Genomic DNA, 72,089 nt, shown 5'->3' with positions numbered 1-72,089 from the left:
GTACTGAGTAGACCCAGGAATTAACTGGTTGGATATATATAAGCACACAAGCATGCATATTTTTACAAACTCACATGCATAGCAATGGATAGTCACACACACATAGAGGCATGTGAAAATATTTATAGACACACATGCTAACACAAGCTTGTGTCCACATAGGCATTGACTCACATCACTAATAGCAGGTTATTGTTGTTATGTACTGTCGAGTCATTTGAGACTCATAGACCCTATGTACAACAGCTCTGAACCCTGCTCTATCCTGAGCCAACCTCATTGTCCCTGACACATCTACCCCCATTACCCCAGTCACTGAGTCAATCCATCTCATCCAGGGTCTTCCTCTGTTGCGCTGTCCCTCCACCCTTCCCTGACCAACAAGCACACCCATAGCCACAGTCCCAGCAAGGAGCTCTCATCTGCCTCTTCTCTCATTGTACATCTACCTTGTCCCTCCACCAATATCCCCCTTACCCCAACCTGAGTGCAGGGCCTTAACTAGAAAAGGGATGATTCTGTTGGGGATAGGGGACATCCATTACTCAACCCCTCCCCACAGAGTCCAGGGGGCCAAGAACTTGAACCTAATTAACTATACAGCCTGCTCTGCCTGTTCTGTCTGAGGCAAGTGGCAGGTGGAGGGGCTGGCACACACATGCCTGTGGACTCCATTCCCACAGCAGGCCAGGCCAGGTCTCCAGCTTGATCTCCAGGGTGCTGTGGCCAAAGTCCTCCTCTCCACTACCCATGACACCTGTCACTGGCCTAACCTACATGCAGTCCACTCCAACCAGCCCCCAATTTGGCCTTGAAGGTAACTTGTTTCTTAGAAGCGTCTAACCATACAGCACCCCTACTAATAAAAGGAGGACTTCCTAATTACTTAATGTAAAACTCTGCTTCCTGAGAACAGCTTCCAAGGCCCTCTAGGGCCACCCCTCCTTCCTTCTCTCACCTCACCGCATACTCCGCCATCTCTTCCTTGCTGTACATCTCTGATCTTTATCTTTAACCTCTAGAGTTTTCCTTCTCTCTTAGGCCTTTCCTTCCTTCTCTTGGCTTAACCAGTTTGCACCCTTCTGGTACAGCTGACTCTCTTCCTCCAGGAACGTTGGACTTGTCCACTTCTCCTCAGGATCCCACTGTCTTGACTATCAGCCCAACAGGGCATTACTCCTTTGAATTGTCATTACTGTCCAGGTTATTCTTCACCTTGTCTGTTCCCCAAGAGCAGAGACCAAGGCAGCCTGTTTATCATTGTTTTATAGGTTTTGTTTCAGTTGTTGTTGTTTTTAACTACTATTCATAATGATCCTACAAACAACAGATCTGAAACTTGCCCTATCCTGTACTGTCCTTACAGTCTCTGCCACGCCCAAGCTTATGGTAGTTACCATGTCAATCTACCTGAAGGGTCTTTATGTCTTTTGCTGACTCTCTACATTTCCTAAATGATGTCCTTATCCAAGCATGCTCCTCCTAAAAACTTGCCCAAAACATAAGAGATGAAATTTCATCATCCTTACCTCTAGTGTTGACAGATACCCTTGCTCTTTAGCACTTTATACAGGTCATTGACAGATTTTTTTTCAATGGAACATGTCTATGATCAGTGCTGATTTTAGATCCAAATAAAATTAAATCCATGACAATTTCTATCTTTTCTCCATCTATAATGAAATTGCCTATTAGTCAATGCTAAGGATTTTTGTCATCTTGATTTTGAGATATAATCCATAATGAAGACTGTAGTCTTTGATTTTCTACAGTAAATGCTTCAAGTATTTTTTCCTTTCTGCAAGAAAAATTGGATCTACATAATGTGGGTTACGTATGAGTCTGTCTGCAATCCTGAGATGCCACATTTTTTTTCGTAGAGTCTTGCTTCTCAAATTATTTGCTCAGCATAAAGCTTGTATAGGTATCGAGAAAGAAAATAATGTTGATGCACACTACCAGATTTTAAACCATGCAGTGTTCTCTGGTTCTGTGTGGACAACTGCTTCTTGGTCTATGCATAGGTTTTTACATGAGCACAACTAATGTTTTCATTTAGAGCCTGGTTTCATTAGAGCTGGTTGTCATTGAGTTAATGCTCACAGTCTTTCTAGCAAAAAAGCATGGCAAAGGAAATAGGATATAAAACTGGAAGCATTAGATTCAAGTCCAGACTTGGCCTCTTAAAATGTGTTCGGGTGCAAATGTCCCTGAATCTCCACACAAATGTGGCCCTGTGTCTCCATACGAGCATTACCCTGTGTCTCTATGCTTCACCTGCATCTCTGCACTTCACATATCCAGGCAATTAAGTAAGTACCTGACTTGAAAATTTCTTAGTGTGTACTGGACTGGTCTCTTGTCTGGAGCACTAGACTGAGGCACTGCTGCCTGGTGGGGCCCTGCCCCCTTCAACTGGAGACATCCAGCCCTGCTGCCTGAACCCCTGAACATGCCAGAAGAACCTTATCTGGCTGTAGGGACACTCTTGACCCCTGTTTGGAAGCTTGCTGGGTCTTTTCCTGGAAGTCCCGCACTGCCTCCCCTTCCCCCCTGTAAGTCCCACCTGTACCACTGGGAGGTCCTAGAACCACCATCTGGAGACCTTGGTGCCACAGCCTGGATGACACAACCTCAATGCCTGGAGGATGACTCACTGCCAACCCTCTGAACTTAACTAGAGACATCAATATCACAGGTGAACCCATTTCATTTCCTCTCCCCTCCCAAAGCATGAGCTGCCTTTAGCCTGGAGTGCCTTGGACTGGCCTAGCTGCAGCAGTTGTCTGACAGAGGAGGCTGCTAATTCACCGGCTTTTTCTTTCTTGAACTGCAGCAAATCTTTCTTTGAGTCAAAAGTTCCAAGAGAAACCCAGGTAGGGTAGCTGCCTCACCCTCCTCTGGAGCAGTGATGTCAGACCAAGAGTCTGCTATAGTCTTAGGAGTAAAAAAACTCTACCACAGCAGTGTCACATAAGAAACAGGCTACCTCACACCCTACACAAGCCCAAAGCAAGATGTCACCCCAAAAAGTGACACAGTATCAATGGATTTTCTGAAGCCAGAACGTCTGGTGGAACTTTCTGACACAGAATTCAAAAGAGCAATGATTGAATATTTTAAATGAGTGAAAGACAAACTTGAAGAATTACAGGACACTGCAAGCAAAAACCAAGAGAAGCTTTAAAAATAAAAACAAAACCCCAAAACAATGCAGATAAAACAAATGAGGCACTAGAGGCTCTGGAAAAACAAGAAACCACAATCCAAAATATGAGAAGCAATGTTTCAGATGCTGTCAACATGTGGGAGGGACACATGAACAGAGTTGAAGGGATGAAACACAAAACCAGTGAAATAGAAGATAGAATTGTCATCTCTTATCTGCTAGAACAAAAAGCAGAATAAAAAAAATAATAAAAGGAAGAAAACCTAAGAATAATGTGGGACACTATCAAGAGAAATAACACGTGCATAATCGGAATCCCAGAACAGGAAGAAACAAGTAAAGGCACTGAAAAGGTTGTGGAAGAATTACTAGAATGAAACTTTAGAGGCATAATGAAGAATGAGACAGTATATATTCAAGAAGCTGAGTGAACACCAAATAGAATAGACCCCAAAAGAAAAATAGCAAGGCATATCATAATCAAATTTGCCAGAAACAAAGATAAGGAGAGAATTCTGAAAGCAGCGAGGGAGAAACAAAGTGTAACCAAAAAGGTAGAACAAATAAGATTAACTGTCAACTTCTCAGCATAAACGATGTAAGCAAGAAGATAGTGGAATAGCATATATCAAACACTCAAAGAACACAACTGTCAACCAAGAATACTATACCCAGCAAAACTGCCCATCAAATATGAAGGAGAGATCAAGATATTCTCAGCAAAACAGAACATAAAGTAGTTTGTAAAAACAAGACCAGCATTGCAGGAAACACTGAGAGATGTCCTTCTTACAGAGGTGCCACATAAAGCAGGTTAGACCAAAGTAACCAACACCACCACCAAAAAGAACTCAAGAAATTGATAGCAATAAAACCTTGCCTCTCAATAATCACACTGAATATTAATGGTTTAAATGCACCACAGATGAGAAAAAGAATAGCAGATTGGATAAAGAAAACAAATAAACAAACCAAAAAAACCCACAATAAAAACACCTTCTCAATATGCTGTCTACAAGAGACACAGCTGAAAAGTGAAGATAAAGAAACACTAAAAATAAAAGGGTGGAAAAAATATACCAGGCAAATGACAACCATAAAAAAGCAGGAGAAGTGATACTAATCTCTGATAAAATAAATTTCAATGCAAAAACCATCACAAAGGACAAAAAAGTTAACTACATAATGCTTAAATGGTCAAAAGAACAAGAGGACATAACAATAATAAATATCTATGCACCAAATGATAGGGCTGCAAAATATATAAAACAAACATTAACAAAACTGAAAAAGGAAATAAACAACACCTCTATAGTAGATGGAGACTCAACACACCACTCTCAAGAAAAGATAGAACTACCAGGAAAAAAACTCAATAAAGATGCTCAAGAATTAAACCACACAATATACCAACTTGATCTCATAGATATAGAAAGGCTAATGCACCAAAAAAAGCACAATATACCTTCTTCTCCAATATGTATGGAATGTTCTCAAGAATAGATCACATTTTAAGTCACAAAGCATGAATCAATAAATTTAAAAACATAGAAATAATACAAAGCCTCTTTTCAGATCACAATGTTACAAAATAAAAAAGTAATAACAAGAGGATAAAAGAGGGGAAAACCCATGTATTTGGAAACTGGGCACTTTGCTTGAACATGAGTGGGTACTAGAAGAAAAGAAAAATTAAATTTAAAAGTTTCTAGAAACAAATGACAATGAAAACACAACTTACTGAAACAGCCAAAGCAGTGATCTGAGGTCAATTAATAGCAATAAGCAAACACATTAAAAGGCGGGGGGAAAATGATCATTGACTCTCTAACCCAGTATCTCAAACAAATTGAAAAAGAACAGCAAGAAAGCCCAACACCTTCTTTAAAAAAATTAAATTATAAAAATTACAGCAGAAATAAATGAAATAGAAAACAGAGAAACAATTAAAACCATCAACAAAACCAGGGTTGGTTCTTTGAAAAGGTCAGTAAAAGCAACAAACCACTAGCAAAACTAACAATGGAAAGAAAGAAAAGACCCAAATAATCTGAATAAGAGATGAAACAGGCAATGTCACAACAGAATCAAGTAAAAGAAAATATGTTACTCTGGGCAAGTTGCAAGCAGCAACCAGTCCTTGGAGAGGGACATCATGTTTGGGAGAATGCAGGGTTGGCACAGGAGAGGAAGACCCTCAATGAGATGGATTGATTCAATGATTGGAGTAGTGGGAGTAGGTGTGTCAGAGACAATGAGTAGGGTTTAGGGTTCTAGTATATAGTGTCCCAATGAGTCACAATCAACTTGATGGCACATAACAACAACAATGGAATATTATGAAAACATAACTCAAATAAATATGAAAACCTAGAGGAAATGGACAAATACTTAAGACAGTACCTAAATAGACACAGGACAAATTTTAATATCTCAACAGACCCATTACTAAAGAAGAAATTGCACAATGGAATATTATGCAGCACTGAAAAACAAAGAGCTCATGAAATATTATACAAAATGGGTGACCATGGAGAACATTATACTGAGTGAAATATCTCAGTCACAAAAAGACAAATACTGCATAATGCCATTGTTATAGAACAGGACTGATATGGGGGGTTGAGGGAAACTAAGAAAAGAGGGGATAAGTAATGTACATGGCATTGAAACAGATGAGAGAGAGAACCATATTAAAAGAATATATAATTAGTTATTATTGGCATGACAAGAGTCCAGAATAAGTGTTGCATAGAAAAGTGGTCCTGGAAGTTGGTGAGGGGGACAATGAAAGAACTTTTTTCCAAAGAAAGTGAACTGGGGGTGGGGACAGGGAGGAAAATGTGCAACAATGAATGAATGGAAATCCAAGTTCTTTATAAACTTTCATTAAAATCTAAAAAAAAAAAAATTAAAAAAAAGGAAAAACAGTAGAAAAAGAAGAAGAAAAACTGGAAAAGTAATAAAACAATTTCCAACCAAAAAAAGTCCTGGACCAGATGGTTTTGCAAGTGAATTTTATCAAACATTCATAGAAGAACTGTCACCAATTCTACAGAAAGTATTTAAAAAAATAGAAAAAGATGGAATTCTCGCAGACTCATTCTATGAAGTTAACATATGCTTGATACCAAAGTCAGGTAAAGACACCACAGAGATAGAAAACTATAGGCCAATACCTCTCATGAACATAAATACAAAAATCCTGAATAAAATCCTGGCCAATAAAATCCAACAATACATTAAAAAAAATTCACCATCACCAAGTGGGATTCAAAACAGGTAGGCAAGGATGAAATCCAAAGGCGAATTGCATTGGGAAAATCTGCTATCCTGGACCTCTCCAGAGTGCTGAGGAACAACAATGGCAGTCTAGATACAAAGGTGTGCCTAATCCAGGGGCAGTCCATAGAGTCTTCTTATTACTTGTTACGTCTCGGAGAGTTGGACAATGACTAGGGATGACAGAAGAAGAATAGATGCCTTTGAGTTGTGGTGCTGGAGAAGAGTCTTGAACATACCATGGATTGCCAAGAAAACAAATAGATCTGTCTTGGAGATGGTGAAAAGAAGTCTCTCCTTGGAGGCTAGGATTTTGAAGCTCCACTTCACGTAAGTTGGGTGCGTGGCCAGGAGAGATCAGTCTTTGAAGAAGGACATGATTCTCAGAAGGGTGGATGGACAGCACAGGAGAGGAAGACCCCAGATGAGATGGTTTGATACAGTAACTGGAGCAATGGTTGGTGTGTTGGAATTAGTGGGACAGGCTTAAGACAGGGAATAGTTCAGTAATGCTGTACATTGGGTCGCTATACATCACTGGTGACTCAACAGCACACAATAACAATAACATACTATGACAAGTGTGGAAGCAGGAGTAACATCCACTTTCTAAATAACATGCCCCCAGAAACTCTATGAACTTTGGTAAATGTTGATAGTTGTAGAGGGGCTTCAAGCCTTTTGTTTATAGGATTGCTATGAGAAGTATTTCACTCAAAGACAATCAACAATGCAAGGATGGTTCAACATAAGAAAAACAATCCATATCATTCATCACATTAGCAAAGCAAAGAACAAGAACCACATGATACTACCAATTGATGCAGAAAAGACCTTTGACAAAATCCAACACCCTTTCCCGACTAAAACACTCAACAAAATAGGAATAGAGGGGAATTTCCTGACATAGTAAAAAGCCAACATTGTTCTCAGTGGAGAAAGATTAAAGGCATTCTCTTTTGCTTCAACAATTTAGATTCTCCCAGAAGAGCTGTGGGTGAGCATTAACATTACTGGTAAGTATATTCATTTTCTCCTGGACACAAGAGCCTATTATTTTGGTCCTAAAAGCCTTCTGAGGTCCCAACTCTTCTCACTATTTCTTAGTTGTTGGAACTGAATTGACGGAAAACCTCATAAGCAGTTCCTTACTTCACCTCTGCCTTGCATGTGGACTTCCGGGCTATAAAACTGAGTGGTAGATAGAATTTGGTCCAGGATGTAAGAACAATAAATGACATAGTTGAGCCTCACATCATGTGGTTCCTAACCTTTATACTATAATAGACAAAGTGCTAGTCTATAAGCCTTTTATTATAAGAACTACCTTCCCTCTGTAACTTGATTTGTGCCACTGTTAGAACCTCTACTTGGAATATTATTGCTTTTAATTTTTGACTCCTGTACTTTTAACTTGTTAGTTAAATTTGTGTCTTCTAGGCTGTAACAATTCCATGATACATCTTCAAGGATATGAACATGTATGGCTAAGCACAGTTGATAACAGTGCATCTAAATTCCAAAATCAATCTCCACAATAGTCTACATGTTTCCTATTGCCAAAGGGGCCCTTTAGAGTAGTGAGAGAAGATATTCACCCTGAAACCTACAGCGTACCTTTTCAGCAGGAAGTAGCTAAAAGAATAGGCTGTCCCCTTTTCCTTATGAATCAGGGTGAAATCTTTCTCAGGGAGAAATGATAGGGAAAGGCAAAGGACACACTGACAAAGGAGATTAATCAGAGCTGGTTTTGACAAGCACTGTGGCAATGGGACAATTACAACAGACTTTCCAGGAAAAAAAAGAGAGAGAGAAACGAACTGGGGCGGGGGGTGTAGAGAAAAGAGTGCAACAATGAATGAATGGAAATCCAAAATCTCTGTAATTGTTCATTAAAATTAATAAAATAAAATAAAAAAGGCATTCCCTTTGAGAACAGGAACTAGGCAAGGAAGCCCACTATCACCTCTTATATTCAAGATTGTATTGGAAGTCTTAGTAATAGCAATAAGACAAGAGAAGGAAATAAGTGATACCCAAATTGGCAAAGAGGAGGTAAGTTATCTCTATATGCAGAAGATATGATAGTATACTTAGAAAACCCTAAAGACTCAGCAAGAAAACTACTGGACATAGTTGACCAATTCAGCAAAGTGGCAGGATAGAAGATCAACATACAAAAATCAACTGGATTTCTCTACAGTGACAAAGAATACAGAACTGGAGCAGAGAAAAACAATACCCATCACAATAGCTAATCACAAGATTAAATACTTGGGAGTAAATCTAACAAGAAACACCAAGGACCTATTCAAAGAAAATTATAAAACATTACTACAAGAAACAAAAAGAGACCTGGAGAAATAAAAGAATATACCTTGCTCTTGGATTGAAAAACTCAATATTGTGAAAGCAACAATTCTACCAAAAGCAATCTACATGTTCAAGGCAATCCCAATACAAATACCAATTCCATTCTTCAAGATGCGAAAGGCAATTTCCAATTTCATTTGGAATGGAAAGAGACCCTGAATAAGCAAAACACTCCTTAAAAAGAGAAACAAGGTAGGAGGCATCTCATTCCCTGATTTCAAATCCTACTACACTGCTGTGGTAGTCAAGACATTGTACTGGTACAATGACAGACACATAGATCAGTGGAATAGAATTGAGAACCCAGAAATCAGTCCATCTACCTATGGTCAACTGATTCTTGACAAGGACATGGAATCAGCCTTTTTAACAAATTGTGTTGGTAAAATTGGAAAACTATTTGCAGAAAATTCAAGCAAGACCCACACCTCACACCATACACAAAAACCAACTCAAAGTGGATCAAGGACCTAGGACTAAAATCAAGGACTATAAACTTCATTGGAGAAAAGCTTGGAAGAATGTTAGAAGTCCTAATCCACAACATGAACAGTCTTCCAAGCATCCTGGAAAACTTAAAACCTGAAAAGGATAAAATAGATGAATGAGACCTTCTAAGAATCAAATCCCTATGCACATAAAAAACTTCTCCAACAGGGTAAAAAGGAAAGTCACAGACTGAGAAAGAATATTTGGTAATGACATGTCTGATAGGGACTTATATCCAGAATTTGTAGAATACTCGAGCACCACAAGATAAAGGTAAACAACCCAATCGCAAAATGGGCACAGGATATGAACAGACACTTGACCAAAGTAGACATTCAGATGGCCAACAACCACATGAAGAAATGTTCAAAATACTTCTACTTCTAAGAGAGATGTAAATCAAAACAACTATGAGATATCATCTTACCCCAGTAAGAATAGCAAAATCCAACAAAACAGGAAATATCAAATGCTGGCGGAGGTTGTGGAGAAACTGGAATCCTTATTCATTTTTGGTGGGAGTGTAAAGTGGTGCAACCTCTAATGGAAGGCTGTATGGCGCTTCCTCAAAAAGTTGGAAATAGAAATACCATTTGACCCAGCAATTACACTAGGAATATACCCTAAGAAGCCAGAAGTGCCAACCAAGGAGATAAATGCACACCCATGTTTATTGCTTTGTTGTTCACAATAGCAGAGAGATGGAAACAACCCAAGTGCCCATCAACAAATGAATGAATGGAGAAGCTGTGCTATATTCACACAAAGGAATACTATGCAGCACTGAAAAGCAAAGGAACTAATGAAATATTGAACAAAATGGGTGACCCTAGCTAGGGGACACTATGCTAAAGGAAAGATCTCAGTCACAAAAGGACAAATACTGCATAATACCACTGTTATAAAACAGGACTGACATTGGGGTTGGGGGGATACTAAGAAAAGGGGGTTAAATAATGTACACTACATTGAAACAGATGAGGGTTAGAACTGCATGAGAAGAATCTAGAGTAAGAGCTGCATAGTAAAGTGGACTGGGGTGGGTGTGAGGAATCATACAACAATGAAAGAATTTTTTTTTCAAAGATAAAAGCAAACTGGGAGGAGATAGGCAGGGAGGAAAGTGTGCATCAATGAATGAATGGAAATCTAAGGTCTCTATAAACTTTCACTAAAATCTCCAAAACATTGGTGTGTTCAACCTGTATGAACCTTAGTTTTCTCACATGAAAAATGAAAAAGGCAATACCTTTCCAGTAGAGTGGCCTATGAGAAAACAGACACATGTGCACAAAGCATACTCAGTGTCCTATTGCCTGAAGAAAGACTTATTACAGATTAGCTTTGCATTTAGGTTCCTGACAAGGACCTGGAAGGGGCAGAAACAGTTTGAAGTACAGCTGAGACTCATGGAGAAGAGTGCTGGACATACTGTGGACTGCCAGGAGAACAAACAGGTCTGTTCTGGAGAGGGTGAAACCAGGCTGTTCCCTACAGGCAAAGATTCTGAGGCTCTGTCTCACATACTTTGGGCATGTGACCAGGAGGAACCAGTTCTTGGAAAGGGACATCATGCGTGGAAAAGTGGAGGGACAGACAGAAAAGGAAGACCCTGGTTGAGATGGATTGACTCAGTGACTGGAAGAATGGGTTTAGGTCTTTCAGAGACAACGAGATTGGCTCAGGAAAGGGCAGATTTCAGAGCCAATGTCCATAGCGTCGATATGAGTCATAGGTGACTTTATGGCATATAACAACAACAACAACAACAGGAGGGTGAAGGAATAAATAGAATGCAATGGGGACTTGAGGAGACTGGAAGACAAAAGGAATCAATAGTAATTAATTATATAAAACAATATGTTTTATATACTGGGAATATACCCTGAAGAGACCATAGCTGACATCCAAGCAGATATATGCACACCCATGTTCATTGCAGCTTTGTTCACAATAGCAAGGAGTTGGAAACAACCTAAGTGCCCATCAACAAACGAATGGCTAGAGAAGCTGTGGTATATTCGCACAATGGAATACTATGCTGCATTAAAAAACAAGGAACTCATGCAATATTATTCAAAATGGTTGACTCTGGAGAACATTATGCTGAGTGAAATATCCCAGTCACAAAAGGACAAATATTACATGATGCCACTGTTGTAGAATGGGACTGTCCTTGGGGTTAGGGAGACACTGAGTAAGATGGGTTCAATAATGTATACTGCACTGAAGCAGAGGAGGGAGAGAACCGTCTAAAAGAGAGATGTAACTGGGTATTTCTGTCATCACAGGAGACTAGAGCGAGGGCTGCATGGTGGAGGGGACCTGGGGGGAGGGTTTGTAAAACAATGAAAGAATCTTTTCTTTTACTTTTCCATATTTTTTGGACTCATGTACTTATAACTTGTTAGTCAAATTTGTGTCTTCTAGGTTGCAACACCCCCATGATACATCTTGAAGGATATGTACATGTACAGCCAAGCACAATCAATAAGAGTGCATCTGAATTCCAAAATCAGTCTCCATAATAGTCTATGTGTTTCCTACTGCCAAAGGGGCCCTTTAGAGTAGTGAGAGAAGATCTTCACCCTGAAACCCACAGCGTCCCTTTTCAGCAGGAAGTAGCTAAGAGAATACGCCGTCCCCTTTTCCTTATGACTCAGGGTGAAGTCTCTCTCAGGGAGGAGTGATAGGGAATGGCAAAGGATACACTGACAAAGAAGATTAATCAGAACTGGCTTTGACAAGCACTGTGGCATTTGGACAAGAACAAACTGGGAGGAGGGTAGAGAGAATAGTGCAACAATGAATGAGTGGAAGCCCAAAATCTCTGTAAATGTTTATGAAAATTAATAAAATATAATTATAGAAAAAAAACCAATATGTATAGAAATGATTGTATGAAACAAAATATAAATGAAGGAAACAATATATGTGAATGATAGTATAAACATTTAAAAAATACTCACACCAGCAAAGTAAAAAGTGGAGTCTATGGCATTGACAACTCGGGTTGAACAGGGTAGTCATTTATGTAGACATGGATTCAAACAGAATTAAACATGGAGTCTGCCAGTAGTGGTTGTAAACTGTGAACCAGCTTAGCTGTAAACTCTGAAACAGCCCAGCTGTCAACTCTGAAACAGCCCAGCTGTCTGTTCTCTTGTCTGTACAATGGGCTCATAATGCCCAGTTCACAACTTTGTCATAAGCACTGCAATCCTGAAAGCATGGAGTTCGAATCCACCAGAGGCTCCACAGGAAATGATGGGCAGTCTCCTCCCGTGTGATCTACTGCTTCTGAAAACCCGCCTGAGGATCAGCTATGAGTTGCTTCCAACTCAACGGCACACCACCACCCCCACAAAACCTGTTGTCACTGTGTTGTATTGTGATTTGAATATTGTTAGGATGCTGGAAGCTTTAGCACTAATGTTTCAAACAGCAGAGCTTCCAGGCTAAGACAGATGAAGAAGAAAGGCCTGGTGTCCACCTATGAATATTGTTAAGTAAGTATTGTTAGGTGTTGGCAAGTCGATTACTAATCAGAGTCACCCTATGAACAACAGATCAGAACTTTGCTCTGTCCTGTGCCGTCTTCACAATCTCCACCATGCTAATTGTTAACATTCACCATATTAAGGGTCCTCTCTTCCTCTGACCTACCTTTCTTAGCTGACTCTCCTACAGGTTTTCAGAGGACATAAATCACATATGTGGAGACTGCCCATCTCTCTCCAACATTCATAATAGACACGTATTAAGATGGATAGAGGGAAAGGCGACTCACAATATGAGATGATTTGCACAATAGCAATAAAGGGAAGACATGGCAAGATACACAAGAGATACGGTCAATAAAGGTAACATGATTACATACATGATCCTGTGCTATCCGTAGTAATAAATATTAATCTACAAGCAAATATATAGGCAGACTGGTAAGAGGCAAATGAAAGGGATTACACTTGTGACCAAACATAAGTTTGGCAGACAACATTTCTTCATTCATATTAGTTGATGTTGCAAATATAAACATGTATGTAGTAGAGCCAACAGGGATCAAAGTTATATAAACTTCAGAGCATAAGCAAATACCCCATGAAAATGAGTTGCCAGCCATAGAGCCTAAAGGACCATAATCTCCAGGGACGTCAAGGTCAATTGATAAAACCAGTCCGCAAAGACAAGGTTCTACATACTACTTTAGTGAGCAACCACTGGGGTCTTAAAAGCTTGAGAGTGAGCACCTAGCACGCAACTACTGGTCTCTCTGGCAGGAATAAAGAAAACGGGGTGCAGGGGGAGCAAAGATGCATGTTGTTGTTATGTGTGCTGTGGCACAGTTTGTGACCCATAGTGACCCTATGTATTACAGCCCTGAACCCTACGTTATCCTCAGACAACCTCATTATCTCTGCCACACCTACCCTTATTACACCAGTCACTGAGTCAGTCCATCTCATCCAGGGCCTTCCTCTCTAACGCTGTCCCTGTACCCTTCCAAGCATGATGTCCTTCTCCAAGGACTGGTCCCTTCTTGCAACATGCCCAAAGTATGTGAGATGGCACTTCAGAATCCTTGCCTCCAAGGAGCAGCCTGGTTTCACTTTCTTCAGGATGAACCTGTTTGTTCTCTTAGCAGTTCATGATATATTCAATACTCTTCTCTAACACCAAGCTCAAAGGTATCACCTCTTCTATCATCCTTAGTCATCGTCCAGCTCTCTGATAAATAGAAACAATTAATCCAAAAGTCTAAGGAACCATGTTTGTTGTTGTTGTTGTGTGTCATCAAATCAGAACAGACTCATAGCTGACCCTCCCGAAGGTTTCCAGAGGCTGTAAATTACCCATCTCTCCTTCACAGAGCAGTGGGTAGATTCAAACTATGTACCTTTGGGATTATAGTGCAGCTACTCACCATTAGTCCACCAGAGCTCCTGAAAGCCTCAAATTCCATGAATCTGAGACCAGAAGAACTACGTGATGCCCAATTACCACTGCTGATCACTCTACAAGGGACCACAGCAGAAGGTTCTGGATAGAGATGAAACGTGAAAGAAAACTAAGAACCATAAATATAGCCAGGCTTTTTGGTCTGATAGAAAGCAGCAGAACCCCCCAACACTATGGTGCTGAGTCATCCTTTGTACCTAGAACAAAACTTACACCTGTGGCTCAACTTTCAGCCAAACAGGAGACAGTCTATAGAGTGAACAGTGACAAGCAGGAGGTATTCATTCCTTGGAAAAATCAGTCACCCAAATCAGAAGAGGGCATTGGCCGGGGTATAACTCAGAAAGCAGTAAGGGGTAGGATAGGAGATTTAACCGACAATCCCAGTAAGGAAGTGGGAAAGTACAGTGACATTCGGATATTCTAAGTAATATCATAAAACAAAAGTAATAAAAAAATGTGTAAGAATAGTTGAATGGAAAACCAATTTGCTTTGTAAACTTTCACCCAATAAATTAATAATTTAAATGGTTTTTTGAAAACCATCAAAATAGTTCATCAAAGCTTTCTTAATTACATAGCCAAATACTTGCAAAACAGCCACCAGCTCCAAGCTGTGGTCTTTTCAATTACTTACGATGTGTCCAAAAGTTGGGCAGTGAATAAGGATGACAGAAGAATCAGTGCCTTTGAGTTGTGGAAGACTGAATATTCCATGGACTATATGGATCAGTTCTGACTCAACGGCAGTGAGTGTGAGTTTATATAAGATTTTATATGTAGTCCCAGAAGTACCTTGCACTAGAATATTTATTTCCAGGAGTGACACAGGCTTGCCAAAAAATACCCCCCTAAGTATCCTGAAGTCAGAAATCATGTCTTATTTGTTTTCCTGGCACATTCCTGCACTTTATTAATCTAATAAATAAACAAGCATGCAGACATGTTGTACAGTATTAACCCTTGTGTTTGTCAGTGCCAAGACAGCCTGTTTGTTCTTTGGAGACCAATGTATATTTTAACACGAGGCCCCTTGTCTCCTGCTAGGTCCTTCACCAGAGGACTACAAGCACCTTGGCACCCCCTCCAGTCATGCCTTGCTGCTGGGGATGGGGGCGGCTGCGGAGGAGTGGCCACACTGTAGGGGAGGCGTCTGCTGGCCTTATCCAGTGGCCGGTCATGGCAGAGCAGTGACGTATGCCTTGCTGCCGATCCTGCCTTGCTAGAAGTCCAGCAGAAATCCCCAGCTTCTCATTCCCTCTTTCTCCACCAAGTCTTCTCTGGGAGCAGATGTAGGGGATCAAGAGCGGAACCTGGAGCGAGGCCAGGAGGCGACTGGTTGTTGGGTCTAATCCTCCTCATGAACTGCAGGGACTCCACCTGCGTAAACAGCTTCACTTCCTTTTGAGTTCTCTGATGAAGCTGGCACCTTCTCTTTAATAGGTAGGTAGCCTGCTAAAGACTCCACCATTTGGTCAAATGTTTGCAAGCAGCAAACAAGCTTGCAACTTGGTGGTAACTGATTTTTCCCACAATGTGTGGGCCTCGCTCAGTGCCGCTGTCTCTGTTTCAGTGTTGGATTTAATCACACAGAGCGTCAATCAGACTATCACAGAAACAGACCAGGATGTCTTTCTTGACCTTCCCAACTCCAACATTGTGCAGGAGTCCTAACAAATCTTGAAGCGTTTTGGAGGCATCTTGTACTGAAGCTCCGGTCCCTACTCCTCTAGCAATCAAGCTAAGGAACCAAATATGGATGTCAAAAGGACACCTTTGGATATCTTACAGGGCCTTCAGTGGGTGGCTGGGTTGCTCTCTTAGTGGCCTCACCAGTTGTCGGGGCATGTTCCCCAGGGGGAAAGTCCTTCAAGGTTTGTGTTTGCAGACGATTGAAAAACCGACCTGGAAACAAAATAAAACACATTAGTTTATTGGGACAAGAAACTTTGTCAATAAATTTAGCTTATTGACCAGGGGTAAATAAAGCAGCACTGCACAGCTCTGGGGGGCAGTGGACCAGAAAATTACCACCGAAGATGGATGGAATCAGCCAACTATTTATACTCCCACTTCAACAACCTCTAATGCATAGCAAAGTAAAAAATTACACAGACTGAAAACAAAATTTAAAAAATTACACAGACTGATGTTAGCAATACACAAGCTTCATTGTAAGGGGGGAAAACCCTCCACCATGTGCTTGGTAAGGCAGAACAGTCAGCCTGTCTTCATTCTGGAAAGAAATCGTGAAAATAAGTCTAAGTCTCAGCCAACATAGAAGAAATGTAGCCTTTTGGGGCATCATATAGGCTGTACTATATGCATGTGTCATGTACATGAAAGGTTAACATGCATGATGTCAGTTCCTCACATCAACCCTGTTAAGATGAGAACCATAAGTAACACTATTTGTTGGTTGTTAGTAGCCAGTTGATTCTAACTTGGTATGAGCAGAAGGACTGTCCACAGGGTTCTCCGTAACTGTGATCTTTGGAAGCACACCCCCAGGCCTGTCTTCTTAGGAGCTTCTCAGTGGATTTGAATTGACAATCTTTGGGCTAGTAGTCAATCACTTTATCTTTACAGCCACCTACGTAGTTCCATTGCGATTTTAAACATGATGATACTGAGGTTTGGTGAGGTCAAAGACTTGCTGAAGTCACAAAATGAAAAGTCAGAAATGAAAGTTGAACCCCAGCTTGTCTCACTCCAAAATTCTGAAATGAACCACTTTGCTTTGCACCACAGACCAGCATGCTTAGCAATGCTTTCCTGATCAATACAAGAGATGGTGGGCAGATTCAAAGTGAGGGGAGTGAGTAAGGGAGGGCATCAGACCACTTCCAGGTTTCTGAGGCGAGAGAATGAAGACCTAAGTGATCAAAGCTGGGATGCTTGGAAGAGATCAACGTTGTGTCAGAGACAGGGAAGCTAGGGAGATGAGATACTTTCTAGAGGAAGACTAATATATAAATTGAACTTAAAGCTACAGCAGGTGGGTTACAAATATGGTAAATAGATTTCAGCAGCTTGAATTATTGGGTGTGAAGGTAAGAAAGCCAAGCTAATGATAACTTGACACAAAGAGTTAAGTACTCCGCTGAGAACCAAGAGGTTGGTAGTTTCAAACCATGCAGACGTACCATGGAAGGAGGGCTTGATAATCTCTTACAAAAAAAGTCATGGTCATTGAAATCCTACAGGACAGAGTTCTACACTGAAATACTTGGGGTCATCGTGAATCAAAATCAATTTGATGGCAACTGGTATGAAAGTGTGTGTGTGTATGTGTTGTTTCTATTTAGACGCTGTCAAGTCAGTTCATAGTGATCCTGTGAACAACAGAGCAAAACACTGTCTGCTTCTGCATTATCTTCACAGTCATTGCTATGTTTGAGTCCACTATTGCAGCTTCTATTCAGTCAGTCTTACTGAAGGCCTTTCTGTTCTCTGCTCACCTTCTGCTTAACCAAACAGTCTGCTTTATTTAATCCAGAGACTGTCCAAGGTACAGGAGATAAAGTCTCACTGCTAGCATCTCTTTAAAAATTATTTTTCTCTGAGTGAAGGTTTACAAATCATATTAGTTTTGTATACAGTCATTCAAAAACATTTTGTTTTGAAACATTAATTTTGTTGATTGTTGTTATTGTTATGTGCTGTCGGGTTGACTAGGACTCACAGTGACCCTATGAACTAGGGCTCTGAACTTTGCCTTATCCTGAGCCACCCTCGCCATCTCTGACACACCTGACCTGATCCCATTGCCACAGGCACTGTGTCAATCCTTCTCATCCAGGATCTTCGCCTCTTGCACTGATCCTCTCTACCCCTCCAAGCATGATGCCTTTCTCCAGTGACTGATCCTTCCTGGAAACATGCCCAAAATATGTGAGACAGAGTCTCAAAATCCTTGCCTCCAAGAAGCAACCCAGCTTCACCCCCTCCAGGACAGACCTGTTGGTTCTCCTGGTGGTCCATGGTATGCATGTTCAACATTCTTCTCCAGCACCAGAGCTCAAAGGCATCGATTTTTCTTCTATCAGCCCCAGTTATTGTCCTGTTCTCAGATGCATAGCAAGCAACTGTTGATTAGTATAATTAATTAATGAAAATGTATACTTTCTCCCTTATTGTTTTATATTGGTTTTTCCTTCACCCAACTTATCTATTTTGGGGGTTTTTTCCCCCACAGAAACATTTCTTTAAGAAACACTCTAAATGTACACATTCAAAGACATGTGTTCACTCTTCTGGTAGTGCATAGTTTATTAATTTTCTTCATTAACACCATAATCCAAAAGCATCAATTCTTCTTCAGATTTCCATTGTCCAGATTTTGCATACACATGAGAACATTTAAAACACCATGGCTTAGGTCATGTACGACTTACTTCTTAAAGGGACATCTTTGCTTTCTAGCAGTTTAAAGAAGTCTTTTTCACCAGAATTGCTCAGTGCAATTTATCGTGTACTTTCTTGGGTGCTGTTGCTGTGGGCATTGGCTGAAGATTCATCTACAATAAGTCTTTGACCATTTAAATTTTTTCTGCATTTATCATGATGCTACTGATTGGTCTAGCTCAGAAGATTTTTGCTTTCTTTATGTTAGAATAATCCTTACTGATAACTACACTTCTTGCTGTTGTTGTTAGGTGCCTTAGAGTCAACTTCTAGTCGTAGCAACTCCATGACCAACAGACCAGAACCTTCTCCTGTCTAGCAGCACCCTCACAATCTCTGCCATGTTTAAACCCACTCTGACAGCCACGGTGGTAATTTATCTCACTGAGGTGTTCGTCTCCTTCGCTAACCCTCTGCCTTTCCTAGCATGATAGTTTCATGGAGGATATTTCTCAAGCTGAAAAAAAAAATTCAAGCCTCCAAGATGTAATACTAAAGAATTCTATGGACAAAATATTGGAAAAGGTAGAAGCATGAAAATAATATGGAAGGAACACATACTCATTGTACCAAAAATAATTTATTGACAATGACTATTTCAAGAAGTGGCATATGATTGTGAACCAAAGGTAATGAAAAAAGAAGTCAAAATTTCATTGAAGGCATTGACAAAAATAAAGCTCCAAGAAGTGATGGAATGACAATTGAGGTGTTTCAGCAAACAAATGCAACCCTGAATGTATTCTCTTGTCTATGATGGATGGTGAAGAGATTGAGATTGTTAACAGGTTCAGTTTGCTTGGCTCCACAGTCAACACTCTTGGCACCAGCAGCCAGGAAATTAGAAGACATATTGCGATGGGAAAGTCTGCTGTTAAGAACCGCTCCAAAGTACTGAAGAGCAATGGTGTCACTCTGGAGACTAAGGTGCATCTGATACAGGCCATAGTCTTTGCAATCACTTGTTATGAATCAGAGAGTTGGACAATGACTAGGGAGGACAGAAGGAGAATTGATACCTTTGAGCTGTGGTGCTGGAAAAGAGTGTTGGGTGTACCATGGACGGCTAAGAAAACAGAGTCATCCTGGAGAGGGTTAAACCAGGCTGCTCCTTGGAGGCAAGGATTCTGAGGCTCCGTCTGACATACTTCAGACATGTTGCAAGGAGGGACCAGTCCTTGGAGAGGAACATCATGCTTGGGAGGGTGGAGGGACAGCACAGGAGGGGAAGATCCTCTATGAGGTGGATTGATTCAAGTCACTGGGATAATCAGGATGGGTGATCAGAGGCAGTGCAATTGGCACAGGACAAAGCAGGTTTTAGGGCTGTTGTACATAGGGTCCCTATGAGTTGCAAGCAACTCAATGGCATATAACAACAACAACAACATGTTAAGAAACATGGAGAGAGTTACCTGGCCAACCAATTGGAAAATGGCCATATTTGTGATTCAACAATATAATTTGGAATTTATCAAACAATGTAATTAATTTTGGAAATTATCAAACATTCTCGTTAATATCAAAAGCAAGTAAAATCTTGCTGAAGATAGTTTTAAAATTACTAGAGCAGTATATCGATAGGTAACTGCCAGAGATTTAAGCTGGGTTCATCAAAAAAGACTATGGAATGAGGACTACCATTGCTGATGACAAATGAATCTTGACTAAATGCAGAGAATATCAGAAAGATGCTCATCTATGTTTTATTGATTATGAAACACATTTAACTCTGTAGATAATGATAAATAATAGACAAAATTGAGAAGGCTAAGAATTACAGAACACTTATTTATGCTCATGTGAAACCTACATAAGCATGATGTAGCTGTTCAAAAAGGAGATATTGAAAAAATGTAAAATCAGGAAGGTGTTTATCAAGATTCTATTCTTGTCTGTATGCTGAGTAAATTATTTTAGAAGCTGAACTATATGAAGAAGTATGTGGCATCAAGATTGGAGGAAGACTCATCAACAACTATGTTATGCATATGACACTAGCATACTTACTGAAAGTGAAGAGGACTTAAAGCACTTCCTGAAGAAGATCAAAGACTACAGTCTTCAGCATAGATTACACTTCAACAAAAAAAGAAAATCCTCGCAACTGGGCCGGGGGCAACACCATGATAGATGGAGAAAAGATTGACATTGTCAAGGATTTCTTTTCACTTAGAACCACAAACAATACTTTTGGAAGTGGCAGCCACCAAATCAAAAGATACATTGCATTCAGGATTGTCTGCTGCCAAGGCACTCTCTAAAATGCTGAAGAACAAGGATGTTAGTGCAAAAACTAAAGTGTGCCTGACCCAAGACAGGGAATTTTCAGTTGCTTTATATGCATGTGGAAGAGAAGAGAAGTCTTTTGTAATACATGAACTACAAAGAGAACGAATGAATCTTAGATAAAGTACAGCAAGTGTTCTCCTTAGAAACAAAGGTTGTGAAAAAATAATCGAATATAATTTGGGTATATTATCAAGAGGGGCCAGTCCTTGGAGACAGACATCATACTCAGACCAGTGAAGGAGAGGAAGACCCTCAAAGACAGGAATTGATAAGAATGACTACAACGATAGGCTGAAGCACAGTAGAAATGGTGAAGATGTCACAGAACCAGACAGGGTTTCTGACTGTTGTACAAAACATCACTAAGGGTCAGAATCAACATGACAGCTCATAATAACAACAATGATGCAAATTTTTTAAAACCCACCACAACAGCAAACAGACACACACCCCTGAAAACTATGGACTATTAGTAGACTGAAAGGGTGATTGTAAAATGGAGAGGGAACTAAAGTTTTTGGTGTATAGTATGTGGTAGGAGCTTTACATAAAAGCAGACATACTTTGTGGTGTCTTCTCAATCACACTTCTTTCTTTGGAATTATTCCTCAATGCATAATTCCTCTTGAAGGCATTTACCTAGAAAACTAACATGCTCATGACCTCATCATTGCACCCATTAGGTGAATGCAGTAGGAATCTGCACCAGACTTCTCTTGGGTCAATTGGATTACATTTCTCTGGAATAGCCAGACTTCTCTTGGGTCAATTGGATTACATCTCCCTGCACAAGGTGTTCAGACTCTGGGAGATGGACATAGATGACTGTGCAGCCGTATGTAGGGTCAGAGAATTGAGGCCAAAGGCTTTTGGGGGTCATGAAATGTCATGTGTAAGAAAAGAAAGTGAGTCTTCACAGAGACAAGACAGGTGCACAGAGGGTAGGATAAGGGACCACATGGCCCCATAGAGGAGAGAGAAAATAATGACCTGGATCTTTCTCTTCCCAGGAAGTAGCTCATTCCTCTTGCATTTTGTTTCAACTCCTCAGATAATTACTAGGTGGTCTCTTATATCCGACTCACCCCCTCTCCTTTTCCTTGAATTGATTGAAAAGCAGCTTTTGCAATCAAATGGCCCTGAACTAAAATATGAGTATCCACTTCCTAAACAACATGCCTCTGGAAACTCTATGAACTTAGATAAATTATGATATTTATAGAAAGGCTTCAGGCCTTCTGTTCATAGGGTCACTGGGAGTGGTGCTCAACTCAACGGCAATCAAAAACAACAACAATCAAACCTTAAGTGTAAAGTTCCTAGTACTTAGCTCATTATTGTCCATTAAAAATGGTAGCTACTAGGGAGCTCTGGTAGCCGAGTGGCAAGAAGCTGTACTGTAATCCCAAAGGCATGCGGTTCGAATCCACCAGATGCTCTGCTGGAGAAGGAAGGGCAATCTCCTCCTGTGCCAGTTGGATCTAACTCGATGGTACACAACAACAAGGAAAAAAAAAAGATAATAGCTATTATTGTCTCAGTTATTTATCAATGTTATCTGATGAGACAGAGGTATCATAACTACGGAAAAATAAGGAAACTGAAGTTCATTGACTAATATGACAAATACTAGTGGAGTTCCAGGGCTAGGTATAAAGCAAAGGCGGATCTTAGCTTGTTGTTGTTCCATGCTGGCAAGATGACTATGACCATAGCAACCCTATGAATGACAGACTGAAAACTTGCTCAAGCTCATGACTGCAGTCACTGTGTCAGCCCCTTGAAGACCTTTCTTTTTCACTAACCCTCTCTCTGCTTTTCCCAGCATGGTATCTTTTTCTAATGACTGATAATATGCCCAAAGCATGTGAGAAGAACTTTCCCATCCTTACGTCTAAGGACACCCAGGTTGTATTTCCTCCAAGACAGAGTTATTTGTTATTTTGGCAGTCCATGGTATGTTCCAACACTCCAATTCAAATGGATCCATTCTTCCTTGGTGGTGTTGTTATGCGCCTTTGAGTCACTTGTAACTTATAGCAGCTCTATGCACAATAGCTCTGACCTCTGTCCTGTCCTGAGCCAGTTTCAACTGTCTCCAACACACCTAACCCCATTATCCTAGTTACCGTGTCAATGAATCTCATCCAGGTTCTTCATCTCTTCCACTGTCCCTCAACCGTTCCAAGCATAATGTCCTTTTCCAAGGACTAATCTCTCCTGGCTATAGGTCCAAAGTATGTCAGATGGAGCTTCAAAATCCTTGCCTCTAAGGGGCAGCTTGGTTTTACCTTCCCCAGATCAAACCTATTTGTTCTCTTAGCAACCCAAGGAATGCTCAACACTCTTCTCCAGCACCACAACTCAGCATCAATCCTTCTTCTGTCAAATTTGTCCTGCTCTCTGATGCACAGAAGTAGTCGCAAAGACCATGGCCTGGATAAGGCACATCTTAGTCTCCAGATTGACATCACTGCTTTTTAGCATTCTGGAGAGGTCCCTGACAGCCGATTTTCCCAACGCAATCCATCTTTTTATTTCCTGACTGCTGTTGCCAAGAGTGTTGATTGTGGTACCAAGTAAGCTGAAATGGTTAACAATCTCAATCTTCTCTCCTACTCTCATGATGCTGCCAATTTGGACCAGTGGTGAGAATCTTTGTTTTTTTGATGTTCAGCTTCAAGCCATATTGAAGACTTCATTCCTTAACCTTCTTCAGCAAACACTTCAGGTCCTCCTCATTTTTGACAGGCAAACTTATATCATCTGCATACTGCAAGTTGTTGACTAGTCTTCCTCCAATTCTGATGCCACATTCCTCTTTATATGGCCCATCTTCCCGAATGATCTGTTCCACATATAGATTGAAGAGGTATGGAGATAGGACACATCGATGTACTCCTTTTTTTATTTTGAACTACACAGCGATTTCTTGCTCTGTTCTGATGACTGCTTCCTAGTCCAAGTATAGGTTTCATATGAACACACACTTAGTCTTCCTTATTCATTGTTCAACTTCTCCATGCATATGAGACAATTAAAAATATCATGGCTTTAAATTTGAAATTGACATCCTTACTCTTTAACACTTTAAGGAGGTTTTTAACAGGAGATTTTCCCAATGTAACACATCTTTTGACTTCATGACTGCCATTGTTAAGGGTTTTAATTATGGAACCAAGTAAAATTAAATCTTAGATCTGGAGAAACCTGTATGTTTTTGCCAATAGGCAGCATCATGATAGATGGTCAAGAGACTGAGATTGTTACCAGCTTCAGCTTGCTTGCTTGACTCCACAATCAACACTCTTGGTATCAGCAGCCAGAAAATCAAAAGTCTTATTGCATTGGGAAAATCTGCTATCAGGAACCTCTCCAGAGTACTGAAGTGCAATGATGTCAGTCTAGAGACTAACGTGTGTCTGATCTAGGCCATGGTCTTCTCAATGACTTTCTATGTATCAGAGATCCGGACAATGACTAAGGATGATATAAGAAGAATGGATGCCTTTGAGCTTTGGTGCTGGAGAAGAGTATTGAATATACCATGGATTGTTAGGAAAACAAACAGCTTCATCCTGGAGATGGTGAAACCAGGCTGTTCCTTGGAGACAAAGATTCTGAGGCTTCATCTGACATACTTCGGACATGTTGCAAGAAGGGACCAGTCCTTGGAGAGGGACATCATGCTTGGAAAGGTGGAAGAACAACGCAGGAGAGGAAGATCTTGGATGATATGAATTGACTCAGTGACTGGAGTAATGCAGGTAGATGTGTCAAAGACAATGAGGTTGACTCAGCATAGAGCAGGGTCAGAGCTGTTGTACCTATGGTCGTTATGCGTCTCAGGTGACTTAATGGAACATAACAACAAACAGTAACAATTTATGGTGGAGACAGAAAACAAACATATAATAAAAAATATTAGGTAGCAATAAAGGGCTATGAAGAAAATAGTATAAAATGAACTACTATGAGGACTACTTTAGAAAAAAAAATAAAAAAGAAAGGGTCTTTCTGAGGTGGCCTTGGAGCTAGGACCTAAAAGACAAGAAGGAATTGGCAATAGGCAAAACCGGAAGGTGAATGTTCACAGCAGAAGGGAAAACAAATGAGCGTCTTTAAGGCAGGATCAGGCTTGGTGCACTCATGTAATAGTGAGGAAGTCACCATAGGTGGAGTCGGCAAGCAGAGGCGAGTCACAGAGGGTTTTGTGGGCAAAGTGAGATGTTTGGTTTCATTTTAAGTGTGGGGGAAACCATCTAAGAATGCTATAGCAGACAGAATGGTGTCCCTGTAAAGATGTCATCCCTTAATCCCTAGAACCTGTGAATATGTGACTACAGTGGGTTGAATAATGTCATCTTCCCCCTTCCCCCCAACTCTTGTCTACTTGGAGTCTCAAAAAGCGTGACCTCGCTTGGAAATAAGGTTTTGGGTGAGGTCACATTGGATTAGTTGTTCTTATATGTTTTCGAGTTGACTATGACTCATAGCGACATTATGAACAATGGATCTGAACCCCACCCAGTCTTGCTTCATCCTCCCCACCTCTGATAGACTTGAGTCTATTGTTATCATCACCATGTCAAGCCATCTTGTTGTCGACCCTCCTCTTTTCCAAGCATAATGTCCTTCTCCAAGGACTGACTCCTTTCAACAATATACTCGAAGTATGTCAGATGAAGCTTCACCATCCTTACTTCCAAGGAGCACCCTGGACACACACTTTCTCCAAGACAGACTTGTTTGTTCTTTTGGCAGAACAAAAAAAGAACAAACTCATTTGTTTTTGTTTGTTCCATGGGATATGTAGTACTTTTCTCCAACACCGCAACTCAAAGACATTGATTATTCTTATCATCCTTACTCATTTTCCAACATTCAGATGCATAGCAAATAATAAAAAAGACTATGGCTTGGAACTGGCACACCTTAGTCTTTAAACTGACATTATTGCTCTTCGGCACTCGGGAGAGGTTCCTGACAGTAGCTATTTCCAATGCTAAAGAGATTTCTTTTGAATTACTGATTTCTAGTACCAAGTTTATTGATTGTAGATCCAAGTTGAAATCATTGGTGATTTTTTTTTTTCATCTCTCATAATGTTGCCCAGTGGTAAGGATTTTTGTGTTTTTTTTATGTTGAGTTTTAATCCATTTTGAAGACTGTAGTCTTTGATGGTCTCTCTAAATTCAAGCAAGGACTGATGTCTTTATAGGAAGACCATATAAAAGACAGAGACACACAGGGAGAAGAGGCCATGGGAACATGGAGGCAGAATCTAGAGTGATGTGGTTACAAGTCAAGGAATGCAAAGAATTCCAGCTGCCACCAGAAGCTAGAAAGAGCCTAGGAAGCATTCTTCCCTAGACTCTTCTAAGTGAGCATGTCCTTGATGACATTTTTTATTTTAGACTTCTTAGCCCATAGAGTGGCATACACTTCTGTAATAGCTTGCCTCCGGAAACCCTATGAACCTGGAGAGAGGATGAGAGACACACAAGTGTTGAGGACTCACCTTCATAGGGTTGCTATGAGTCGCCTGCAACTCGACGGCACTTAACAACAACAACAACAAGCCCATAGAGCTTTGAGGGAAAACACTTCTGAGATTTTAAACTATGCCATTTGTGTAGTTTGTTACAGTAGTTTTAGGAAAAGAATATAGAGTGTTCCTTGGAGGCAAAGATGATGAAACTTTGTCTCGCATACTTTGGTCATGTTGCTAGGAGAGATTATCCCTTGGAGAGGGACATCACACTTGGGTAGGTGGAGGGATGGCAAAAGAGAGGAAAGTCCTCAATCAGATGGGTTGACATGGTGACTGTGGCAGTTGGCTTGAGTGTGTCAGAGACTGTGAGGATGGTATGTGATATGACAATGTTCTGATCCAGTGTTCATAGGGTGGCTATGAGTTGTACTTGACTCGACTGGCACTTAACAACAACATGACCAAAGAGTCTTTGCAGGCGTGATTAAGGTAAGGATCTTGAGATGCACAGATTTTCCTGGATTATCTCCATGAGCTCAATATAATCAACTCGAACTCACTACTGCTCACTTGGAACCAACTCACTGCTCCAAGGATGGAGATGGGCTACAGAAAGAGATGGGCCATCTTTCTCCTACTGAGTCTCAAGGATTCAAACCCTTGGAGAGAAGTGGCCTCTGAGTTAGCTCAACTCCCCAGAGACAATGCCAAGGATCTTCATATGAGGATGGCAGGAGAGTGAGAGTCTAGGGAAGGAACTGAGCACAGAAGCTGAGATCAGAGATAGAAGGAAGGGCCTGCGAGCCAAGGAATGCAAGCAGCCTCCAGAGGCAGGAAAACTCAAGGAAATGGTTTCCCCTTTAAGATTCTCCAAAAGGAATGAAGCTCTGATGACTCATTTTAGACTTCTGGTCTCCAGAATGCTAATAAAATAATAAATCTGTGTTGTTTGAAGCCACTAAATTTGTTGTCATTTGGTGGTTACAGCAGACTCAAACTCATTGCTGTTAAGCTAGAATGGACTAATACCTGACCCTCCAGTTTGTTCTCTGAGACAGTAGTAAATCACATGAGAAGAAATTATCCTTCTTATTTTGAGGAACTGCTGGTGGATTCAAACACCAAAGAGGTGGTGCCTTTGGCTTAGCAGTACCACCCTCTACAGATTACCTCACCAGATCTCCCAGCAGCAGGAAACCTATATAAACGTCATAATGTTATTTATATAATGTTATTATATAAAAAAATCAATCTAGCTGTTGTAGATTGAAGGGGCAAAAGGGAAGTTGGAAGAGCAACACAGAGTCTGAGGCATCACTTGGTAGGGAATGGTGGTGCTGGGTCCAGAGTGATGGTAAAGGAGCTGGAGCCCAGTGCATGGATGCGGAAGTGAAAACAATCACTGAGAGACTAGTTAGAATGGTTGGAAGCAGGATGGAACAACATGCCTCCGGAAACTCTATGAACTTTGATAAATGTCCATAGTTGTAGAGGGGCTTCAGGCCTTTTATTCATAGAGTCACTATTAGTCATGCTCAACTTGAAGGCAATAAACAACAAAACAAGTTTAGAGTGAAGGAAAGATGACAGCCAAGAATAAATGTTGGGGTTTTACTTTGACGAGTTGGTGGCTAAAGGTGACATTAAGATGGAAAAGAATTTAAACTTAAAGATGTCAAGGGATTTGAGTATAATCATCTAGCCAGCAAGTGATAGGCCTGTGACTAGAACCTGGGTGTCCTGACTCTAAGCCCAACATGTTTACATCTGTGGGAACATCATAGAGAAAAAGAGTTTGAGAGTTAACATTTAGTTAATACTATCTGTCTAGAATCTGGAAGTACAACCAAAGTGCTCCTTGCTGGTTTTATGTGCCATCGAGTTGCCTGTGACCCATAGCAACCTTATGTGCAGCAACTCTGAAACCTTTCCTGTCCTGAGCCAGTCTCACTAATTCCAACTCACTAATCTCCATTGCCTAGTTACTGTATCAATCCATTTCATCCAGGGTCTTCCTCTCCCGCATTGTACCTCCACCCTTCTGAGCATGATGTCCTTCTCCAAGGACTGGTCCCTCATGGCCATGTGTCCAAAGTATGTGAGATAGAGCTTCAAAATCCTAGCCTCCAAGGGGAAACTTGGTTTTACTTTCTCCAAGGCAGATCTATTTGTTTTCTTGGCAGTCCATGATATGTTCAAGACTCCTCTCCAGCACCACAGTTCAAAGGTATTGATTCTTATTCTGTCATCTTAGTCACTGTCCAGCTTTCTTGATGCATAACAAGTAATTGCAAAGACCATGGAATCAATCAGGTGCACCTTAGTCCCTAGACTGACATCATTGCTCTTCAGCACTCTAGAGCAGTCCCTGGCAGCAGATTTTCCCAATGAAGTGCACCTTTTGATTTCCTGACAGCTGGTCTTAAGAATGTTGATTGTGTAGTCAAGCAAGCTGTAATTGTTACAATCTCTTCTTCATATATCATGGTGCTGCCAATTGGCCCAGTGGTAAAAATCTTTGTCTTCTTGATGTTGAGCTTGACTCCATATTGAAGACTACAATCCTTGACCTTCTGCAGCAAGCAAACTGAAGGGCCTCTTTAATTGTAGCAAGCCAGGTGTGTCATCTCCATTAGAGGATGGTAAAAGCTCCAACTTTGGACATGTTGCCAGGAGGGGCCAGTCCTTGGGAAAAGACCTCATGCTGAGAAACGAGCAAAGAGTCAGAGAGAGGAAGACTCTGGACAAAATGCATGGACACAGTGACTACAACAATGGGCAAGATATTATCAGGGATGGTAAGGACGGCACAGGACAGGACAAGATTCAGATCTGTTCTCCTCACAACAACCACAAAAATAAACAGATCTGTTCTCCATAGGATTGTTATGTAGTTGACTCAACAGCACCTTCCAGCAACAGCCAGACTTGCTTAGCATTGTGCTTTGTACCTCTCTTATCCCATGATTAAAGAGAAGGGGGAAAGGCTGGGGCCAGACTTGGGATTGAGCACAGTTAAGGGCTAGAGGAGATGTAGACAAAGGGACAAGGAACAGAAATCAGAAATGTGGAAACAAGCACCCGAAGAAAGGGGGCACATCAGAAGCTGCAGAGAGATGGAGAAGGAAATGTAGAATATGGTGATCAGAATATGGTGTAGAACAGGGGGTTGTTGGTGAGCTTACGAGTGGATCATGTAGGAAGAGTGATAACAGAAAAGAATGAAAGGTTTCTCATACATGCAAACACTAGGAAATTGAGTCTAGTTAGAAAGACAGGGCTAACCAACGCAGCAAGCAAGGAAATTAGCACAAAATATAACGTATAATAAGAGTGATGGGAAGGAAAAGACAGTAGAGGGTCTGTGCAAAGGCCCTGAGACAGAAAAAAAGTGTGGAGTGATTAAAGAATTGAAAGAAGTCCAGTAAGACTGGAGCCAAGAGAGAAACAATGTGAGAAGCTGGAGGGATGTGGCCTTATAAGGGATGGTGTTTGGATTTTATTCTAAGTACAATGGAAAATTACTGGAAAGTTTAAGTGAGGAAATGAGTTATGGAATCTCTTTTATAATTTTTAAAGTTTACTTTGATGACTGTGTGAATCAAGAAGCCCTGGTATTGTAGCATCTAAACATGCAGTTGCTGGCCAAGAGGCAGGTGGTTCAAGTCCAACTGCTGCTCTGCAGAGATAGATGTGGCTGTCTGCTTCCATAAAGTTCACAGTCCAAGAAACCCCCTAGTGCTGGTTTTACTGTCACGTAAGGCCACTATGCGTCATACTTAGCTTGATAGTAACAGGTGTTAGCAGTAACTGCACTGGCTGTTGAGGAGGTCATTTAGAAGCAGGGAAACCCATAAGCCCCTCTTACAACAGTCCAGGTAAAGAGTATAGACGGTATGAAGAATGACTGGGAGGTGAGAGGTAGGTGGACTTGGGAAACAGCCCAGAGACTGATTTCAACAGAATTTGCCAATGGAGTGGAATTGAAAGGTGAGAGAGGGAGGAATGAAAAATGACTCCCAGTTTCCTACTTTCTGATTGTTTACCAAGAAGGGGAGAATCTGGGGAGATAGAGGTTCAAGGGCAGGATTAAAGTTTCGTTTAGGAGCAGGAACTGAATGAGGGCACTCTGGACTGCGTGCGAGTGGGAACGAGGAGTCCACATAGGGTCTGGATGACTTGAGAGGTTGGATAGGGGAGCCTGGCAAGGCTGCAGCACCAGTAGCTGAGGGCCCAGCTGAGGCTCACTGTGGTTTTGAAGTGGCACCATCCCATGGAGCCGTGACTACCCCGCAGAGTTGAGCAGGGGGAGGCAGAGGGCTTGTAGGATAGCAGAGATGTTAAGGCAAGTCCAGGTGAAAATTCTGTTGTTGTTGTTGTTCTTAGGTGCGGTTGAGTTGAGTATGACTCATAGAGAGCCAGAAATTATGGTACATACACACAATGGAATATTATACAGCACGTAGGAACAATGATTTTATAAATTATTACCTAACTTAGGAAGAACTGGAGAACATTATGCTAAGTGAACTAACTCAGTCCCACAAGGACAAAGACTATATAATACCATTATTGTAGAAAGAGTATGAGGTTTCAAGGAGGGGGGTAGCAGAGGGATGAGGATGTGTGGGGGAAGGGAAAAAGTAATCATGGGGTTGTACAATTTGATGGGGGGACAAGGGAAATCGGAAGAATCTGGTCTGGGAAACAATGTATTCAATTTTGTAAATAAACAAATATAAAACAAAAAATAAACTTAAAAAAAAGAATCAAGTCATGAATAGAAAGGGGGGAATGAAAAGATCTGAATCCTGTTCTATCCTGCATCTTCCTCATCCTTCCTGACACACAGGGCGCATTGCAGCATTCACTATGTCAATCCCCCTAGTTGAGGGTCTTCCTCTCCTTCACTGACCCTCCACCCTTCCAAGCATCATCATGTCCTTCTCCAAGGAATAGCACTTCCTAGCAACATGTCCAAAGTATGTGAAGTGAAGTGTCATTAATTCTTGCCTCAGAAGAGCACTCCAGCTGCACTGTCTCCAAGACATATCTGTTTATTCTCCTGGCTGTCCATGTCTTCTCCAACACCAGAGCTCAAAAGTGTCAATTCTTTTCCTGTTATCCTTATTCATTGTCCAGCTCTCAGATACATAACAAGTAATTGGAAATACTATGGCCTGAGTCAGGTACACCTTAGTTCTCAAACTGACATCATTACTCCTCAATAATCTGGAGCGGTCCCTAACTGCAAATTTTCCGAGTGCAATGCATCTCCTTATTTCCTGACTGCTGGTACCAAGGATGTTGGTTGTGAATCCAAAAAGATACAGCTGTTGACAATTTCAATTTCCTCTCCACTCATCATGACACTGCCTTTGGGTCCAGTGGTAAGGATCTTTGTTTTTTTTTATATTGAGACACAATCCCTACTGTAGGCTGGCTGCATTCCTTGATCTTCTGCAACAAGTACTTCAAGTTCTCCTCACTTTCAGCAAACAAGGTTGTGTCATCTGCATAATGCAGGTTGCTGATGAGTCTCCCTCCAATCCTAATACCACATTCCTCCTCATAAAAAGCCTCATAGACAGTCACAATGTTTAGAAACTTAATTGAAAGGAAGGAAGAGAACAAGCAGGAGGTACTACTGGGAGTCTGGAGGTCTTAGTTCTATAGTTTCAGTGCGGGGGCAATTTTGGTGAGGCTCAGAGGGAGTGACCATGTGACTACAAGGCTGATGTGAGGTTCACATGAATACTCACACTGTCTTGGTGGACAAGGAGGTGTTAAGTGTAGCATTACCAGGGAAAATGAGGTCCTGCAGGATGATGTTTTGACCTCAGCTGAAGAGGACTTGAAACATTGTCAAAGTTCTATGAGGGCAAAGAAGGCCCAACAGGATACCTGGGAGATAAGCTAGGTGAGGAGAAGAGGGCGCTGGGGCAGGATGAATGGCAAGGAGGCAGAGGTGTTCGCTGGAGATGAAGGAATGGTCGGGAGAGTGGAGAGAGCGGGGCAAGAAGTCTGATACTGCATGGTCCAGTAAAAGAAAGTATGGGGGGTTTTTTCCTCCCCTTTTAATTAGTTTATTTACAAAATTCTAATACAAATTCAAACAAATTCTTTAAATTTCCCTCACCACCCCCCCCACACCCATCAAAATGTACAACTCTCTTCTCCCTGTACATCCACATCCCTCTGCTTCCAGCCTCTCCCACCCTTCCTGGATCTTTATACTCATTCTACAATAATGGTCTTATACAATATTTATCCTTGTGGGACTGAATTAGTTCACTCAGCGTAATGCTCTCCAGTCCCTCCCAACTTAGCTAATAAATTTACAAAGTTATTGCTCCTGCATACTGCACAGTATTCCATTGTGTGAATGCACCATAATTTCTCAATCCATTCGTTTGTGGTTGGACATTTGGGCTGTTTCCATGTTCTTGTGATGGTGAATAATGCTGCTGTGAACATTGGTGTACAAGTCTCAGTTTGTGTCTCAGTTCTCATTTTCTCAGGGTATATTCCAAGTAGTGGAATAGCTAAGTCAGATGGAATTTCTATGTTCAGCTTTTTAAGGAAGGGCTAAACTACCTTCCAGAATGGTTGTACCATTTTAGAATCCCATCAACAATGTATAAGAGTTCCAGGAAGGATGGTTTTTATGACTCTGCCAGGCATGGGGTACAATGTGGGTTTGCTGGGGAGTCTCAGCTCAGTTACAAGGTGAGGAATCTGTGTGTGTCTACAGTATCACTAGCCCTTCCCCAGGCATGTAGGAGAGAAGCTGAGGGAAGGAAAGAAGAGAGCGGAGTTGTGCCTTTGTGAATGACCCACCTCATTGTCTCACACTGGAGCTCCTCGCCCCCTTCCAGTGTTTCCCCATCGAATGTAGCCTTCACAAGGACCACCAGGCATTCCTGCTAAATTCCAACCCCAGTCTTTTCTCTCACCAACCTTATAAACCATTCAAGGGCTGCAACTGCCCTCAAGATAAAGTTCCTGCTCTTCGACTTGACAAACAAGACCCTTTGGGAAGGACCTTCCGCTTTATCCACTGCCTTCCTGCTCACCTGTCTCATCTACTTCCCCACAAAGCAGAATTACATGCAACCCCACAGTCACCAAAATGTGCCAGGCATCTGGGCCTTTGTATGAGCCACGCCCTCCACGAGGGAGCAATCATGGCATGATGCTGAAAGGCTTGTCTATGACCCAAAATGTCAGCAGTTCACCCCCCAGCTTCTCCGAGGAAGATGCTTCTGTAAAGGTTTGCAGCCTCAGAAACTCCATGGACGCAGTTCTACTCTGCCCTGTGGGGTCACTGTGAGACAGAATAAAACAGGGGATGCTTTTCCCATCTTGTATCTCTACCTTCTTTGACTCCACTCAGGAGTCTGGACCTGGCTTTCCTTTGTGCCATCATCCCACCTCCTCTGCCTCATCTTACCAGACTCATGAGTCTGCCTCCCCCATTAGACCACGAGCTCTGTAGGAAGACAGTGTGCCACTCATTCCTCTCTTCCATCCCCAACCTGCTGCCCACCTGAGATACACTGACATTTGGTCAATATTTAGTGAATGGGAAGACAAAATTATAGTTTCTAATAAGAGTCAGCACGCACCAGGTGCCTCCTACAATTACTAACACTGTGTTCAAAGTCCCCACTGTTGTTGGTGGAACTGCCCCACAGGGCTTCTGAGGCCATAAGCATTTCAGAGGGTAAAACGCCTCATCTTTTGCCCACAGTGCAGCAGGTGGGTCTGAACTGCTGACCTTTCCATTCAGAGTTCAATACTTAACCCTTGTGCCATTTAAATACGTTTCTTTCCATAATAAATCCACTCACTATTGTCACATTTAATTCACAGGATGCTCTAGGACAGAGTTGAACTCTCTACCCCATAAGGTTTCCTTTATAGAAGCAATCTGCCTCATCTTCTGTGGAGCTGCTGGTAGAGTCAAACAGCCGACCTATGAGGTAGAAGCTCAATGCTTGATCCACTGTGCCACCAGGGAGCCTTGCATCCTGAAGAAGGGATTACTATGGACATATTATGGATGAGGGGAATGGGGCTTGCAAAAGTGAAGTAACTTACTCGAAGGCATTAAGCTAATCGGTGGTGGAGATGAGCTTTAAAAGCAGACAAGGTGTAATTCCAGAGAGCACTTGGTTCTATGCCAGAATGAAAGAAAATTACAAGATCCCAAAGGAGCACCACGCCACCGAGACTAGCATTCCCGGGGGAGTCTGTGATAAATGGTTGATAACAAGGTCAGAGTTTTCTGAAGAAACAGTGACAATCACGCCCACGGTTGGCTGTTTACCCAACAGCCCGTTTTACCTCCTTCAGCGCTGGTCCAACAGTGAAGCTGGTAACAGAAAGGTTGCTGTTTGAACTCCCTTGCTGGCACTCTAGGACGGAGGCTGGCAACTTGCTTTTGTAAACATTACAGGTTAAGACCCTCTATGGGCAGTTCTACTCTGCCACAGGGGACACCACGAGTACTAATCACACTGATGGCCCCTAGCAGCAGTACTGCCAGAGTTCTGCTTTCATCCGTGCAACCTTGTCCAAGTAATTCAAGCTGATCCTGGCAGCTTAGTTTTGGTTCAACTTTGTCCTCCGCCGAGTATTTCCATTTCCATCTATATCTATAGATTTATTGAATTCATATTTCTCTGTATCATCTGTGGGCATCATAGATGTACTTATCTATATACTGAATCAGAACCTACAATTGAACAAGATCTCCAGTGGATATTGAAACTCAACATCAAGAAGACAAAGATTCTTACTACTGGGCCAATTGGGATAGATGATAGATGAAGAAGAGATTGAAGTTGTTAACAATTACAGCTTGCTTGGTTCCACAATCAACACTCTTGGCATAAGCAGTCAGGAAATCATAAGACGAACTACATTGGGAAAATCTGCTGTCAGGGATTTCTCTAGAGTACTGAGAAGCAATGATGTCAGTCTAGAAATTAAGGTGCACCTAATCCAGGTCATGGTCTTCACAATTACTTGGTATGCGTCAGAGAGCTGGACAATGACTTAAGGATTACAGAAAAAGAATTGATGGTGTCGAATTGTGATGCTGAAGAAGAGTCTTAAACATACCGTGGAGCACCAAGAAAACAAACAGGTCTGTCCTGAAGAGTGTGAAACTAAGTTTCTCCTTGGAGGCTAGGATTTTGAAGCTCCATCTCACATACTTTGGGCACGTAGCCAGGAGGGGCCAGTCCTTAGAGAAGGACATCATGCTCAGAAAGGTGGAAAGACAGCATAGGAGAGGGAGACCCCAGATGAGATTAATTGATACAGTGACTGGGGCAATAGGGGTTGCTGTGTTGGAATCAGTGAGACTTCAAAGGGCAGGCTTCAAAGCTGCTGTACATAAGTCACTATGGGTCACAGGCAACTCACCGGTACATCAAAACAAAGGTCCAGGTCTCACAATCTTGTTTGCAGAAGGTGAAGAAGACTTCCAGTACTCACTGAAGAAGTTCCAAGACTACAGCCTTCAATATGGATAATATCTCAACGTCAAGAAAACAAAAATCCTCACCACTGGGCCAATAGGCAACATCACGGTAGGTGGAGAAAAGATTGGAGTTGTCAAGGACTCCATTTTACTTGACTCCACAATCAATCTCCTTGGTGGCAGCAGGAAAGAAATCAAAAGACATGCTGCATTGGGAAAATCTGTGTCAGACTTCTCCAAAGTGCTAAAGACCAAGGATGCCACTTTAAAGATTAAGGTGTGCCTGATCCAAGCCGTGATATTTTCAATTGCTTCCTATGCATATGAAAGTTGGACAATGAATAAGGAAGGCTAAAAAAGAATTGATGCCTTTGATTTGTGGTGTTGGTGGAGAGTCCTGAGTATCTCGTGGACTGCCAAAGGGACAATTTTGTCTTGAAGAAAGTTCAACAGGGACCCCTTAGAGGCAAGGACGGTAAACCTCCATCTCACATACTTCAGGCAGGTTATCTATCAGAAGGGACCATCCTTGGGAAAAGGCATCATGCTGACAAAGACAGAAGATCCATGAAAGAGAAGAAGACCGTCAATGTGGTGAATTGACACAGTTATTTTAACAGTGACTTTAAGTATGACAGATAATGAAGGATGACTAGAGAAGGGTCAGGGAAAAAAGTGATTCTACACTGAACTTGGGTGGTGCAAGTGGTTATGATCAGCTGATAATCTAAAGGTTGATGTTCAACCTGCAGAGCTGCTCCACAGAAGAAATGTCTGGCTGTTTCTGTAAAGACTGCAGCCAAGAAAACACAGTGGAGCAGCAGTTCTGCTCTGTAGCACTGGGGCCACCATGAGTCAAGTGTACTTGATGACCTAACAACAAGCGCTCTGGTGGATTAGTGGTAAGAAATCGCATTGCCGATGTAAAGGAGAAAGATGGGCAATCCCCTAGCATTTGATTTATCACCTTTGAAAATTCACTGGAAGGTCAGGTACAAGTCAGTTCAGACTCATGGTACACAACAACGAGAGCTGAATAAACAGCATATGCAAATGCAGAGAGGACAGAACAGCTTCCTAGGGGATACTACCAATCCAGCATCACTGGAGCTAGACTGAGCTCTGGTGGCCTAGTGGATAGAGTTTCACTGTCAACCCAAAAGGAAGGTGGTTTGAATCCACTGAGTGTCCCACGGATGATTTACAACCTCTGAAAACCCACTAGAGTCAGCAATGGGTTGATTCCAACTTGATGGGGTGGGGAGGGGAGAGAGAGAGGCTAGACTGGCCACTTACATGTGTCTTTAAGCAATTTCTTTGGCCTCTCTGAGGCTCAGAATTCAAACTTATAAAAGAAAGACAAAAGGAGAAAGAAAAAAACAAAATAAAATGGTTATGAAATGAAGGGACAATGTACGCAAAGAGCCTGGCAGAAGGCTGGGCATGTATTAGGTGCACAAGTAATGTTTTTATTATTCACCCATTGTTGTCACATGGTTCTAATTCATTATCTGCTCTGACCCAGGTGGCTTTCTTCCCTTTCACACTCATTCCTGAGCCTAGTAGCGAGGCCCCCAACTCCCACAGACTTTTCCTCAGGCAGGAAACCGGAGCCCACGGCCTGACCCAAGACAGCTTCTAGGGCTGGGTGTTTTGTGTTATTCCTTCTTTTCTCTCTCTCTCTCCCTTGCTCTCGCTCTCTTTTTCCTTAAATGCAACAAAATAAAGCCAAACAAAAAGCCCAACGCCTGGCGTGGTTTGTCAGGGAGTTATGCAAGTGTGTAAAAAAATAAAATAAAATAAACATTGAGTTTTCAGCTTTTGGGGCTGTTTGATTAGGCACGGAACAGAGCCAGGGGTTGGTGAGACACAGGGAAAGCTGGGGCAGAGGGAAGATGGAGGGACTGGAGAGGCGGCTGGAGGGGGCCCAGGACCCACTGGAAATGGCTGTTTGCCTTCTCCAAACTTGGCAACCCTCTCTGGCTGAAGGAGGCCAGACGCTGGGCATTTGGGCCCCAATTGTTCCACTTTCTCTGGCCATCCAACCGGCCCTGCAGCCTGGTCCAAAGAACATGCCAGGGGTCGTTCTATCCATTCTCCTGCCACCATCAAAGACTCTTCTCAATAGTCAGGACTCTCCCCTCCTTGCCTGAGGAGCCTCCACAGCCTGTCTTGATTACCACCCTCCCCATCAATACATCTCTTCTGCTCTGACTTAACTCCTGCTAAAGACAGTTGTAGCCCATTTTCCTTTACCCACGCTGCAGTGGAGATGGAGAACAGCTGTTCGCCACCCTGAGCAGCCAGTGGGCCCCTCTCCCCTTCAGGCTTGACTTCAGCATCATCTGGGTCACTGCAGGTGTCTGCACCCTTCAAGCCTCATTCGATAGCCATTAATGGAGCCCTACCAGTCTCAGAGTGCTCGCATTCCTCATCTCACGGAACCCTTGCAACAGCCCAGAACGCCGACGCTCAGAGAGATTGAGCAACTCAGACGTGGCCACACAGCTGGTAAATGATGGAGCAGGATTTGTATCCAGGTTTTACTCCAGAATCGCCCTCGCTCTCCTTCCTTGGCGGCCTGCAAGAGGCGTCCTCATGCAGTGTCTGGGGTCTTCGAGCCTGAGTGTTGGGAAAATGCGAGGAAGACTTGACCCCAAAGGGGAGAAAGGCGTGGTCAGTGACACAGGGTCCTCCGGAGCCCTTTACTTGTCACTTGCTGGGTTCTTGTTAGGGAAACTGAGGTTTGGCGAGGGTGTGGACCTTCTTTTGACAGGAAGACACACGGAGCGAACCCCAGGGGCGTAGGGATTAGGGCAGAGGCCGCGTCCAGTGGAGCTTCTGGGAGCGCAGCGCGGGGCTGCGGGCACAGGCCTGCGGGAGGGGGCTGCGGACTCCCGGGCCCAGCGCTCCAGTCCGTTTTTTGCTGCGGATCCCGGGAAGGGGGGCTGGCTCGGGGGTGGGACTGGGAAGGGGGGATTCCCTCCCTCGTGCGAGCGGAGGACCGGCCCCTCTCCCGGCAGCGAGCTTCAGCCCCGCGGAGGCGCGACGGAGAGCACCGCGAGCGGGGTGCAGAGCCCGGCCGGCCGGCCCCAGGCGGGCATTGCGACTGGAGTGCTGCGGCCCGCGAGGGCAAGACCCCCGCCGCCCGCGAGCACCAATGCGCCGGGTGGGGCGCGGGCCCCGGAGGGCGTAAGCCGTCTGCAGATTGAGCAACTGGGGAGCGGGCGGAGCGCAGGCAAGCCGGGTGCCCAGCACAGTCCCGCCGCGGGCGCGTGAGCGGGCCTCGCCCTCGCCCCTCCCGGCCTGCCGGCGGGCAGCACCAAGGTAAGTCCCCACTGGGCGCCCCCTTTCTGGGACCTGGGGTGCCTGGGGCCCTCCCGTCGGGGTTTGGTAGAGCTCGGTGCGGGGACAGACGGCGAGATGAGGGAGGGTCCCACTGCTCCCGGGTCCTCCTGCGCAGGTCCTGTGGCTCCCATCATCTCTAACACCACCGGGCATCTCCCTCCCCATCGGTCCCCGGCGATCATCTTCGCTCAAGGCTCTGAACACCCCAAACCCACCAGCCTATTTCACCTCCTCCCACTTCCAGCAGTTCCTGGACCCACAGCCTCAGCTTGTCCCCGGTCCCAGGGGCCCTGGTTCCCGCTGCACCCCGCAGCCGGTCCGGTCCGACGTGGCAGGAGGCGTGCGCGGTGGCCCCGGGTGCGCGGCGAGGTGGCGCGGCTCTCGGGCGGTGGCTTGGGGCGCTTGGGAACGGGTGGCACCGCAGCCGTGGGGGTCCTGCTGGCAGGGGCTCCCAGACTAGTCTTGGGGAACAAGGACGACTTCTGGGTGTGGACGCTTGGGGGCCTGGGGGGCTCTGGGTCCACTCCTCCTCACTCCCATGGCACCTGTTGGCCTCCTCTGGGATGGTGGAAAGGCAAGAATCTGTGCGCTCTGGGTGTGACAGAGGGGAGGGAAGAAGCCTTTCTCCGCTGCCCTTGGTGTGGGGGGCAGGGGCGCCCCCGCACCTGGTTCGACTCCAGCGGAGGCGCTAATCCAGGCAGGTCAGGCGGGCACATACTTGATCCCGCCCCCCGCCCGCCAGCTCGGGCGGCCAAAGCTCTCCAGCCCCTAGCGGGTCCGGGAAGAGCTAATGAGAAATTATCGGGATAGTTTACATTTTTGGGTCCGTATCCGGCCCCGGATGGAATACCAATTTATCCTGATAGAGTTACGAGCCAGAAGGTGAAAGTTATCCCAGCCCTTGGCTGAGGCTGAGGCGCCGCCCTCAGCTGCGCCCCTAGCTGTGCTGGGTGCCCATCGTGTGCCCTCCCTTCTCGCGACCACCTAAGCACGTGAGGCCTGCCCCTTCCTCTCCCTCCGAGCTCTGTCTCTCCAGAAACCACCTCCCACGGCCTTTTCACTTAGGCCATGAGTCCTCCCCTCCACCTCTTCTCCCCTCCCCTGCCCGTTGCCCCTTGCTCAGCCCCCCCCCCCATATCCAGTCCTGGGGAGCAAAGCCACAAGCCACTGTGTAAGCTGAGGACCGAGTGAATGAGGGCCCAGTGTGGCGGTGGGTGTCAGTCATCTAACGAGTCTGAGTGTGACTCTTTCCTCTTTTCCTCCCATCGTTACCCAGCAGCCTTGGGCACAGCCCAAGTGTCCACTCCTGATGCGCAGTCGGTTATGGGCCTCCCGAAACGAGCCACCTGTATAGTCCAAGGCCCCAAGGAAATCAGATAGGAAGCAATAGAAATGAGGCAAGCAATTTGAAAGAGAAGCCTCAGCTCTCTGCAGCCCTATGTGGGATCAGGGTGGGGATGGAGTGAGGATTCATCTCTGGAGGTGGCCTTGTGGCCTCAGAGGTTTGGTACTATGAATGGCCTTTAAGACCAGATTTCCCATAAAATCCTGAATTTTAAACTTTTCTTTCTTTAAAAAAATTTTTTTTGGAAGATCAGGCAGTACTGGACCATTTCTTAAAAATCCTACCCACCAGCAGTCAGTTGGAGTTGAACAGCAGATGCCCTGTTTAGATGGGTATTTGCTTTCCAGTTTGCCCCTGCCGTGTCCAGCTTCACACAGGTGTGGTGTTTGCACCCCTGGTGGAGATGATCCTTGAAGTCATTTTCAGGGTTGATTTTATCTATAGAATAATATTTTTGTCTCTGATAATGTTTAACACTCTTCCCGTCTCAGGGACAGGGAGGCCTGTGTCTTTTGTGCTGGAAAAACTCCACTCTGGATCCTCCTTTCTCTCTTGAAGCTGAAAGAAAGGAGATTGTGGTTCCTTGGAGCTTCAGGTGGGAGCGGGTGAGAAGGTCTTTGCTGGCAAGGACTGGTGGACGTGAGCAATGCTGACCGCTAAGAACTGGGAGAATTTCCGAGCGGGGATCCGGAGGGGAAGGGAGAAAGTGGAACTGACATTTGCTGAGCACTAGCTCCGATGTGCCAGGCACCATGCCCAATGGACACGAGGGTGGTTAAGATGAATAGGAAAACTTTTCTGCCCCAAGGCCCCCCGGAAACTGGTCACACGATGAGACCAAACTCTCATACATAGTCCCAGGACTTACCTGCTTTGCCTGACAGTTTGTGCTCTCCACTGTTGGTCGAATGTAAGGACTCAGAGCCCTGAGGATGTATCTTGCAGGGGCCTCTAAGTTTCAGGTTGAGAAATGCTGCATTTAAAGGCAAACACTGTCATTCTGGGGGAGCACTTGGATGGCAAGGCAGTCAGCCTTTTGGTATAAAGTTTGGCTTCCCATATGTAACAATAAATGCAAACATGGAGTGTGCATAACCATTCTCACTTTCAAGGTTAATAATCAGGTGATACAGAAAATGTTTGTATTGCCTTTAGAGAACTGTTGGAATGTACACACAAAATGAAGCCTTGGTCGTAGAAAATCCAGCTAATAGGTAGCAGAGCCAGCCTTCAAAGCCAGGCAGTCTCTGAGGTTTGTGCCCTTAACTGGAATGCAGCATGGACCTCTCAGGCTGTATCTTTGGGGCTGTATCTTTTAGGCTAGACGTCCATTCGTGGGTGATGGAAGTGTGGGGCCAGGGAGGATGGGAAACTTTGGCAGGTCATGAAGGGAGGACTGGAGGGATGTATAGGGGCTGGCAGCTGATGGGGCATTTGGGGGTAGCTGGGGGCATCTCCGCTGGCTCCAGCAACAGCACCAGGTGGGATCCATCAGCCTCGTGTAAACACTTCTCACAGGCAGCTTAACCACTTGAGTGTGTCTGGCCTTCAAAGCCAGTGGGAGAGGCTGAGGAGGAGGTGCTGAGCTCTCCTGTGGGATAATGATTTATCTCCCCTGCAGGTGGGCTTGACTGGGGCCCAGGCTGGGAGGTGAGGGGCTCAGCTGAGCTTTGAGGAGTCTAGAGGGGAAAGAATTGGGACCAGAGTGGGTGAGGCACCTCAATGATGACAGCATTTCAGATTTCACCTTTATAAACTATACCTTATCTGACTCAGAGTAATTCTATGAAATTGGCATATTTACACCTATTTTATAAATGAGGACACGGAGGCTCAAAGAGGTTAAATGGCATAGTCAAAGTCACATGTCCAGTTGGTACTTCCCTGTGGGTATAGAGGGGATGTTTTGTTTTGTTTTGTTTTGTTTTATTGAGGGTGTAGGTGCTGTCCTGCAGACATGAAGGCATGCTACTTGCCCATGGGGCTGCCTTCTGTACCTGTGTGGGTCTGGAGATGTGTCAAAGCACGTGGGATGATGCATGGGTCCTTAGGCTGCTGGTGTAAAGGTACATTGGAGGTTTCAGAGCATAAGTATGTGGCCCTGTGAGTTTGAATGAATATAAAATGGAGTTTTCATCCTCCAGCTGCAGGTTGGGCTCCAAGGCTCAGATATCCAGCTTCCCAGACACATCTCATCAGGGGAGGGACCAACTCCCGCTGTCCCCATCATCCTGGCCAGTGGGTCCAGAAACCTGGCTCTCGGTCCAGAGACCTGGCTCTCGCTGGGCTGGGGGATTATCCCCATTCTCTGTGTCTCTGGCCAGGGCGGGCATCGCTGCCTCTTTTATCCTCTCACAAAGGCCCGGCCCGCCAGGCCTGCTGTGTCAGAGTTTCTGTGGCTGGGGAAGCCTTACTGCCTTTACTCCAGCCAAGCCCAGAGGGCCAGGCAGAGTCTGCCAGCTTGCTGGGGACCACTGCTCTAGCTCCAGGACAGGTGAAAGAAGGGAGGTAACTTCAAGAAGGCCAGGGAAAGCACCTCTTGAAGGGACTTCCAGTTAGAACTGGCCGATATTATGCAGAGGTCAGGCCAGCTGGTTCTTATTGAGAACTGACCAGTGATTCCCCAAGTTGCGATTTGAACATTCACTGTGTTGAGCTCGTCAGACAGACGGTCAACTCCAGTCCCAGGTCAGGGAATTTTGCCCTATAGGAAAAGGATTAGATTTCTTCTTGCAAGGGTACCAGGTGGGTAACTTGTCATGTCCAGACATTGAGTTCTTATGCTCTCCAGAGAAGAAGACCTCAATGGGAGACACCCTGTCAACAAAGAATTAACCCTTCTCCCTATTCCTCCCACAGATTGCCTTTTGGAGTTGGTGGCTGCTGAAGTGACAAGACACCCACCCATATAACACCCTGAGGTGCCTTAAAGGAAAGCTCTGCAGACCTGCCTATGGGCTGATGGCAAACTGGGCTCCCCCACACCCTCTTTGTCCCCAGCTGAGATTATGGTGGATTTGGGATCTGGCCCAGGCTTGGGCCTCCTGCTGCTGACCCAGCCCCGGAGGCGTTAGCGAGAGCCAGGCGCCACCATCCACCCCCCCCAGAGACCACCCCTCCTCCCAGGGGACCGGAGCTGGCAAGTGACTATGCGGCTTGGGCTGTGTGTGGTGGCCCTCGTTCTGAGCTGGATGCACCTCACCGCCAGCAGCCGGGGGATCAAGGGGAAGAGACAGAGGCGGAGTAAGTAACAGGGATGGGGCTGGATGAGGGCTGACTCTGGGGTAAGAGGGGCAGCCCTGGGACCAGAGGGGCTGTGGGTATTATTTGGAGATAACCAGCTACAAATTTCTACTTTGTCTGTTAACAGCTTGGTAGATAACTCAATGGATTATCCTGTTTGTGGATGATCCAGTGTGTGGATTGATGTGTTGAGGTTACCTCATTTTGTGTTTTCCTCTTTGCCAGTGCTCTGCTTTCTCAATTAGCCCTTCCCTTGTGAGAATCCACTTGTGGGTTATGCCCTTTGACATAATACCATGTCGTGTGGTATCCATGGTGATGCTTGCTGCTGATCCCCTCACCCAGCATTATCATTTTCCTCCTTACACTATCTGTGGGGTTCAGGGCTCCTTCCGTTTAGTGACAGCTGAAGAACAGCCCTCAACCCTCTGGGTCAGGAACTCTGCACCATTGAGCAGTGGGCAATGAGACCTTCCCCACACAGATCATGGGGCCGGAACAGTAGAGCGGGCAGGCTTGGGAACTGTCCACTCATGTGGTATTGAAACGATGCCCGATGCCCGGTGAGATCCTGGGAGCTGCCATGGGGGTGGGCGGAGGCAAGTGGGCTGGGGTCTGGCCCTCTCATCCTTCAAACCAGACTGTCTTCATGTTACCTGCTTTTGGTATTGAGCTTTTTCTGAGTAAGTTACCCGGCAAGAAAGGGTTCTCACAACTTTAAGAGAGAAAAAAAATTCCTAGACATGGGTTTGGATTTATGGCAGGCCCATCCCCATGAGTCTGTCATAGTGTTCCTTGCCAGAGCAAATTGTAACTTCAAACCATTGCCTGGCCTCATAGGTTGCAGGCACTGAAGTAGGTGCACAGTGGGAAAAGACATCCTATCATTGTACAGGGAGCTCTGGTGGCATAGTCTATAGGGTGTTGTAGTGCTAATCCAAAGGCAGCATCTTTCTAGTGGTTCGAATCCACCAGCTGCACCTTAGGAAGATGAGCAATCTCCTCCCGTGCAATTTACAGCCTCTGAAAACCTACTGGGGGGTCAGCTCTGAGTTGGTCCTGACACAACATTAATAAGAGAGATAGACCGAGGCAAAGAAAGTGGGACAAAATAAACGTAAGGATACACAGCGGTATTAGAACCCAAAACTTAGGAAGCTCTGGTGGCCTCGTGGCAAAAAACTCTACAGCCATCCCAAAGACATGTGGTTCGAATCCACCAGATGCTGTGCTGGAGAAGGAGGGGCAATCTCCTCCTGTGCCAGTTGGATCCGATTTGACAATACACAACAAGGGAGGGAAATATCACCCAAGACTTCTCATTCCTGTGAGCCTAGTTTTATTGCAAAGAGAGCTTGACAGTGTTCAAGATGAACCAGTCCACACCAGTTTCTCATCCCCAGACCGTTTCCCATCCCACACAATATGCCATGGAGGCATTCCTGACATGAGACCATCTCAACTCAAGCTCAAAGGCTTCATTGGCAATACTTCCAGGCCCATCCGCTGTAGTGAAATTGGCCAGCACACTGAATGCACCATGTTGGGGAGTTGACTGGGAGCCTGACATGAGGCTTTATCTCTCCCAGCGTTGCCTAGAAAAAGATGGCACTCTCACAGTCAGGAAGTTCTTCCTTAAGTCTAGACTAACTACCTCTTGCTTCATCTTTTAGGTCATTCTCTTAAGGCCTACTGGTAAGAGTTGAAAGCCAGTGAGGTCTGGTTGGGTCCCCAGTGGAGTGGCCAAAGGCACATCTCAGCCAGGAGAGAGGCTCAGAGAATTGGTGAAGCTGAAAATCCCTAGCTTACCAAACAATTAGCAATGGTTAGGTTTAATCAGTTGCAAGTTCTTTCTTTTCCTCCCTCCTCAGCTCATCTACTGTGGCCAGAAGTTAGGACTTTATATGCCAGATGTGGTTTAGTGGTCTGTGACCAGTCTTTCCATTCCTGAGATGAAAGAAAGAATGAGGGGAGAGAGAGAGAGAGAACGATACAGAGAAGAGCCACTCACTCACGCTCACGTAGGCACGAACCCAGAGCTCAGAGGACCCAGGCTCAGATCTGCTGTACAAAAAAACAAAGCGTGAGAGTAGCTGCCAGAAAGGGCCTTGGTCCAACCAGGCCACCGAAGTAGCCAATCTGATGGGTCACATCCAGCAGTCTCTGCTGCACATCACCCTTCAGCATTGTGAGCAGCAGCAGTCCTTCCTAATGAGGTTTGGGGAGGGGATGCGGTTAGCATCCAATAGGGAACGGCTCAGGGAGGGACTGAGGATGTATGCTCAGAGGCTATACTATCTAGATATCCATCAGGCTAAGCCTAAACATAAAGCCAGGAGCCTAACTGTGCAAGAACATAGTAAAGCTTACAACAGATAACTAAGTGTGCATATACATATGAATACATATGGATATGGACTGAAGCTTAATGTCAAGAAGACAAAGATTCTCACCACTGGGCCAATAGGTGGAGCTGATAGATGGGCCAATAGATGACCATGATGGAGAAGAGATTGAGGTTGTTAACAATCACATCTTGCTCAGCTCCACAATCAACATTCTTATTACTAGCAGGCAGGAAAGCAAAAGACAAATTGCGTTGGGAAAATCTGTTGTCAAGAGACCTCTCCAGAGTGCTGAAGAGCAACAGTGTCAGTCTAGAGACTAAGGTGTGCCGAATGCAGGCCATGGTCTTCATAATTACTTCACCTTTGGAGAGTTGGAAAGTGACTAAAGGTGACAGAAGAAGAATCAATGCCTTTGAGTTGTGGTGCAGGAGAAGAGTCTTGAACTTACCATGGACCGCCAAGAAAACAAATAGGTTTGTCTTAGAGATGATGAAACCAAGTTTCTCCTCGGAGGCTAGGGTTTTGAAGCACTATCTCACATACTTTGGGCACGTGGCCAGGAGGGGCTGAACCTTGGAGAAGGACATCATGCTCAGAAGGAGGGTGGAGGTACAGTGCAGGAGAGGAAGACCCTGGATGAGATGGATTGATACGGTGACTAGAGCAATGGGGGTTAGTGTGTTGGAGTCAGTGAGACTGGCTCAGGACAGGGCAGGGTTCAGAGCTGCTGTACATAGGGTCTCTGTGGGTTACAGGCAACTCGGCGGCACATTAACAACAACAACAATGCGTACATGTTGTGTCTCATTAAGTTGATTCTAATTCAGCAATCTTAGAAGACAGAGTAGAACTGTTCAATTGACTTTCTTAGACGATGATATTTACAGGAGCAGATCACGAGGCCTTTTCACTCTAGTCTGGGTACCGAGCTCAAATTGCTAACATTCTGGTTAGCAGCAAAGTGCTTTTCATTGTGTGTGAGGGAGGGTTTACATGCGCATGTATGTGCTTTCTCGTTTGTGTGTGTGTGTGTGTGTGTGTGAAAATCTTTGTAAACCATCAAGCTCTCTGTAGCTGCAGGGGTTTGTATTGCTGCTGTATAAACACTGTGTGAACCATTTTGCCCCGGGCCTTCTAGGGGAGCGGTGAAGGGAAGCGAGGATGGCGACACCTGTGGTGGCTGCTTTGCCAGCCACTCACTCTCTCTTCATCCGAAAGGGCTGGATGAGCAGAGGCACAGATGGGCCTGCGGGGGTCAGGTGGGCTGTGAGACTCAGGCCTGCATCCTCCTGGCGCTGCCAACATGGCTGTGACCTGCGCCCTGCACGCTCAGAAACGGCTGGCCTCAGGGTCCCTCCCTTCCCTGCATGGACAGGAGAAGTTGAGCTAAGAATGCCTTATTTAGCTGTGAGCTGTGAACCCTGGCAAAGAGTTCTTCTGTGTTCATTAAGGGCTTGCTCCCTCTCTGAGCCCCACTCCTCACTCCTGCTCACCAAGCCCTCATGCACTCATGAGGGTCTTTCCCCACCTAGGTCCCTGCCCCTCACTGAAGTCTCCTTCATTCAGCATCCCCCTACAGAGACCTTCTGCCTGATTGCTGGGCTCCCTTTCTCTCCCCTCCCCTGTCCCTCACTTCTTCACTGAGCCTTGGCTCCCCAGAAGCCCATTGTTCTGCTCTTCTGCACTGACCACCATGGCAGTCTCTGCCCTCCTGACTCATTCCTCAGACCACTGAATGGTCGTGGAGACCCCACAGAGCCTGGCCTTGCACCCCAGAGATGAGTCTTGGGGAAATGGCAGTAGAGAGGGGCAAGAGGCCACTTCAATGAAGTGTGATAAATGTGAGTGCCCAAGGGAGTGGTTACCGAGTTGTACTTCAAAGGGCGTGTGGGTGAGCTCCAAGCAAGGTGGAAGGAGGTGGCTGTGAAGGAAGGACATTCCAGGCATGTCCAAAGTGATGGGGTTTGAAAGAGGAATGGCATGTGCATTCAGAAAACTGGGTACAATCAGGAGTTACTGGAAGAATGATTTATGAATGGGGCTTGGTGGGGGGGAGGCTCTGGGACTCTAATTGGAGCAGCTGTTTTATATATGAGGGATCTTTTCTGCTGTAATGAAAGGTTCTGCGGCTGAAACAAAAAAACCATGAGAATGTCCTGGGGCTGAGGGAATGGTCCGGGGGAGAGTGAAGGAGTTAGTGCTACAGTAGGGTGTTACGGTCAGAGCATCAAAGACTATCAATATTTGATGGACTGAAAGGTTTGGACTTGACCCAACTTGATCTGTGGGATTAAGACCTGCTGAGAAGTTTTAACCAGGCTAGTAACAGGCTCTGACCTCAAGGAATGAAGGCAGGAGACAAATAGGATAGTTGAGCCCAGGTGAATGAGAAGAAAATTAATGTCTCTGTTGAGCTCAGGTGGTGGTGGTAGTTAAGTGGTAGAAGTCCTCTAGAGACCTGGGTTCGATTCCCAGTGAATGTACCTGATGTGTCGCTATTACTCATCTGTCTATGAAGACTTGTATTGCCACAATGTTGGGCAGATTTCAGTGGGTCTTTCACACTCAGACTAGCAAGAAAAGCCTGGAAAATTATTTCCAAAATATCAGTGTTCCAGTTTGCACAGAATGGACAGCATCTAACAATACCAAGCCAAGCTCATGAGTGAGTTAGAGAACCCTGGATCTTCCCGGGAGTCATATTGAACATGTAAGAGACAACCTGGGTCACCAGGAAGCCACAGAAAGCACATCTCCTGGGAAAATGTGTGGCCTTCTAAAGGCCCCTTTTGTTGTCCCCCATCCCAACAACTAAGCTCAGGTCTCTAACAAAACTTTGGTTTCCTGAGGCTAGATACCAGCCTCTAAACAAAGTTACCACTCCACTCACTCACTGTCATGGCCATCAAGTTGGAGAGGACTCATTGCTGGCCTTCCAGTGGGTTTTCAGAGCCCATAAATTGCACAGAAGGAGATTATCCATCTTTCTCTCACAAAGCAGATGGTGGATTTGAACCACCTGCCTCTGGGTTGGCAGATCAATTCTCTATCCACTAGGCCACCAGAATTCTCTCTCAGTCCACTAGATTGTGGAAAATCCATCACCTCCCCACTGACCTAACCTTTTCCAACCCCCACTCCATGCCCAAACCATCCTTCACACCTTGTGAAAGTTCCTTGGGTTCCATCCACACCTCCCTAAACCCATCTCTCTTTCCTACATGCTGGGGGCTGGGGGTGGGGGCAGGGGCGGGGGAGCTCCCTTCACATTTCACTGTTGATAAACAAGATAGACTCTACTCTCCAAAGCGTGGTCTAAGTGGGGAAAACTATTTACAGATAAGCACTGACATCTACTGTGATGGATTCAAGTCCTGAAGTTGTTGAAACCCTGAGAAAAACCCTCCATGTAGACTTTGCAAGGAGGTGAGGTCAAAGAAGCCTTCATAGAAGAGCCATCTTTCATCCTGACATATGAAGGAGTTAACCAAGCTCAGAGGAAGTTTAGGATGCTCCAGGCAGAAGGACCAGTTTAAGCAAAGGCATGTTATTGTTATGTAGTGTTGGATCGGAACCCACTGATAGTCGACCCTCCAGCAGGTTTTAGAGGCAATAAATTGCACGGGAGGAGATTGCCCATCTTTCTCCTGTAAAGCACCTGGTGGATTCTAATTGCGTGCCTTTGGGTTGGGAATATAATTCCTTACCACTGAGCCACAGTGAGAAGAAAATGAATGTTTCTGTTAAGCATAGAAGTGTGAAATAATTTCCAGAGGAACAATAGTAGCTTAATCTCACTAGGGTTCTTTCTCATTCTCTTACTGCCAGCTAGTAGGAGCTGACTCATAGCTGACCCTTCAGCTGGTTTTGGAGGCCGTAAGTCACATGGGAAGTGATTGCCTGTCTTTCTCCTGAGGATCCACTGGTGGATTCAGACCACTAGAGAGAGACCACTTTGGGATTAGTATTGGAACTCCCTACCCAGCTGGCCTTCGGAGCTCCTTTGCTGGAGGGGAGTGAGGTGGTAATGTGTTGAATCAGCTTTGTGGAAGCCTTTTAAAGCAGGCAAAGGAGTTGGGACAATTCTGTTGGAGACAGGAAAACACTGACGGAGTTCAGGTAGGGGTGTGACACCATCAGACCTTAGTTTCTCTGAAGGTCCCTCGGGAATCCCTGGAGGTGAGGAAGTTGAGGCAATAGAAGTGAAATGCCACCATCTCCCGTAGACCTTCTTTCTACCTAAGACCTAGTATTCTCATTGTTGAGATGTGACTGTGTCTTCCAGGGCAAGCGCTGCATTCACACACAGAGCCCCTCTCCTCTGGCTCTCCATCCCCTCACTGCCAACCCACCCATTGCCTCACTAAGCTAAGAGCATACTTTTTCCTCATTGAACTAGGTGGCATACCCCTTCCCTGACCCCTACACATCGTTGAGCCCCCCTGTCCTTTCCTAAGTCTGCAAACCCCTCATGGAGCTCAGCTCCCTCAGCTTCTAGCCTCTGATGTCAGCCTGTGGTCTCTCACACTAACCAAGGCAGTCCTGACTTCTGGGCTCTCTAGCTTGACCCTCCATCTTTGAGGTTTTTGTCAACCATCCCGCCTCCGGTCCGGTAATCACATTCCTGTCTCGCAGTGACTCTCTCCTCTCTATCTCTGACTGCTGAGTGTCTTTGTCCTCCCATTGCTTATTCTCACCTTCACTTCTTCTCACACAGTCTGACGAGTTTAGTCCCCAACCTCATCACTCCACCAAGACCATCTTTCTCAAGGTCACCTAATCACCTCCTGAAGGTCAGATCTTCCGGGTCCAGTTCGGACCTTACTAATCTTGGTCTCTCCCTTGTCTCAGTCAACAGTTCTCGAGGCATAGTGTGTCATGCATTGTGCTGTGAACCAAAAGGTCAGCAGTTCAAATCCACCAGCTGCTTTGAGGGGAAAAAAGACGAGCAGTCTCCTCCTATAAGGCCTTCCTGCCTTGGAAGGCCAACGGAGGGTCTCTAGGAGTTGGAACTGACTTGAAAGTGGCGGGTTTGGATTTTCTGGTTCTGCCTCAGCGCTGTAGATTTCTGTCTCCTTCTACCTCTCTCTCTGCTTGTTTGTTAAGTGCAGGTGTTGGCCAAGGCTTGGCCCTTAGATCAGAACACCCCCTTCCTAGGATTTCTCTTTCCATGGATTTAACCACTTGGGACAACTCCCACTAACCGATGCCTCCACAGTCTTGAGGGAGATGACTCTCCTTCCTCGCCTTCCTTTTCTCGCTGGCTACTGCCCCTCACTCCACTAAGCCCATCAGTGTCTAGTTTTTCACCTGGTACCAGGCAATGCTGAGCATGTTGACCCTTCCTCCATTGCATCTGCTCCTTTTGGCTTCTGCCATGACGTAGCAGCTCCCTCCTGGCTGGTGCCTCTTCTTTGGCCTCTTACCTGGCTCCTCCTCTTTTGTCTTTCTGCTGAGGAGCTCTGGTGGGTAGCCTGTAGCATGTTGCCCTGCTAATAAATAAATGGCTGATGTTAGATAATTCTAATCCACCAGCTTCCTCCACCAGGGAGAGGATGTACACCCTTGAAAACCCTTTTGGGGGTCCTTTATGAGTCAGAACTGCCTTAATGGCACTGAGTTTGGTTTTTTGCTTGCTTGAATGTCTAGTTTTTCTTCTGTCACTCTCTATACTTTCTCTTTGCCATCTCATGGACCTCATGGCTTTGGATTATTTTAATGTCAAGAACTCACTGGTTTAAATCTCTGGCTGAGATGTTTCTTTTGAGTTTTAGACCCATAGGTTCAACTAACTAATAGACACCTTCCTCAGATAGTCCCTTTACCAGTATCAGTAACCATCTAGTTAACTTAGTCTAAGCATAAGGAAGGGTGGAGCCTGCACCAGGCCGTAACTTAAAATCCTTCATGAAGCTTTGGGACTGGAGTCTCCCTCTACTCTGGAAGTCGGCTAACTGGCGGAATGGCTGGTGTCTTGATGGCAGCTTGTCTTGGTGGCAGTCAGGCAAGGGATGTTTCTGGGGTCCTTTTTTTGTGTTATTGTCCTTTTTGCCTTTCTAAGGTGGGTGGGTGGCCCTGAGCTTTAGACTAAGGGTAAGTAAGGGCAAAGCCTGAGGAGCCTGTACCAGGCTATAACTTAACATCCTTCACGAGGCTTGGGGACTGGAGTCCCCCTCCACTCTAGATGTCGGCTCACTGGTGGAGTGGTTGGTGTCTCAAAGGCATCTCGTGTTGGTGGCAATCAGGCAAAGGAAGTTTCTGGGTCAGTGTATATGTGTGTGTGTGTGTGTGTCTGTGTCTGTGTGTTACTATTGTTTTTGCCCTTCAAAAGTGGGTGGGTGGCCCTGAGCCTTAGACTAAAGGGTAAGTAAGTGTTGAGCCTGCTCCAGGCTGCAGCTTAAAATCCTGTACATGCTGAGGACCACAGGCCCTTGGGTCTGTTTTTAATTGTTTTTGGTGAAACATTCTTCTAGGTCATATAGCTCTGGTCTGTCCACTTGCTGTACAGAGGTAATTCGTGGTTGCTGTGAAGCTGAACTCTGTGACACTGATATGTCAAATATGAGAGTGGTTACCCATGGTGGACAGTGTTTAGTGGAGCTCTGTAATTCAAACAAGCTTGGAAGCAGGAGTGGCATCCACTTCTGAAATAGCTTGCCTCTGGAAACCCTATGAACCTGGAGAAAGGGTGAAATTTATACAAGTGTCCAGGTCTTTCATTCATAGGGTCGCTATGAGTTGCCTATGACTTGATGGCACTTAACAACAACAACAACATCAGTAATTAGATTGTGACATTGACTCTGCATAAATAAAATCTATTTTGTTGTGGTTGTTGTTTGAACTTTTTAAAATTAATTTTAATGAAAGTTTATAGAAACTTAGGGTTTCCAGTCATTCATTGCTGCACTCTTCTCCCTGCCTACCCCCTTCCCCCAATTCACTCTTCTCCTTGAAAAGTAAAAGAAAAACTCTTCCATTGTTATGCAATCCCTCCCCCCAAGTCCACACCACTGTGCAGCCTTCATTCTGGACTCCTGTAATGATAATAATACCCAATCCTATATTCCTTTTAAACAGTTCTCTCCCTCATCTGTTTCAATGCAGTGCACATCATTCCTTCCCTCCTTCTATATCTTCCCTCAACCCCAATGGCAGTCCTGTTTTACAACAGTGGCCCTATGCAATATTTGTCCTTTTGTGACTGAGATATTTCACTCAGCATAATGTCCTCCAGGGCCATCCATTTTGCATAATATTTCATGAGTTCCATGTTTTTCAATGCAGCATAGTATTCCATTGTGTGAATATACCAGAGCTTCTCTATCCATTCGTTTGTTGATGGGCACTCGGGTTGTTTCCCACTCTTTGCTATTGGGAACAAAGCCGCAATACACATGGGTGTGCATATATCTGCTTGGGTGGCAGTTCTGGTTTCTTTAGGGTATATTCCCAGTAGTGGAATTGCTGGGTCAAATGGTATCTCTATTTGCAACTTTTTGGAAAAGCACCATACAGCCTTCCATAATGGTTGCACCATTTTACACTCCCACCAACAGTGAATAAGGGTTCCAGTTTCTCCACAATCTCGCCAGCATTTGATGTTTGCTGTTTTGTTAAATTTTGCTATTCTTACTGGGGTGAGATGATATCTCATAGTTGTTTTTATTTGAATCTCTCTTAGAGCTAGGGATTTTGAACATTTCTTCATGTGTTTGTTTGCCATTTGATTATCTTCTTTGGTGAAGTGTCTGTTCATATCCTGTGCCCATTTTTCAGTTGGGTTATTTATCTTGTTACAGTGCTCGAATATTTTATAAATTCTAGATATAAATCCCTTGTCCGACATGTCATTACCAAATATTTTTTCTCCAATATGTGGCTTCCCTTTTTACCCTGATGGAGAAGTTTTTGGATGTGCATAGTGACTTGATTCTTAGAAGGTCCCGTTCAAGTCTTTTATCCTCTCCTGGTTGTAGATTTTCCAGGATGCTTGAAAGACTGTTTATGTTGTGGAAAAAGAAATACTTTTGAAATAATAATCCATTGGGTCATACTTTCAGGGCCTTGGCTACCTTGCTTTGCCCTACCCCTGGCCTCCAAAGGCTTTGCACCTTTGGTCTAGAACACATACTAGTTATGAAACCTTGGGCTAGGAATTGAATTTTTCCATTTTCTCATATGTAAAAGTGAAGATAACAATCACTTCACTCGTTGCCATCAAGGCAGAACTGCCTCATAGCTGATCCTCCAGTGTGTTTTCTTCAACCATAAATCACATCAGAGGAGATTGCCTATCTTTAGATAGTAGCACCTATCCAGGTGCTTTGAAAGCTGTTTGGGATTGACCGCTGGCTTAGTGGTAAGGAATTGTGCTGCCAACCCAAAGGAGAAAGTTCAAATCCACCAGCTGCTTGAGGGGAGGGGAAGGGATGAGCAGTTTCCTCCCATTGACTTACAGCCTCTGAAAAGCTACTGGAGGGTCAGCTATGAGCTGATTTTAACATGATGGCACATAACAACAACAACAACTATCTAACAACTTTCGTGTTGGCAGTTTGAACATATTCAGTTTGGCCAGGGAAAAAGCCCTGGCAATCCGCTTCTGTAAAGATTAGAGCCAGGAAAGCCCTGCAGAGCAGTTCTGCTCTGTAGCATGTGGGAATGCTATACATCAGAATCAAGTTGATAAGTTGATTTTTGGTACTTGGGGCTGTAGACTGTTAGAAGAATTAAATGAGTTAATACTTGTAAAGCAGTTCTACTTGTAATGTGCCTACCATATAATAGATGCTATCCATTTATTAATAACCAGTCCTTGGAGAGGGACATCATACTTGGGACGATGGAGGGACAGCACAAGAGAGGAAGACCCTCGATGAGACAGACTGATTCAGTGACTGGGATAATCAGGGTAGGTGTGTCAGAGACTATAAGGTTGGCCCAGGATAGGGCAGGGTTGTTGTATATAGGGTTGCCGCAAGTCGCAAGCGACTCAACAGCACGTTACAACTGGTGGCTTATTATAGGGAGCTCTAGTGGCCTGGTGGTAAGGAGCTCCACTGCCCCATCCTAAAGGCACTTGGTTCAAACCCACCAGTGGCTCTATAAGAGAAAGATGAGCAGTCAGTCTCCTTCTGCTTGATGAAACTGCCTCTGAAAACCCACTAGTTAGCTGTGGGTCAGATCTGACTCTATGATACACAACAACAACATCTGTTGTGGCTTAGTGGTAAGGAATAATGCTACCAACACAAAAGTATGCGGTTCAAATCCACCATCTGCTCCTTGGGATAAAAGATAGGCAGTCTGCTCCCATGCAATTTACTGCCTCTGAAAACCCTGGAGGGTCAGCAATGGGTCAGGTCTGACTTGTCGGTATACAGAAGATAGTGTTATTTAAAAATTTTTGTTAGTGTTTGCTCTTTCCATCCTCTCTTATTTGACTCGTTCTCTTACTGGTTCTCCTGTCCCCAACATAGAGCATTCCCTTTGCATAGCAACCCTTTGGAGTGGGCCCCATGTCTCAGCTCTCATTTGGGGAAGGGGAGGCACACTGTACTCGTAGGCGGGGATCCAGCTCCAGATGCAACTGACATGGAGGCCGAAGTCTTCGTCAGCTACACTGCACCCTGTCCACCTCCTTGATTCCGATCCCCTAGCTTGTTTTTTTCCAGCACTTCTGCTGCCTAGTTCTAAGTGGCTTGGAACCACTCCTCATCCTCACCTTCCTCCCAATTCATTTCTCTTCCTGTTCACATTCCTTAGTGGCTGGCCCCACCCTTCACCCCTTTGGTAGGCCAGAAACCCGAGAATCATGTCAGCTTCTTCCTACCTACATGCCTTCTGTTGACCAGCTTGGCCTCTTTATTTCCAAAACACCTCTCAAGCTGCCTTGTCCTCTCTGATTCTCTAAGTCAAAGCAGAACTTTCCTCTCACCTTTCTTACCAGGATAATCAGCTCAGCTTCTTTCCAAAGTGTCCTCGGTCTCTGGCTGCCAGAGTGACCTTTCCAATATGTGAATATGACTAGTCCTCACTCCTGCTTGTAGCTCTCTAGTGCCTCCCTGTTGACTGATCAACCTTAAGAGACACAGGTCTCAAGAAGAACTCTGTAGAACTAGAGCTGTGTGGCCAAAATGTTTGGGAACTACAGCTCACTCTGTCCCCATCTAGGGAACGCTGGTGACACAGAGCTTCAGCGCTCACCTGCTAACCACAAGATCAGTGGTTTGAACTCACTACCTGTCCCATGAAGCCCTGGTGGCTTAGAGCTAAGGAGTTGTACTGCCACCCTGAAGGTACATGGTTTGAGACAGCAATAAATCCCAGGCGATTTACTGCCTCTGAAAACCTGCTGGAGGGTGAGCTATGATTTGGTTCTGACTCAGTGGTACCTAACAACACTCCTTGTTCTGTGAGAGAAAGATGAGGCAGTGTGCGACTCTGTCCTTTAGGATTGAGTTTGCTTTTTTCTCCCCTCTTGGAGGTTCAAAGGTGCCCTGGTAGCATAGTGTGTAAGGTATTGAGCTGCCAAAGCTGTGGCTCCTTGGGAGAAAGGTGAGTGGTCTCCTGTAAAGATTTACAGCCCTGGCCCTGGTGGGGGGGGGGGGTCACTACGAGTCGGAATTGATTCGACAAAGTGGGTTTGCTGTTTGGTTTTTCCTTGGAGATTCAGCCTGAACAGAAGCGTGCCTTACCTGATGCTGTGCCTTCTCCCTGCCCCCCTTCCACAACCTCCTATTACGATTCGGGAGAAGAACACGCTCTTTGGGAAATACTGCTTGATAGAATCAAGCTCCCTTGGGCCGTCTCCAACTCAGTGCAACCCACTGTGTGTCCTAGTAGTACTGTACTCCTTAGGGGCTTTTGGGTTTGATATTTTCTTATAAATTATATTAGCATGATCAAGATAAGAAAGGCTTGGGCTTTGATGATAAAAATGTAGCATCTTTCTCTGATTCTCTTGGCTAAACTGTTCTTTTTTTCCCCCCCTCTCTCTCTGCTTTCCATATTTCTGGCTCAAGTTTTCTTCACTAAATAATGGCTGGGTTGCTGGAAATAGTTTGCAGGCCTTTCAAACCAGCCTTTCAGTTAGTGCCTGAGCCAGCCTAGCCCTAGTCACCCCAGGGACTCCTCAAGCTCTTTACTGTCAAATACGAGGCTCCCTGAGATCAGATGCCTCAGCTCCCACCCTGCCCTCCCCTCCATCCTACCTCCAAAGACCTGTGTCATAACACTGGGCTGTTCCATGCCTCTGTGGTCCTGCTCCTTCAAGCACCTCCACACCCCTTATTTCAATGGTGACTTGAGTGAACGTTTACAAATCAAATTGTTCATTCAACTATTCATACACCTTTTATTATATAAAATTAGTTTCAGTGCCTAAATTTGAATCATACTTTTCCCACTTCCTCTCTGTAATTCTGATTTCTAATAATCCTTCCATATTTTCTCTTTCTTCAGTGATATTATGCTGATCATCCCCTTATTGTGTATTTCCTTTCCCTTCACCCGTCTTAATGTATGTCTATCATGAGCTCTGGTGGCCTAGTGGCAAAAACCCTGTGCTTTAATCCTGAAGGCATACAGTTCGAGGCCACCAGCGATCTGTGGGAGAAGGATGGGCTGTCTCCTCCCATGCAATTAACTGCCTCTGAAAACCCACTAGAGGGTCAGCTATGGGTCACTTCTCACTCTGCGGTACACAACAACAACAGTAACAGTGGCCTAGTGGTACGGAGCTGCACTACCATCCTAAAAACACTCAGCCCAACCCCACCAGCTACTCTGTGAAAAAATGATGGACAGTCTCCTCTTGTGCAATTTACAGCCTCTGAAAACCCACTAGAGGGTAAGCTATGGGTCAGTTCCAACTTGATGATACACAACAACAACAACAACATTATCTATGTGTTCATGTTTACTCCCTTCCCATACCTGGTAAATATCTAAGAATGATCTGTGTATAAACCTTCTCTTAGCTTTTGATAATAGTGATAATGCACAATATTTGTCTTTTGTGACTGACTTATTCCACTGAGCATAAGGTCCTATAGATTGATTCATTTGTCCTATGTTGTCCAAATTCTTTATTGTTTCTTTATCTTCGCCACTTAAGAATATACAACTCTGGAATGCTTGAGTGAAAACCAGTTTCAAAATTGAAAAAAGAAGAATATACAACTACTAATTCTTCCAAAAAATCATACCAAATCCACTTCCACGGTCTGTCTTGGCTCATAGCAACGCTGTAGGACAGAGGTGAACCGCACTCCTGGGTTTCTCCAGCCTGTGAATCTTCATGGGAGCAGACTGCCTCAGCTTTCTCCCACGGGGCAGACATGGGAGTCAAACAGCTGATTTTGGTTAACAGCACATTGTTTAATTCACTGAATCACTGCTTCTTGTTCTGTGGCATTGAGTCAAAACTGACTCAAAGCTAACCCTCCAGAGGGTAGTCAGAGGCTGTACATTGCACGAGAGGAGACTGCCCATCTTTTTTTATTTTATTTTATTATTTTGTGTGTTTGTGCCATTAAATCAGATCTGACTGGTACAAGAGAGATTGTCCCTCCTTCTCCAGCAGAGCATTCGAACTGCGTATGTCTGGGATTGCAGTGCAGCTTCCTGCCACTAGGCCACCAGAGCTCCCTCATCTTTCTACAGTAGAGGAGCTGATGGTTTCAAACCACATGGCTTTGAGTTGCTAGTACAGCTCCTCACCAGTGAGTCACTTAACATCACTCCTGGGTCTCCTTGCATCTTCAAGAGCTGGTTTAGATGGCACCTCCTGTGTGAAACCATTTCCTTTCTTCTTCCTGAGTCCACTTCTGTGTACAGGCCTGGGCAGGGTTTCACTGTGCTGTGCACAGGGTTGCTGAGTTGGATCTGACTTGATGGCATCTACCAGCAGCATCAACAGTTGCCTGGCCTGGTGGCTCTCAGCATCGCCTGTTTGTGGATCTGTCTGCACCACTGAAAGATCCCTCCCTCCCCAGAGAGGTGGGGCTCCCTTCTTTGGCTCGGGCCCTAGAGCTCATCCTATAGTGAATCTTTAGGAGGAACTAGGTGAGTGTGGACTGAACAAGTGAATGAGATCAAAAGTGTGGGCCTCTGTGTTGCTGGGGCTGGCGTTGGCACTGTGCCAGTAGATGCTTCTCAGCCAGAGTTCTCAGCCTCAGCACCAGTATTGTTTTGAACCAAACTGTTCTTGTTGAGCTCTTCTGTGCCTTAGAGCACCACCCCTGGCCTCTGTCCTGTAGAGATAGCAGTACTATCCCAAGGCTCCAGCTGTAGCAATAAAAAAATGCCCGTAGATATTGCCAGCTGTCCACAGAAGCAAAGTCACCCCTAGTTGAGGGTCACTGTGTGAGCACAGGTTCTTCTGTGTCTCTTCTTGTCTTGGTTATTATCGTTATGTGCCATCAAGTCAGAACTGATTCATAGCTGACCCACTGGCAGGTGTTCAGAGGCTGTAAATCACACAGGAGGAGAACGTTCATCTTTCACATAGCGTGGAGCTGCTGGTAGATTTGAATCACATGCCTCAGGGATGGCAGAGCAACTTCTTACCACTAGGTCACCAGAATTTTGGGGAAAGTGTTCCCTTTGTCAGACAGGTTAACACATCTTCCCTCTTGTCTTTAAACCATTACCAAATTGGAAGGAAACTCTCCTAAGCTGGACTTTGCTTCTGGGGAAGGAGAGGGGGACGTTCCAGGAAGGGCACAGCCTCGGCTCCTCCTCTGGGGCTGGTGGACCAAGACTAGAGGGTGAGCTTGCATTGTGTCTGGAGGGTGGCAGGTGGGATGGACGCAGCTCTTGCTCCAGGCATCTGTGCTTGTTCCTACAAGAGACGGGCTGGGTGGGCGTAGAGAGCAGCCTTGCGGAGAGCTGCTGGCCTGGCCTGTGCTTTCAGAGAAAGCCAGTGCTGTGGAGTCCAGCTCCTCCCACCTACTCTCTCCGTGTCCTTGGGGAGGACGGAGTCGCTCCGGTGCTCTTCTCCTCACCTTTGCTCCATCCTGCAGTCAGTACCGAGGGGAACCAGGCCTGCGCCAAGGGCTGTGAGCTCTGCTCTGAGGTCAACGGCTGCCTCAAGTGCTCGCCCAAGCTGTTCATCCTGCTCGAGAGGAGTGACATCCGCCAGGTGGGCGTCTGCTTGCCATCCTGCCCGCCTGGATACTTTGATGCCCGCAACCCCGACATGAACAAGTGCATCAGTGAGTGTGGGTGTGACGGGGAGGGGTGCAGAGGCTCTGGGCCCTGGGGCAGTTTCTCTGAGCTGTTGGTGTCTGTGGGAGCAGCTGAGAGGATGCTGAGGAGGAAGAAAGGGCTTCCCATGAGGTGCAGACTGAGCTCCCAGTTCAGGTATCTAACTGCTGGCCAGGTATCCTTTAGGTAGCCGTCTACGTTTTTAACAGCATGTCCAGTCCAGGACCCCATCTTCTCTCTCCAAATCTGGACTTTCCTGCAGGCACCTTTCAGAGCCCCAACCTGCCACCCCAAACACAGACTTAAGAACCCACCTCTCACTCGTGCTGCTCTCAGTCGATCTGATAACCAAATCCTGGTGGTGCCTTCTCCCCCTTCTGCCTATTCTCAATGCCACTGTGTCACCAGGGTCCCACCATCTCCCTCTGTAGCTCTGCAGTAGCCTGTCCGTTTGTCCTCCAGTCCCCACAGGTCCCCTTGCACCACTGTCCACACTGCAGTCTGAAGGATGTGTCTGGGATGCTCAGTCAGTCTCCTCACACATCAGCAGCTTCAGACCACCCCAGCCTCCACACTGACTTGGCCCCCTCAGGCTGGTCCCTGTCTGCTCCTTCACCCTCATACCCCATCAGTCTTCCCACTTGGCTCCTGCTGTCCCCCACCTATGCTAGCTCCTTACACATGGCACCAGCTGTCAGCTTTCCATGCCCTTCTCTGTAGCTCAGTGCTGATAATGCCAGGGGACACTGGTGAACATACTCAGGTGAACCCATCCCGTGTGCCTAGTTCCCTGAGGTTTAGAACACATCCGAGCTCTCAGATCATTGGAGGCTCACAACCACCATTAGAAGGAGATAGTTTTATAGCTAATAAAACCAATGCTGAGCATATCAGTTCCTCCAATAACTGGTGCAAGGTCAGCAGACCTGGGCTCTGATCTCAACTCTCCCATTTATTCATTCATTCATTGTGTGCACTTGAGAGGGTCTCAGCCTCTCAAAGCCTTTTCTTTAAAATGAAACAACTAGACGGGTACAAGGAGCTCTGGTGCCCTGTGGTAAGAAGCTGCACTGCACTCTCAAAGGCACCTGATTCAAATCCACCGGCTGCTCCAGCTGGTGAATGGGCAGTCTCCTTCCATGAGATTTATAGCCTCTGGAAACCTGCTGGAGGGTCAGCTATGGGTTGGTTCTGACTCAATGGTACAAAACAACAGAAACAGCAGTTGGGTACAATCCTAGGGGCATTATAGGCCCTTAGTGTCTGGCACTCAACAAATGGTGGCTACTAATCTTATTTTACCTCAACTGAGTCCAGGAATCAGGGCATCAGGGAGAGGGGGGAGAAAGGGGAGGCAGAGGTAAGTTCTGCTTCAAGAGTCAGGAGGCACAGAGGAGGGCGGAACTGGGAGTGGGGCGCTTGTAAGGGTGGAAGTAGGCTCCACGCTGCCCTCTCGGTCCCTAAGATGTTTGAGGTAGAGAGCTCCTGGGAACCTGGCAGCCCAGGCTTCAGGTGCCAGAGACAGGGAGGAAGGTAGCCTCACCCACAATCTGGGAAAGGAGAGATTGTGAAAGATCCCACTGCTTCCAGCCAAGCCCTGCACAGCACCCCCACTCCCCAGGAGGAGGGAGAACTGGCAGGAGGGAATCAGGGAGGGACCCAGGAGTCCAACCAAGCTGGTTCCTGGAACTCAACCTTGCAGGAATAGAGGAATTTGCCCTGGGATTTGCCCCCTTCCCCCCACCCCCACTCTGAGCAGAAAGAGAACCAGGCTTGGGGATGTTGCAGATGCTCAGCTGGGGAACGGGGGCACACAGCCACTCTCTCTGGCTGTGTACCTCAGTTTACCCCTATGATGCCAGGAGCTGCTTCTCTTCCCTTCCCACCAGTCCTCCTCCAGAAACCCCTGTCATGGGACTCCCCTTGGGTTCTATCTAGAGCCTGGGGTTGGGTTTGCGTTAGACCTGGTGGACTACAACAGTGCTCAGGAATGGCCACTAGGCGCCTCTCAAGATTGCTCTGCTGTCATTGAAACTCCTCCCCTCTCTGGGGGGAGTGTGGAGTGTGGTTGAGTAGGTACTGGGATGAGGGAAATGCCCATCCCCATCTGAGCTGGGCCCCTGATCTCCTCCTCTCCCTAGAGTGCAAGATTGAGCACTGTGAGGCCTGCTTCAGCCACAACTTCTGCACCAAGTGCAAGGAGAACTTGTACTTGCACAAGGGCCGCTGCTACCCAGCCTGTCCCGAGGGCTCCACGGCCGCCAACGGCACCATGGAGTGCAGCAGTCCTGGTGAGGCACAGGGTACAGGTGGGGGGCTGTGGATAGGGGCACAGGACCCAAGGGGAGGCCTGGGCAGCGGCTTGACCAGAGAGTTTGTGCGCTGGACACCACACAGGTCCTCCTCCCAGGTTCCTTCTGGGACTTTTCTGCCCTCTGGACTAATTGGAGTCCCCGCAGGGCTCCATAGTTCAGGCACTACTTACTAACTTTAAGGCTGGTGGTTTGAGCCCTCCCAGAGGTGCTTTAGAAGACAGATCTCAACATCTGCATCCCAAAGGTCACAGTCCTGAAAGTACCCGGGAGCCCAGTTCTGCTCTGACATTCTTGCAGCACCATGAGTTGGGGTTCACTCATTGGCAGCTGGCTTGGGTGTTTTGGCTTGAGGGTTAAAGATGACTTCACCCTGCAGCCCAGGCCAAGAGCAGGTGGACAGGAAGCTCCCCAAGGGTGTTCTGGGTCCAGTGCTTCTTTCTCCAACAGCTCAATGTGAAATGAGTGAGTGGTCCCCGTGGGGGCCATGCTCCAAGAAGAAGAAGCTCTGTGGTTTCCGGAGGGGTTCTGAGGAGCGGACGCGGAGGGTGCTCCACGCCCCAGCAGGAGACCATGCTGTCTGCTCTGACACCAAAGAGACCCGCAGATGCACAGTGCGGAGAACACCATGTCCTGAGGGTGAGTGTCAGCCTCCTCCTCTCAGGCATCAGGAGTCAGGCACCAGTCAACGGAGCTTCACGTCCTGTGCCTCCAGCCTGTTGCCCAGAGCAGGCCTCCCTTTGTTGAATGAGAGACCCTAACTCAGGACCCTTTGCTATCCAAGTCGTGTGTCTTGTCCTGGCGGAGAGGAGTGTCTTAGCCTCTGGAAGCCTCTGCAGCCAATACTCCACCCCTGTGCTCCGCTTCCAAGAATCACCATGGGTAGAACCAGAAGGGGCTGCAGTAGTTAGAAGGGGTACAGGAGTGGGTGCCGTGTCCCAGAGAAGTGTACTGATTAGACCAAGGTCACATACTGCCTGCTGTGAATGGAGGTGGCCAGCAGCAATCAGTTGACAGGGACTGTCCTGTTTGTCCTGAGATCAGTGTTGCACTCCTGGAGAGCACTGTGGGCTCATTGGGACCAAGAAAAACTAGGATGTCGGTGTGCATTTGAGGGGTGGAAAAAGCAAAGGCTGTGGACACTCTTGCTGCAGGGTCCTTGGGAAGGGTGTTGCCGGTCAGAGGAGGCCTTGAAGTGACCCTGACTGGCTAAAGGAGCATTTACAAGCCCCTCCTCTATTCCCTCCCCTCCCTTCCTAGGCACCCCCACTAGGGCCCTTGACCATACCCAGGGCCTCTGGCTTCAGCAAAACCTCCTTTGTTGATTCTTCCTTCTGTTGGGTTGCAGGGCAGAAGAGGAGGAAGGGAGGCCAGGGCCGGCGGGAGAATGCCAACAGGAACCTGAACAGGAAGGAGAACAAGGAGGCAGGGGCTGGCTCCCGGAGACGCAAAGGCCAGCAACAGCAAGGGACAGTGGGGCCGGCCACATCTGTGGGGCCCACCTAGGGACCACCCCCAGCCTCCGGGCCCATGCAGAAAGAATCCAGAACTGTTCTGTGTGATGAAAACTCTACTCTACCGGGGCAACAAGACACCTACATCCTCCATACATATATGGGCACGTGCACACAAGTGTGGAAACTGTCCAAATATCCAGCCAGACATTCCTACATGCAAACACACACATACCCATGTTCAAAGCCATGTCCAGATGTACAAACACACGTGTATACTTGTGCATACACACACACTCACACACACTCTACCCTCTTTCCAGACCCCTCAAAGACATTCCCATGCCTTGGATAGCAACATGTGAACAAGTGGGGGAGGAAGAGGACCCAGCTTGGTTTAAGATGCTCCCATGGACATGAGAGAAAGAACATTTCCCCGGTGTCCAGGCCCAACCATGGCCGAGCAGAGAAGCTGATGGGATTGGCCAATGTGGCAGATGGAGCCAAAGCTGGAGAAAGACTGGGGCCTGGGAGAAGCCTCCTCACACCCTGCTCTGCTTCTCTAGCTGTGTGACTTTATCCTTGGAGGGTATATGTTATACGTCCGTGATATATACCAGGACTGACTTGACTCTTAAAACTGCTTAAAAGTTTATTTCAAATTAAAAAAAAAAAAAGACAGCAGTAACAACAGACACAATATTCCTCTTTAGGGTACAAGGAGTGGTGGGGCTAATGGGGCCAAAAAGGAACAGGGCTGAGAATCTCTGATAGCCTCCTAGGCAGTGAGTGCAAAGCAGGAAGAGAAGCCTGGGGGCACTTGGGAGTGGTAACCAGTTCCTGGCATCCTTGTTACTCACTGTGGTCTATGGACCAGCAGCAATGTTCTCTAGGGAGCTTGTTAGAATTGAAAACCTCGGGTCCCATTTCAGCAGACTCAAATGAACCAGACAGATTCTGGATTTTGACAAGATACCATGCACATCAAAGTTTGAGGTGTGTTGTTTTAATTACCTCTAAGCTTCTTTCAAATGGAACCTTTGTGGTGTGATGGTTAAAGCATTTGGCTTCTAAGTGAAAGGCCAGTGGTATAAACCCAGTAGCTAATATGTGATAAAAGTAGTGTGATGGTCTCTTATGGGGATTGCAGCCCAGGAAACCCTATAAGACGATCCTGTTCTGTCCTATAAGCTTGTTACTAGTCAGAATCCATGCATTGGCACACAACAAGCTTCCGTCAAGGAGCCCTGGGGACATGATGGTTTAAGTGCTTGGCTAATAACCAAAACGTTAATGGTTCAAACCCATCTAGCCACCCTGCAGGAGAAAGATCTGGCACTCTGCTTCTGTAAGGACAACAGCCGCTAGGGCAATTTTACAACTCAACAGCACCCAAAAGCAAGCTTCCCTCTGGAGATGCTTACAACTTGCAGTTACAGGGATTCTGGATCACTGTAAAGGACTTCCCATCGGGAAGAGAAAGAATCTATAGAATCAAGGAATATGGGAGCCTTTGCAGGGCTGGAGGTTCTCTCTGAAACGGGTTGAGGGCAGTCCCAGAACAGGGCAGAGGTAGAATCACCTCTCATGTATTCTGGTGTCCACCGCCAGCATTTGTGTGCCAGTCTCTGAACTTGCTCCTTGGTTACCAGTAGAAGCCACAGCTGGGCCCTGCTTGCATAGAGTTTAAGCTTGGCGTTTGGTAGAGGAGATAAGCAAATCAAATAATCCTGCAGATGAATGTACAATTACAAAGGGGCAGAGTTAAGAGCAGGGAACCTCTAACACATACTCATAGCTGTGGAAGGGAACATAACAGTAACAATAAGGCTTTATCTCAGGGAGCCTTTGGAGAGGAGGGAATAAAAGGACGAGGAATGAGAGCACAGAGGAGGAATGGCATTCTAGACCAGTGCTGTCCACTAGAGATAGAATGTGAGCCACGTATGTAACTTAGTTTTCTAGTTTATTTAAATAATATTTTTATTTAACCAAATATATGCAAGATACTATCTTTCAACATGTAATCAATACAAAAATGAGATCTTTTGCATTTTTTGAGCCGTGTTTTCAACATTCTGTCTGTATGCTTACGTTACATCTCAATTCAGAGGCTGAATTATGACCAGAAATACCTAATCTGTTCTGTTGTTAAGTGCCATTGACTTGGAACCAATTCATACCTGATCCTCCAGCAGGTTTTCAGAGGCTATAAATCACTGGGAGGAGAATGCTCCTCTTCCCCCCTCCCCATGGAACAGCTGGTGGATTCGAGCCCCATACTTTGGGGTTGGTAACATAACTCCTTAGCCACGAGGCCACTAGAACTTCCTTGATCTGTTTGAGGGACCATAAAAATTAGAGTTGCAAAGGAGATTCACATACTAATTTTTTTCCAAGTACATTTAGCAGTTTTTCAACATCTTGATTGAATTATGGTTTTTTTAATGGAAATAATAAGTAACATTAACCATTCAGTTCCACAGATGCACTAACCATATAGTTCAAGTGTTCAGAAGTTCTATGTGGCTCGTGACTACTATACTGAACAGCACCATTTTATGTAGTGTGTTAAGTATTACGTGCTATTGAGTCATAACTGACCGTCAGATGGGCTTTCAGAGACTGTAAATTGCACAGGAGGAGACTGTCCATCTCTTCCTCAAAGCAGCTAGTGGATTCGAAAGGCATGCCTTCAGGTTAGAAGCACAACTTCTTACCTCTAGGCCACCAGAGGTCTTATTCTATATAGAGAGTATACTGAAACACAACACAAGACAAAACCCTCACTTTAGTCAAATCTCACTCATGGTAACACACTGGCAGGTTCCTGAGGCTGTAAGTCTTTATGGTAGGAGAATGCTTGTATTTTCCCAGTGGAGTATCTGATGACTTAAATTTTTTTTAATTTAGCGGCACAACACGCTGTACACTACACCGCCAGAGACCCCTATAGAGGGTATTGTTATGTACTGTCAAATTGGAACAGACTCATAGTGGACCTTCCAGGAGGTTTTACAAGGGCAGTTAATTGTATGGAAGGAGACTGTGCCCATCTTTCTCCCATGAAGTAATTGATACATTCAGACAGCTTGCCTTTGGGTTGAGAGTGCAACTCCTTACCACTAAGCTACCAGAGCTCCCTTATAGAGGGTACAGCACATGCAAATGTCCTGTGGCAGAAAGAAGTTTGATGTTTGAAAACATGTCAGAAGGTCAACATAACTGAACTGTCCGGAGGGCAAATGTGTCAAGATGAGCTGAAAGATCTCACACTCTAAGGGAAGCTACTGAGGAGTTTAAAGCAGGGATAGTAGGACCAGATTTGCAGTTTTACAAAGAGCCTATCAGCTGTAGTATAGAGAGGAGACTAGAGGGAGGCTGGAGAGAAAGACTTGTTCCACCTTGTGATAGCTGATGGAAGCCAGGACTAAGAGGTAGTATATAATAAAACTTAACAAAAGCTGGAACTTGTGTAAAACATAAACCTTTCTTGAGGAAAATGGAAATATTTTCCACTAAAATGAGCAATGAAAAGGTGATAAGATGGAAAATTTTTGAGACCCAGAAAAATAAGACAGTCCTGTCAAGTTTTTGCTGTGGTGAAAAATGGAGCGATATGGACAAAGACAGTTGTGGGATAGCATTTATGGAAATAAGTGAGGAACTGGATATGGAAGAGAATAAGGGAGAGGGAGGAGGTAAGAACAATGTCCCTGTTTCTGGCTTGAATAGCTACATGGTGGTATAATTCACTGACATGAGAAACAAAAAGTAAAAAACATAGACCATATTGAATTTGACACATCTTGTTGAAGATCCTTGAGTCTCCATGCCAACAAGTAATTTCTGACTCATAACGACCCTTATAGGATAGAGTAGAATTGCCTGTATCATTTCCAAGGATACAAATCTTTACAGAATTAGACAGGCTCATCTTTCTCCCATCTTTCTCCCAAGGAGTAGCCAGTAGCTTCAAACCACTGACCTTTCAAGTAACAGTTGAGTTTTTTAACCACTGCACCACTAGAACTCCTGGTGAGTAAAGATTGTTTAAACACAAATACAAATCTAGTGTGAATAGGGAAGTCTGGACTGTAATATGATTTGCTCTGGAGAAGATTGTTGAGATGGTAGGTTTGGGTTAAAAAGAAAGTTCTGAAGAAAAGAAGAAGGTTTCGAGGCCGTCCAAACCAAGACAGATCATGAAGGAGGAGTGGACATAGTGGTAAGAGAAAGACTGTGGTTGGGGTAAAATGTCCCAAGACCTGGACAGAATGAGCAAGAAATCAGTTAAAATGGTGGTGACGGAGTTAAGTGTGGTTGACAAAGATATGTAGCAACCCTGTGAACAATACATCAGAACCTTGTGTTGTCCTGCCTTGTCCTGCGGCCTCCACCTTGTTCAAGCTCATTGCTGCAATCACTGTGTCAGTCCGTCTCAGTGAGGACTGGGAAATGACTATTAGGGTTAGCTGCTGTATGCCAATAGTAACCTTAGCAAGAGTCTTGGGAAAGTGAGGAAGGTAGAAATTAGTGCAGACGATCCCCTCAAGAAAGTTGGGTATAAAAAGGAAGAGATGTAGGATCAAGAGAGAATCTTTTTTTTTTAAGATGGAAAAAACTTGAATATTTTTTAATATCTTTTACTGAGTTTCATATAATAATATCTTTACAGTATGTTTCATTCCTATGCATTATTTTATGTAATCTTTCATTTACATAGCATTTCATACAATCATTCATAGACATTCTATTTTACATTTTTTATAATTTATTTACAAAACTCTAATACATTGGTTTTTCACACCAGATCCTTCCCATTTCCCTCACCTACCCATCAAATTATATGATGCCATAGATTAATCATGGAGTTGTACAATTTGATGGCAGGGGGTGGGGGTGGGACTGGGAGGGAAATGGGAAGACTTGACTATTTTTAAAGCCTCCTGTGAATGGTCCAACTGAAGTTGAGTATACAAGCAAGAGATGCAGAATTCAATAGCAGAAGGTTCCTATAAACTTAGCTGGAACACAGGGAGAATGCCATGATAGGTTCAAAGTGGGTCTCAGCAAGGAAGAACCAGGAGATGGTGGTGGATGTAGGGAGGCTGGTTGGTTCTGGGATTGAGGAGTCTTAGGTCTGTGCATCTACCGCTCGACAGGTTCTGTCCCATCCATGCCTGTGATGGTCTTCACTACTGGTCAGAATTTGGAGCTCTGTCACTGGCTGTCTGCAGTCACCTCCGCCTCCCCTGACCCTCTAACTCTTCACCCCGACTCCTATCCCTCATCTTGTTTTCTTTGTCCTGGCTAGATTCCCTGTTTTTGTCTCTCTGTTCCTCCCCCCTCCTTTTTTTTTTTAAATCATTCATCTTTCTCTGTCTCCACCTCTCTCTTTCACTCTATGTGTGTGTGCGTGCTGTCGTCTCTGTTTTTCTCTCTCTTCTCCTGGGCTCCTCTCTCCCATCTCTTTATGTCTTGGCTGTCTCTGGCCCTGATTTATCCCAGCCTCCCAGATCCTTAATCCTTACCACTCAAAACTGCGGCCTTGGACCAGCAACCATCGTCTGGGAACTTGTTAAAAATACAAACTCTCAGACAGACCCCAGATCTGCACGTCTCAATCTGCCTTGTGACAAGATCACTAAGGTAATTAATTCATGTATTATGTATTAAAGTTTCATGTACAAATAATTGAGAAGAATCACCCTAATTTCTCCTCTAAAAAACAAAATTCTAGAACATTAGTAACATTAGAGAAGGAACTGGATCCACTCATATGACCTTGGTCATGGTCTGAGTTATCAGGAGCTTATAGGGCAAGATTCTCTGGGTCACTTCCTAAGGCCCTGAAGCTGAAAGCAGAAGAAGAAATGAGCACCAGGAGTTCCTAGCTGATGGGTACCCACCTGACACCTCAGCTTCCACATCTGCAAAATTATTCATGAAAGGATATTCCCTGCAATGCTGATACTTTGGGGGCTTCCAGGTGAGAATCTCAGTGCATCCCAGAAAAATAAGTAACTCAACCTAACTTCTAAGGGAAGAGGCACTGCTGGAGCAGATGTTAAAGGACTTGGGTGTTAACACTATAGTCAGTAGTTCAAAATCATCAGCTGCCTCTGACGAAAAAAAAAAAAGATAGGACTATCTATTTGTATTAGGTCTGTCTTGGAGAGGGTGAAACCAAGCAGCTCCTGTTTGTTTTCTTAGTGGTCCATGGTATGTTCAGTACTCTTCTCCAGCACCACAATTGAAAGGAATCAATTCTTCTTCTGTCATCCTTAGTCACTGTCTGGTTCTCTGATGCAATAGCAAGTAATTGCAAAGACCATGGGCTGAATCAGGTGCACCTTAGTCTCTAGACTGCTCCTTGGAGACAAGGATTTTGAAGCTCCATCTCACATATTTTGGGCACATGGTCAAGAGGTGCCAGTCCTTGGAGAAGAATATCATACTTGGTAGGGTGGAGGGACAGCACAGGAGTGGAAGACACCAGATGAGATGGATTGACACCATATCTAGGGTAACGAGGGTAGGTATGTCAATGGAGTGAGACTGGTTTGGGATAAGACAGGGTTCAGAGCTGTTATACATTGGGTCTGTCTGAGTTGCTGGCACATAATAACACTACAACTCCTCCTTTTAAGATCCATAGCCTTGGAAGTCTGTGGGTAGTTCTACTCTGTGCCAATGAACAGCAGCGGAAGGGTAACCTCTGGGCAAGGTTGATTCCGTGATAGAGTTCTTTCCTTCCATGCTAGATGCCCTGTTTGGTTCCCAACCAATGAACCGCATGCTCAGTGAGCACCTGTTGGTGGAGATTTGTGTCATGCTGTGTGTGATGCTAAACAGATTTCAGTGGAACTTCCAGACCAGGAAGGAAGACCTGGTGATCTACTTACAAAAAATCAGCTGCTGAGAGCCCCGAGGAGCACTGCAGTCCAATCTGCATTCCGTCATGGGGACGTGACATTTGGTTCAGTGGTCACAGGTCACCATAAGTTCCGGTTGACTTAACAGCAGCCAGCTCCACCACCAGACCTACCTCAAGCTGTCTCTCTCTGTCCTTTCAAGTTCTAGAATGTTCTTTCAGCTAGAGGTGGGGGGAAGTAGGGTAGTGAACTTCAAGATGGGGAAAGGGGTAAAGTCCTGCTTACAGCTCTGAAAGCATCTCACCTGAAGGCAAAGACCAGGAGGGATGAAGGCAACCAGAGTTGTTCCAGAAATCATATGTTGTGCTTTTCAAAAATAAGCGAGTACTGGTGACAGGGAATCTCTGCGGAGAACCCTAACCCTGTGCCCAGGTTTGAGCAACAACAGCACATTATATGTATGTGGCTGTTAGCTGCCCACGTCGTTATTGGAAAATGTCAGCTTCTTCCTCCTCGGGGGTCGAAGACTTGCTCAGACTAACACATTCCGGGGCCACTTGACCCACTTCCAGCTCTGGTATGTTTCACACCAAGCCTCCAGAGAATGGATTTCTTTTCCACTTCAATATATTGGGTGATTGTGTTACGTTTTGTTAAGTGGGCTTCTCTCCCCCTAGTATGTTAGGTTTGGTTCAGGAGACCTGAGAGGGGAATTTTTTGAAAAGTCTTAGCTTCCTGGACCCCGACACCTATTCCTGATGTAGGAACCACAATCTAAGTGCTGGCTTTATCCCTCTTTCTCCTCTAGCTGTGGTCCAGATAGATCTAAATGGACAACAGGCCAAAGCTCCAGTGAAACAAAGTAAACCAAAGCAAACATCTAGCCATCAGGTTGATTCCAACTCATTGCAGCTCTGTGGAGGACAGCACAGAACTGCCCCGCAGGGTTTCCAGGTCTGCGAGCTGTACAGAAGCAGACTTTCTCCCAT

At 45.2% G+C, this 72,089-nt stretch overlaps 1 protein-coding gene across 1 annotated transcript; it reads left to right on the top strand.

The window, feature by feature from the left end:
• The first annotated feature begins 43,800 nt into the window (after positions 1 to 43,800).
• On the top strand, positions 43,801 to 64,274 carry RSPO1 (R-spondin 1). The gene is made up of 5 exons (XM_006886462.1): positions 43,801 to 43,894; positions 60,273 to 60,464; positions 62,598 to 62,747; positions 63,219 to 63,407; positions 64,117 to 64,274. The coding sequence occupies exons 1-5, from the start codon at positions 43,801 to 43,803 to the stop codon at positions 64,272 to 64,274; spliced, it is 783 nt and encodes a 260-aa protein (XP_006886524.1).
• Positions 64,275 to 72,089: the final 7,815 nt, after the last annotated feature.

The sequence above is a fragment of the Elephantulus edwardii genome, unplaced genomic scaffold (assembly GCF_000299155.1).
Source record: "Elephantulus edwardii isolate Elephantulus edwardi_28Jun2011 unplaced genomic scaffold, EleEdw1.0 scaffold00049, whole genome shotgun sequence".
Lineage (NCBI taxonomy): Eukaryota > Metazoa > Chordata > Mammalia > Macroscelidea > Macroscelididae > Elephantulus > Elephantulus edwardii.
The sequence above is the reverse complement of the archived record's forward strand: the minus strand, read 5'-3'. Positions and strand labels throughout refer to the sequence as shown.

Coding starts and splice junctions, on each gene's coding strand:
- RSPO1 (XM_006886462.1), top strand. CDS start 43,801: ATGCGGCTTGGGCTGTGTGTGGTGGCCCTCGTTCTGAGCTGGATGCAC. Junction 43,895..60,272: donor GGGGAAGAGACAGAGGCGGA/GTAAGTAACAGG, acceptor TCCATCCTGCAG/TCAGTACCGAGGGGAACCAG. Junction 62,748..63,218: donor CATGGAGTGCAGCAGTCCTG/GTGAGGCACAGG, acceptor TTTCTCCAACAG/CTCAATGTGAAATGAGTGAG.